At 37.3% G+C, this 72,089-nt stretch overlaps 2 protein-coding genes and 1 long non-coding RNA gene across 3 annotated transcripts; 1 reads left to right on the top strand and 2 right to left on the bottom strand.

Moving 5' to 3' along the window:
• Positions 1 to 24,260: 24,260 nt before the first annotated feature.
• On the bottom strand, positions 24,261 to 25,865 carry LOC139132483 (uncharacterized). Its single transcript, XR_011552321.1, has 3 exons — positions 25,737 to 25,865; positions 25,167 to 25,373; positions 24,261 to 24,464 (listed from the first exon to the last, which is right to left on the bottom strand). It is a non-coding gene; the product is annotated as an uncharacterized lncRNA (long non-coding RNA).
• A 10,129-nt stretch (positions 25,866 to 35,994) lies between these two features.
• LOC139133027 (transmembrane 9 superfamily member 2-like) lies at positions 35,995 to 56,019 on the top strand. The gene is made up of 17 exons (XM_070699414.1): positions 35,995 to 36,388; positions 36,801 to 36,868; positions 38,154 to 38,247; positions 39,326 to 39,441; positions 40,250 to 40,376; positions 40,944 to 41,086; positions 42,276 to 42,402; positions 43,161 to 43,240; positions 45,339 to 45,417; positions 46,435 to 46,567; positions 47,132 to 47,254; positions 47,830 to 48,047; positions 49,459 to 49,616; positions 50,166 to 50,277; positions 51,199 to 51,370; positions 52,011 to 52,142; positions 52,496 to 56,019. The coding sequence occupies exons 1-17, from the start codon at positions 36,224 to 36,226 to the stop codon at positions 52,582 to 52,584; spliced, it is 2,136 nt and encodes a 711-aa protein (XP_070555515.1). The 5' UTR covers positions 35,995 to 36,223; the 3' UTR covers positions 52,585 to 56,019.
• LOC139133028 (ATP synthase subunit C lysine N-methyltransferase-like) lies at positions 55,237 to 64,257 on the bottom strand. The gene is made up of 3 exons (XM_070699415.1): positions 63,874 to 64,257; positions 58,924 to 59,112; positions 55,237 to 58,500 (listed from the first exon to the last, which is right to left on the bottom strand). The coding sequence occupies exons 1-3, from the start codon at positions 64,159 to 64,161 to the stop codon at positions 58,318 to 58,320; spliced, it is 660 nt and encodes a 219-aa protein (XP_070555516.1). The 5' UTR covers positions 64,162 to 64,257; the 3' UTR covers positions 55,237 to 58,317.
• Between the last annotated feature and the right edge of the window lie 7,832 nt (positions 64,258 to 72,089).

Genomic DNA, 72,089 nt, shown 5'->3' with positions numbered 1-72,089 from the left:
TGACGTCACACATACAAATTTTCACGCTCTCTTTTAAAACGTTACAGCTCCTACAAATTTGCACCAAATTCTCCAAAATTTTCGAATGTAACATATGAGATACCATGTTTAGAGCCCCTAGCATGGATTAGGTTATCTGTTTAGGTACAAACGATTTTGAATAGGGGAATGTTTACTGTGTCATTTTGTGAAATTTTGAAGGATTTACGGCGATATCTTTGAATCCTTCGGCATCGCCTTAAATGGACGGAAATGAGCTCAGACGTTCGAAAATATAAAAATCTATGGGCAATAAGATCATATTTGTAGAATTATCAAATTGCTGTTACCTATCCGGAAATTTAAAGATCTTGCTCAAGAATACTCTCTCTCTCTCTCTCTCTCTCTCTCTCTCTCTCTCTCTCTCTCTCTCTCTCTCTCTCTCTCTCTCTCTTCATCAATATTTGACACTTAAGATTTCAAATGGTTTCCACTAGTATTGACAATTAATATTTCAAGAATGGCACGTTGCTGCAAATCGGATTAGTGAAATGAATCGGTAGACGCGTGTTATGTTATTAACATTACCTGTTTTAATATTTCATTCAAGTTTGTCATAATTGATATGTCCGTCCGTTCATTTTCAGCGCTCCCACATTGCTTGAAGGTCACCATTGCCGAAAAAAACACTTAACTTGATCTCACTAGAACCACCAGTGTTGTTGTTAATGAAGCTGAAGTCTATGGTTTGGCTCTTGTTTTCAATCCATGACATGTTAAAGCTGAATGTTGCTGTCTGAAAGACAAGAAAGGGCAATTTGAGAGATGGGACCGTAGACTAGTAAATGTAGAAAGACGGGCGGATGGACCTCACTAAAAGAGAATATTGATTTAAGTATTGTTTTTGTCAAAAACGTTGAGTCATAAGATACTTTTTACCCAAACAGAAAAGAGTTTAACGAGACTTTGGTTTTTAAGGCTCGAATAGGCAGCAAACAATATGGTTGAATGAGTGCATTTTGTGCAAACCCTAATTTTTCTGACTGACGTTAGTTTCGGAATTACATCGATCACGAATAACGCTTTCGTGATCAATGAGTTCATATGGTCAAACTAATTATTGTAGTGATCGCCTTTCTACTGTAGGGTTTCCAAGAAGTTGCACCGTCCACTAGATCATATTTTACAACGATGTCACCCTTCCTTTCGAATATCGAAAACCTTTTAGCGATCGTACACTGTTTGCTCGGTATCCCTGTATTCTGCTGAAGAATTCTCTCTTCTTGTCTGACCAACTGTAAGAGAGTACATTGTGCCAATGTAACGTTGACTCATGAATTGACTGTGGCAAAATTATTATCATACAGTACTGAATGGTATTGGAAAAAGGAATTTTGCACTAAATCAGGTTTTCACACATTTGGCATGATGCTAATATGAACAAAGGAATATGAATAAAGTTGAGGTACTCGGGTTAGGGATTCAATGATTATTGGGAGTTTTCAGTGAGGATGGTAAGTCAGCAAATGTTACCGGGTATTCACTTTTGTTTCATTGTTTGTCTTAGTGTAATGATGTAGGGATATTTCGACTTGGAAAGTGTTACTAGATACATTGCATTTACCCCTGTTTTCAAATATATTGAGCTCGCTTTTCATAGTTTATATGCAATTTAGATACTTTCCCTACAAAGCGCCAAAAACGGCTCTTGCTATATATGTATTGCGAAATTTAAAGACAGAGTAATTGCATCTTTCACAAAAGTTTCATGACTTTAGTTTTACATGTAACAAACATGTCACTGTACTAGCGAGGAGATGAATGTCTGCATGATGAAATTATTTGGAGGACAGATGCATGGCGTAAATTTGAATGCAGAAATAATATGTCAACTTGTCCACCGAATATGACTGCCATTCTAAAGCTTCATAAAAACTTTTGACATTCATAACAAGCGAGAATAGGAAGATCAGTTGTAAAACTTCCTTATTTGCGGTGATGAGACGCTATTCAAATGTAGTGTGAATTCAAATTTGCACAGGATGTTAATATCGGTATACTTTTACGTTGCGGCTATATCATATTGTAATAGCTTTAGTGCTAACAGGTGTAATTTAAAGGCAATGGGGAGAAACGTTAATAATATAATTTCAAAACGAAAGTATATCAAAAAGTGTGCAACCTTGAGCTGTAAATTACCTCTTCGGAATTATTTGTATCGCTGATCAAATGCACGCGTAGAGTAAGAAATGTCTGGCCAGCGTAGGACATATATACGATGACTCTCATGGTCTTGATGGAAGTGACGTCCGATTTCTTCCCTTGCCTACTTCAGCGATAACTGTGTATATCCCTGGAACGGCTGTTGTAATAATTGCTTCTCTGTTCCCGGTTACAACGACACTGGCCTCTGAGGAAGTTGGCCTCAAAGCAGAGCTTGTTTCCCCTTTAACAATTCTATGAACTCTCGGAACAATTTGTGAACTGTTTGCTGAAATTGCCAGTGGTACTGTAATAGTCATTGGATCAGTGATGCTTGATGGCTCGAAATCTGTTCTGATTAAATTGGACGCCCTCACCTGACCGTCTGAAGTTATCGGGTTAGCGTATGATCGTCTACTACCGAGATTTAAACAACAGCTTCTCCGGTCTCTGCGCTGACAGATTCCGGTGCAATGTGTACCGAAATACCACTTTCTTTATTTCTGGCCTGCCTCCCTTAGGTCGAAAATTTCCGTGAATCAGTAGAACTTCGTCATCCCTTTCTTCCCTAGCTGTAAAAAAATCAGAACATTTTTAAACCTGATAAATGTGCTGTTACATTTATATTGCTGATGAATGACACCCACACGTTCATGGAACCGAATTTATATACCTCCCCTATAAATTTTCAACACACAGACAGAAAGACAGACACACAGACACAGACACAGCACACACACACACATACATACATACACACACACACACACACACACACACACACACACACACACATATATATATATATATATATATATATATATATATATATGTATGTATCAAAAGATTACTTCAAGTACAAAGTAATAATATGTGTTACTTAATTTTCATGCATCTTGTAATCTTCAGACAAAAGTGAAAGGATCCTTAACTCTACACTCTAATTTGTGTGTTTGGGACGTATCATTGTAATTATGGGTGGTGTTAATATTTGTTAAATGATATTTGTTACGGTCGCAACATTTTGAAATATTTTGAAATGTCGCCACCATAACAAATATAATTTATCGAATTCTAACACCACCTACAAATAGAATGGTACGTACCAAACTTATAAAAGCGTGTGTGTGTGTATAAATATATATATATATATATATATATATATATATATATATATATATAAACACCGAATACATTGCGTTGCTCTACCAACTAAGCTCTAATGGATCAGTCGGCTCAATGTTGGCGGTCCTGTCTCTTATATGTGGCAATTCATTCTATTGTGCTTGGATTGGAGTAAGGCGGCTAAACTCATCATCTAACCTTTTATCCTAGGGTCCTTGAACAGGATTCAACGGGGTCTCGCGCACAAGTCACCAACTTGGGAATCTTTTTGGTAATGAGGATCAAACATATAAATGACGCAAAGCTCAAGAAGTGTAAGTTTGAATTGACTCACTGAATATATATATATATATATAAATATATATATATATATATATATATTATATATATATATATATATATATATATATATATATATATATATATATATATATATATATATATATATATATATATTACCTAGTGTTTTAGTTTTGAGGGGCTGACTTGTATGGACGGCCGACTTCATCTGTCGGTGTACAATAATCTCGTATTCAGTATCAGGTTGAAGTCCATCTAGACAGTATCTATCCACACAATCCTCCAACATTATTTTGTCTCTTTTCTTCGTACTTCCCGTTTCATGGTATTCTACGTAGTAGTGGCACTCTCCAGGTTCGCACTCTTCTGTCCATTTAAAGGTCACTGAGAAAGCTGTGACTTCATCGACCATGATTTGGACTGGTTCTAACGCTGACGGAAAGCGAGAAGAAAAATGCAAGTTTATTGATGGTTAGCTCTATTAGACCTCAAGCATACATCAATATGCACTATCACTCATAAACATGGGGTTAACAGTAGATATGCCTAATTGTAACGTCTATTTCACCGGGCAAAAACTAATGGATCTTACGATGTCAACAGTCTACAGCGTCTGTTGATTCATTTGAATGTCGAAGAAGAGTTTAAATTTCGTTATCGTAAACTGCGTAAGTAAATGAGCTTACCGTTAAGTTTCCGAAAATAAATCATTAACACAATAATAAAGTTATTACACTGTCAGACAATGCGTGCCATTGTAATATTTAGATATCTTTAGATTTGAAATAGTTTGCTTCTTCAGGTCAAATATTTGCAAGGTTTATTCTTTATAAGGAAATAATGATTTAGTTTTCCTATTGCAAAGCATTATTACAAAATGTAAGCTCGGGCCAGTGTAGTTCCGGTGACGTGTCCCCGACAATTAGGGTAAGTAGTTCAGAGGATTGTTTCATTTTTATTTCTGTTGGTTGAGACTCATAAAATACTGCAAAAATAAGGAAATTTTATACTCAAAATTAGTTGAACAAGTGCAAAAGATGTTGTGGGGTCGGTGGGTTTTTCTAGGGTCATCCGGGTTACCAGAAGCACACATAGTCACATCGGGCAAGCAGATATAAACTGAAAATGCTCACGTGTTTCAGTAAATATTGTAGTTTTCTGCAAATTTAAATTTTTGCAACATATTTGCAACTTCACTGAAAGTGTTATGATAAACACTATGAACAATATTCACCACAGATTAATTACAAGGTCTTTAAGTATATAAACATGTAATTAACTGAAATAAAAATACTGACTTTATTTGATTTCTGTGATTGTATTACCATTTTATGTGGCAAGTGTAATTGGCTATGGGCAAGTCATGTAATCTATATAGATATACAAGTTACAGATTAGCTGACATGAAAATGCAAAAATATCTTTCACTTATACGATATTATTGTCTCATCAATATACATGGCAAGTCTCGTTAACTTTTTAAGGCCCTTCCAGTCTTACATCCCTATCGGGAAAGTTAGTTAATATGTAAATTGCAAGTTTTGTCAACTTTGGTCATGTCAATCAAGATATATACTCCTAATAAGGAAAGTTCGTTAAATTTGCAAATTAGTAATAAGTTTAAACTGATACCGTTTCTGAATTTAGACAAAAAGGGGGTTAAATTTGTAACAGGACACCTCCCAGCTTTCTATAAGGAGGTCTTTCTTTCATGGTATGAAGTCAAGGGTTATGAAGTACGACAAGTTGTTACAGCGAATGACGTTGCAGAACAAATAATTTGGGGCAACCAATTAATCCAATGTAAAAACAAGCCTCTATTTTTCAAAGAATGGATCGACAGTGGTATAGTTTATCTTACTGATGTATTTTTTAATGGTCAATATCTATCTTCAATACTTTTGAAAGATATCCTTAAAACCAGAAGGAATTGGATTGTGCAATTGTTAATACTTAAAAAGGCAATTCCTAGAGAATGGATGACACTCATGAAAGATGTTCATGGAAGAATAATTGTCCAGAGAAAAAGAAAAATTTTCAGATACGGTTATGACGGTAAAACAAAAGATATATCTTTATTTTCATGTAAGGATTTCTATTGGGCCATTGTAAGCAGAAAAACCGACATATCATATGCACCTTTAATTTGGAGGGATTTAAATATAAACCATACAAGCTGGAGCAAGACCTGGGCTTTTAGAGTAAAATATCTTTATATCAAGAAGGTGGCACAGTTTAATTATCTCCTCTTACATAACAAAATACCTCATAATTACAACCTTTGTAAATGGAGAATAATAGATACTGCTAATTGTAATTTTTGCGGTCAAGTAGACTCCTGCGAGCATTTTATATTCACATGCAATTCTGTAAGACATTTCTGGGAATTTATAAATAATTCCATAAACAGAAGTATGAAAACTAATATTCAGCTACATTGGAAACATATCATACACGGATACTGTATTTATTATCACAAGTTTGATGGTGTAAACTTGCTACTTTCTATTGCTGCTTTTACAATTTATAAAACAAAAATAATTGGTGTAAATCATATGTACCGGCTTCTTAAAGAGGAGCTAATAATTTCTCAGATGAAGAAAAAATATTCAGTTGTAGGGGATTTAATTACATCTTTGTGATTTTTCTTTTCCAAGCATAGAATATGAGATGTGTCTTGAATTTATCAGTATTGTTAAACTTATTTGTTATCATAGTTCTAATAAAGAGACACATTTTGAAAAAAAAAAATCTTGGTAAAAAAAAAAAAAGTTTAAAACTGTTAAAAAAGCTTCATGATTGATGTACCAGTGAAGCTCAAAAATATATATATAGCACGTTTCGTCAACTTTGATCATGCCAAACCAGATATATATATATCCCCACTTTGGAAACTTCGTTCAAACATGCAAATAATAAGCTGAGGTGAAAACCTCATTGACTTTGAATATTGTTTTAACAAAGTGTCATCAATGTACATAGCATGTTTCGTCAACTTTGATCAAGTTAATCCGGGTGTGTATATCCCTAATTAGGAAAGTTCATAAAATATGAGAATCTATACTGTAAAAATAGCGGACGCTAGACGCGTCTTTACGCGTTCAAAATGTACGTGTCGGTGTTCAAATTTGAACGGCTAGTGTTCATATTGTTAACACTAGTGTTCATTTTATTAAAAATGATGTTCTAAACCTGAACGCGTAGTGTTAACAACCATCTCCTTCAAGTGTTCAAAAACTCAGCATCAAAGAAATTTACTATACTGAGAAACAATTAACAATCTCTTGTTTATTTTACTTTACAATGGCTATATTAAATTTACTACTGCCTCGCTGTCCGGCAAACGTACACGGACTTTGGTTTAACGAATTTCCACTAAGTGAAAAATATTTCGGTCTACAATTGCTGGAAGCATGTTTTTTCTAAAAAGAAAGTATACAAAATAATTTTACACGTTTATTACGGGTTGAAATTTTGAAAATTTGAAAAGAAAATCAGAAAACCACCATGAACGTTTTAATTTTAACATGGCATGCAAGAGGCGTTCTATTTCTAAACACTTGGTGTTCAAGTTTGGTTTTTTTTCCTATCCCATGATGCATCAAAACGGAAGTGGCGACATTTCTCTTCTAAGCGCACCCATGAAGTCGTGATCGTGCGGAAGCATGACCAGAAAGGGTAAGTTTTCTCTCCAAAATAGTAAAAAGTATTAGATTTTGAAGCATCTGTATTAATATCCTTCGAAATTAATCGTATTGTACTTTGAAATAGCTTAACTACGTGAAGAAACTTTTTTTTTTCAGTGGCTAGTATACCAACAACAAACTGTGAATACGCGGTGATACTTTTGGCCATGGCATATCGATCGATCTCACTCGGGTCAAGGGTCATTAACTGTATCGATAATCCTTGACCTGAGCGCGATCGATACGCTTTGCATAGTACTGCCGCGCAATCACAGCTGACACATGTCTTTTAGTAGAGACAATCGCATGTAAAAAATCAATTGAACATTGTAGAGTATACAATGTATTGTTTCAGCATATGAGAGTTTGGCTTTATATTGTAATCAGTTGATGACAAGAAGAAGCTAATATTAATTGAAAAGAGGCACTGTATATATGAAAGTTTCCCCTTTTTCTTAACCTAATCAGCCACTTGTCTTTCATTAAAGTCTCATCTCGCCTTATTACCTATTGTTGCATTATTTTCAGGATGTAAAAAGTTGGATTTAACTGAAAAATCGAAGAGTTGTTACAGAAGCTGGTGGTACAGATAATGAAGAAGATGAGTGTACAGGTAGCTGTCTTGAAACAAGCTTGATAACCTCAGATCATCTCTAATGTAGATTTAAACTTCCAAGGGTCAGTAACTGGATTTTCATAAGTTTCTGTATTGTTTTTCTGAATTAATATAGGCTTTGGTAGCATGCTATGATCAACTAAATTTTGCCGGAGAATAAGCTTTCACAGACGTGTAGTCTCCCTTATCAGATGCAAGGGTGGAATGAAAAATTAAAGCTGAAAGCGACGGAAAATTCAGAGTAAAAATGTCCACTCTGAATTACTGAATTTTCTGAAATTTTCACTCTGAACTTTCTGTTACTTTCTGCTTCAATTTTTCATTTCCCCTTGCATCTTCACGTCTTTAGAAGCTTATGCCTTATAAAATTTAGTTGATCATAGCATGCTACCAAACCTTAGAGAATTTTGTATTGTACAACACGTCTCTTGTTCTTAGCAACTGGTTTTTAGCTTTGCTGTCAGCTAAATAGGTGGATGTGTAGCATTGTCCTCAAATTTGTACATCACAAGGTTATTGTTTCTTCAAAACAGCCTGTACGAATCCTTTGATATTTGGATTACAGGTCCCCAGGGATTACCCTAATCACATATGTTCAAATTATGATGAAATATGCAAATTTATATTTTTGAGGCTAGTTTTGCTATTTTTGGCAAAAATCTTCTTCTCTTTTACTGACGTCTTCAATATTTGGTAAACATGTCCCTAAGAATGACCCTGGTCAAATTTGTGCTAGTTGTGATGAAATATTCAAATTTTTATATTTCATGGCAATTGTCGTCATTTTGGTCAAAAAATCTTTAAAAATCTTCTTCAAAACTGCTTATTGAACAGCTTTGATATTTAGGACATAGATCTTACTGATAGCCTTTTTCAGATTGTTCAAATTATGCAGAAATTTGGAACTTTGTATTTTTAAGACATTAAAGACACTTCAGACATTTTTAAGATATGAGGGATTAGCAGAATGTGATATATTCACTTTATGATGAATTCTACATTTTTTATTAAAAATATTACAAACAAACAAAGCTTTTTGTTCATGAAGGACTTTGTTGGACAATAAAATAGGTTTTATCCTGCCAGGGACCAACTTTCCCCACTTTCTGCATGTTGTGCTTTACTGTGACACTTTGACAACTTGACATGTTGTGTTTACTTTAATGTGGACAACTATATACCATGTGCACTTGAGAAGCCTTGACTAACTTTTTTTCTTTAAAATTTAAAATTGTCTATACAAGAGAAAAAATGTCTTTAAGAAACCATCTTACAACAATGAAGTATGCATTCCATACATATACGTGTTTCAACACAATAAGTAAGCCAAATTTTGAGCTTTTTCAGATGATTTTGTACATTTTAAACAAGTATGAACCTTAAAACGTAATCCACAATATTTAAGTAAAACCTGTTTTGTCATTACTTTGTTCATATTTTTATGTTTTTGATAGAAGGGTGTTAACACCGTTGGTATTTTCCTCTGACAAACTTTACAGACAAAGTGACAATGTTTATTTGCCCATTTTTACAGTAAATTATTGTATTTTACTCTAGAAACGTTTTGTGTATTTTTAGAATAAAATCATTTTAATGACATATCAGTGGTCTGTAATGTTATTTCAAGGCTTGAACAGCCCCTGAACGCCCAAAATTAAAGGTGTTCAACAAGTGCGCATCATGTGTTCTAGCCTTTAACACACTTATCGTTGAACGGCGTCCATGCGTTCAAAAAGTGTTACAGCCCTTTGAACGCGTAAATGCGTTCAATTTTTGAACACATTTCATGTGCAACGTGTGTTCAGATATGGAACACCATGGTGTTCAATATAATGTCTGATGAACACGTAGCGTTCAAAATCTGCACACGTGTGTTCAAAACTTGAACGTTGGTTGAACACGCAGTGTTAAATTCTGAACGTCTAGACGCGTTCAAAAAGTATTGAAAAAAGGCGTTTAATTGATGTTCTATCCTTGAACACTTAACTTTACAGTGTAGAACTGACTTTAGTAAAAATGCTTAATGACTTTCACTCATGTTGTATCGTAGTATCTTCTATGTACATAGCAATTTTCGTCATCTTTGGTATGTCAATCAAGACATATGACCCTAATAAGGAAAGTTCAATAAATATGCAAAATAGGATTGTTAAAGTAAAAATGCTCAATGACTTTAAATGCTGTATCATAGCATCTTCGATTTACATAGCAATATTCACTAAATGAAGATAAACAACCCTAATTAGAAAATTCATTAAATTCACAAATTAGGAATTAGCTGAAGTAAAAATAAAATGCTTAAGCTTAATGACCTCAAAACGGGATCCGAACTAATTTCAGAAAATCCGATCAAATTTCGGAATTTTCTTTAATTTCAAATTGTCATGATAAATATTCATGTTACTATACTTCTGAATTATACCTGTACCATAACTTTCAAAGTAAGATATTTCACATTTAAAAAATGCCGTTTTAAAATTCATATTCACTAAAAATTTTAGCTGCATTTTTGGATGAACACTTTAATCATTTAAAAAAATTATCTGCTTTTTTGAATGAACACCTTTTTCAGTAAATACTTCAGCTACATTTTCAGACGGACACATTGTTCAGTAAAAAATATCAGCTATTTTTTTTTAATCGGCTGAAGTTTTCTGCTGAATGGAATTTTCTAACAATTTTTAAAAATTCAGCTAAATTTTTATCTAAAATCAAGATATGCAGCTGACTTTTCAGATAATATCTATGAATCCAGCCGATTATTCTGTCAACAAAGAAATATTCAACAGAATTTTTCGGCCATTGAAAATCACCTAAAAAATCAGATGAATTTTTGACAGATTAATGTACTCCCCAGGAAATTCAGCTGAAGTTTTCGCTGATCACATACGTTTGAAACGGTGTAGCACATGATCTAGGGTTACAAATTTAAATCAAGGGTCATATTTGTAAACCTCCTACCAACATACACTCAAGATATAATATGGATTCAAGTAGAAGTGGTATTATTTTTCGGAGTTCGGATTCTGTTTCCAGTAAATCATAGTTTCTTTAACATATACACAAATCTTCGTCAATTTAGATGGACTCAATAATTATAAAGTTTAAAAGTCATGGAATGAGGCAGAATACCGTATTCTCTCTCTCTCGCTCTCTCTGTCTCTGTCTCTGTCTCTGTCTCTCTCTCTCTCTCTCCCTCTCTCTCTCTCATATATATATATATATATATATATATATATATATATATATATATATTATATATATATATATATATATATATATATATATATATATATTTGTGTGTGTGTGTGTGTGTGTGTTACCCTCTTGTGCTTACCTGTTACTGGAGCTGTAGTAACGAAAAATGCTTTGCTTTCTGTCGTTCTTAGCTGAGTATGTGATATCACTTGTACCTCATATGTCTTATCTGCATAAAGGCCGTGCAAAGTAAATTCTGCGAGTCTGGTTTTGTCGGACAACATGATTTGGGTGTCTTTGGCCTTGCGATTGTGTAGGCGGTACTTAAGTTGGAAAACTTGGTCTTGGTCATCAGCGTGCCCTGGCTTCCATGCCAGTGATACTGAACTGTGTGTTTTACTTCGTCTCCGTAATTCTATTTAGAGGTAAATAAAAAATAATAAATAAATAAATATATATATATATATATTATATATATATATATATATATATATAATATATATATATATATATATATATATATATATATATATATATATATATATAGTCCCACGGTATTTTAGCTCACGTGGGCTAATGTCATAGCGATGTCTGTCTGTCTGTCCGTGTGTGTGTGTGTGTGTGTGTGTGTGTGTGTGTGTGTGTGTGTGTGTGTGTGTGTGTGTGTGTCTGTCTGTCTGTCTGTCTGTCTGTCTGTTTACATGATAACTCAAAAACGCCTGAACGGATTCAAGTCAGATTTGGTACACAGGTACCATATGCTACTTGCAAGAACTGATTAGATTTTGGTTAGTGTGGCTTGCATATTAATGAAGTTATGCAATATCTTTTTTTCCGTACAATGGTTTCCCTATGGAGACGGTAATGACAGTGTTGACATATATCAAGAAATACTGCACAAAATTTCATGAAACTTTTCACATATGACAATCTAAGAACATTATGATGATTCTGTGAGTGTCATGTCAATTATCTTCTCATTTGCATATTTAATGAACTTTTGTTATTAGTGAGATAACTCTGAAATTCCTGCACCAAACTTGATGATTCTTGCAACAAATATTGATCTGATATATATCTAATTATACTTAGAAGCATTAGGCAGTGTCAAGTTAATAAATAGCTCATTTGCATATTTTATGAAGGTTGTAATTAGTCATATAACTCCGATATAACTTCACCAAATTTGAAGAAATCTGCTGCAGATACTGATCCGACTGATATCTAACTGTAGTGTAAAGCATTTAGTAGTGTGAAATGAATTAAGGGTTAATTTGCATATTTAATGAACTTGGTAATTAGGTATATAACTCTGAAATTACGGCATCCAAGTCAGTGAAATTGGGTACAGCTATTGTTTGATAAATATCTAATTGTACTGAGAAGCATTTGGCAGTGTCAAGTTAACAAATAGTCATTTGCATATTTTATGAAGTTTAGTAATTAGTGATATAACTCCAAAATAACTGCACCAAATGTGATGAAATCTGCTGCAGATACTGATCTGACAGATATCTAATTGTGGTGTAGAGCATTTAGTTGTGTAAAGTTAATTAGGGGTTCATTTGCATATTTAATTAAATTTGTAATTAGTGATATTACTCCAAAATTAAAGCATTAAATTTGATGAAACTTGCTACAGATGTTGATCTGATAAATATCCAATTGTACTGAGAAGCATTGAGCAGTGTCAAGTTAATAATTAGCTCATTTGCATATTCCATGAAGTCTTATAATTAGTCATATAACTCCGAAATAACTGCATCAAATGTGATGAACACTGCTGCACATACTGATACGACAGATATCTAACTGTGTTGTAAAGCATTAAGTAGTATAAAGTTAATTAAGGGTTCATTTGCATATTTAATAAACTTTGTAATTAGGTATATAACTCTGAAATTTCGGCACTAAAATTTGGTGAAACTTGCTACAGATATTGATTTGATAAATATTTAATTGTGCTATGAATCATTGAGCAGTGTCAAGTTAATTGACAGCTCATTTGCATATTAAATAAAGTTTTGTAATTAGTGATTAAACTCTGAGAGTACTGTGCGAAGTTTAAAAAAACCTGCTACATATAGTGATAACATATATCTCATTGTTCTGTGAGGCGTACTGCTCTTAATGAACTAGTTGTAAAACAGTGAGCATATTCAGTTCATATCTGGTTTTCTTTTGACGTAGATGGATCAAAATTATCGAAACAAATTGCATGAATTTCGTCGAGATTTGTGATTTACTTATGCGGATTACTTTCATTTAAAGAGCAAAGCGGTCCGTCACCAAGAAGATACTTTCATTCATAAATCCCATCAAGCTGAAATTTGATACATCGAATGGTATCTCCACCAACCAGAGGCGTACGGATTCGGTCACGTGAACGTGTCAATCATTGTCTCGCGATGTACCGATGCCAAGGCAAGTCGGCGTCGGCGGACAGAGCTTTTACCGTGCCAGCGACGGATAGCCATAGTATTCAGATTTATTTAGAATATTTACAAATAGATTATGAAGTAAATGCAACGACATGATCGAAACAGTAATTCTCATTCTCAGAGATGCCGTGGCGAGCGTGACCTTGATTTTGGCGAGCGCGAAAGATTCCGTTCGATGACACACAGGGTGTGTACCTCAATGCATGTTTGTGCCCACACAACGCTGCCGTCATCTGTCTGTGCCACTGTCAACTCGTCAATCAAGATCTTGGTCGTCAATGTTTTCGTCTTACGGACTCTAATGTTTGCTGTGACATATATCTCACCCGTGGATACATCATAATTTGTTACTGACCGAAACTCTTTTTTGAATGCTGTCTGAGTCAACTTTCGAAGTACATCGGCTTCCACAGCGCTGCACACAACTCGACAGCTTATATTTCGCTACAGCCTTACGCCGCGCTGCAAGTTTGATCCGAGCGAGAATTTGAGGAATTTTTGTGCGATGAAGGAAATTTATCGTTGTTAGTCGAATGACAAATTTATGTCGCTTTCCCGAAGATTTTACTGCACTCAATTTCATTTATTCTGTCGAACTTACATTAAAGTGTAGGTTTCGGTTCTATCGCCAACCGGGGTCGCCAGGTACGACGTCCAAGACTCGTGAACCATTACAATAAAACGATCGAAGGTATCTCCATTCAATTCTCGGGAAAAGCTATAGCTTTAGCTACTCGAAATTTCGTTGAACAAATATGCCTTCTATGTTTCAATGTCTGAATTTATCGGGTCACCTTTTGGTAAAAATTGTCGTGACAGCTAGCACGGCATCGATCACAAATCTGTCTGTGTCGCGACGCCTTCATGTGTGAACGGTACCATGCACGAAAGAAGGTCCGGTTGATGACGTACAACAGGGGTAATTCGGATTTCTTATCCGTCCTGTTCAACGTCACACAGATGGCGATTCGGGTCAGTTCATGTGATATATATATATATATATATATATATATATATATATATATATATATATATATATATATATATATATATATATATATCAGAGTTCGCGTTTACTCAATTTACGCATTGAAATTGACTCTCTACGCATTTTTTTCATTGTTATGCGTTTTCTATATGCAAAGGATAACACCCGAAAGCACGCCCCACGACTGATTTTAGACTACAACCAGATGAAATTTGTTGCAGCACATTTCTGTCAATCACTCATTTTGTGTGGAAAGTTTCGGATTCTCTGGGCGTTGTCCCCGGGCGTTGTCTGAAAAATCGGCATCGTAGTTCACACGTTATCACGTTAGGCACGTTATCATGTCAGCTGTGCCTATGAATTACGTTGCTAATTTTCAGGCGAGCGATAGTTTCTGAAACTTATGACACAAAGTGAGTGATTGACAGAAATGTTGCGACAAATTATATAAATGCACGATCATCGCGTCTCGCTGTTCCCAAATTAAATTTGATCAAGCACACATGCAGCATGGCGTCGAAAGCAGACAAATCTGTTTTCTTTCAACTTTGCTCTACGAGTCCGTGAAAAAAAATGATTCATCGGTAGAGCTCGTCGGAATCCCGATAAATTTTGAACACTGCAGAAGTGTCTGGATAAGCTGCCATCACTCTAACTTTGGGTTGCCCGATGTGTTTTGACGGTCGCATACCCTTCGCTGTTACGTTTCAACATTGTTCAAGTTGTTCGTTAAACTGTACATGTTTTCATTAAATAATGTTACATCGTACAATCCGAATATGTAGTGTAGGTTTACTCAACGGCACATTGTATTTTGCAGTCAGTTTTTTTCATCAATCGAGTGCGGAAGTGAAATTACGCACTCAAATCCAGCCATTACGCAATTTTAGCAGACTAATGCGTATGCCGTACGCGAGGAGAAAAAGTCACCGCGAACACTGTATATATATAATTATAATAAGATTAGTGAAATAAATATACAAAGTTATTTCAATAAAAAATCATAGAAAACATTTTCAATCGCAGATTATCCCATATCGAGCAAAAATATTGAAAAGGTAATTGAACTTGACTCTTTACAATTAGAGAAACTTACGTGTTGGAACCGCGTCTTGTTTCTTGTATTGAAAAAGAATTCCAAGTCGTTGTACGAGCGATTTTCTGACATTGTCAACCGGTGCATGTAGCTTCCACCTTGGTCCCAAGTCGGCCAATAGATGGCACAATGTCATTTTGCATACATGCAACAACTTCAGAAAAATACATGCAACAGGTTGCTCGCCACATCTCTCCAAAAGCGTTTCGAAGTTTCCGTTAACGCCTTACAGACTGTAACATTCTCTCAGTATCATCACCGGGAAAGACTCCCTTTTGTACGTCCCCACGTTCGTAGCAATCAAGAATGTCGTCAACTCTCGCGACATACTTGCTTAACTGCCTGCCATAGGCGACTCTAATCGGGGAGTTTATTTGCGAGTAAGCAAATGCCCTGTTTCTTTGTATTTCCTCTTCTGTGTATTTGAGAACGTCGCACACCACTTGTAATTGTAGCTTATATTTAAGTCTATCACATTTCTGCAGTCTGTCCCTGAAGTGAATAAGAATAAACGGAGCATCTGGAAGTTTTTCGATGAAATCACTCAATTGTTCGTGATTGACTAGAGTTCGGTCGGAACGCTTCAGTTCAAGGTTCAGCAGGTGAAGGTATTGTTCAGGATCGCTGAGGTTGCCAAGCAACGTCTGCCAAATTTTTCTTGACCCTTTATACAATGTTTAATTCTTTTAAACAATGCTGGAAGATTTTGCATCCAAGTCTTGTCCTTCATGGCTGTGTCAGAACCATTGATATTCAAAGTTCACACTGGTCATAATATCCCATTCAAATCTCTTAAACGCTGAAAATAACATGTATAATAATATCAGTAGTAGTTACTGTACCAATAATAATTATCATCACTTATGGCCAGGAGCCTATATCATAAGACGGTAAGAATACGTTATTTATGGCTGATTTCAGTCCGATTCCTAATTTTATCTAACATTTGAAAACATTGTGAATCCTATTCATATCCTTTGAATCCAAAGGCGGCCCCCAGCAGCTCACCAATACGCATAAGTTACTGCAATACGAGTATGCATGCGACCTGCAGTTCATTTCCCAAACCCCATTCACTGGTGTACGGTCAGAGTTAGCATGTGTACTGGTTAAATCACGTGTGGGCAAGTCCAACGGCAAGCTTAATTGGAATTTTGAGCTTAGGTCAAAATTGAGTTTCCAGTGGTGATCTGCGAAATTCGAGGTGTACTGATTTACTTAAGTGGCGCTCATAAATCACTTAAACCATTGGACGTGCTGATGTGATTTTTGAATAATTTAAAGCACATGCTACTCTTCAAATACACCTTGAACTCTAGAATTACAAAGAAATCAAAACGCATGAATATCTTTTCTTTTGATTAAACATATAGCAATGGTCAGACTTTTGTCAAGAGTCACCAGCCTAGCGCAATGTACGGGCAGCCAGGCTCAGAAAGCTGCCGTGCTAGCACGGCCAGTAGCCTAGAGCACGCGTACATTCGTTCCCTGCCCAACGCATTCAATGGTACGCTTTGCTTCGTCATAATGCTGTACAAACTGTACGTGTTCCTAGCTAGCTCTAATAGGAGGGAGGCAGAGATTTGCCTTTCAAATTTGGGGAGTTTTCACCTTCATTCTGCTGCACGTGAAGGTTTTCGTAAAGGACGGGACATTTGCTTTGTTATTGACCCATGCATGCTTGTGATTTTTTTCGTGAAAAAGTGACCCATTCGGACGGCAATTACCCGTGCACCTTTCTACGGGAGTACATCTGGGGCCCTACTGTAATAATAACATATCATATCATATCATATCACATCACATCACATCACATCACATCAAATCACATCACATCACATCACATCACATCACATCACATCACATCACATCACATCACATCACATCATATCATATTCATCGTCTTTGCCTGTATCAAGCACGCACGCTAAAGGAGATTGAATTAACCCTGACTGCCACAATCCCAAGAAAATTGACTGTAGATGAACGAACTTTGCTGACAGACTGACGATGGAAGTTGGACCATGGTCTGACACTCAAGGCGGTCTCCCTGTCAAATTCATAACATAGTATATTATTTTTCCTTATCATACAATCATTGAGTGACTTCCGAGAGAATTTATTGGCGTCATTTAGTACTAAAAAGGCCTGCTTGATGTGGTAAATTTGCATGGTGTCAGGTAACATTTGCCTCACATGGAAAGACAACATATATAAGCCTTCACAGAATCCTGAATGTAGATAGATATATTTACTTAGAAGTTGATAATATCAAAATGGCGCAACTCCTGTCTCCATTAACACTTGAACACTATCTCATTCTCGACCTGTTTCAGTTGTGTCACTGTGTTGCTATGCAATTCCAACAAATACTAAGTCCTGTCCTGCAGTAAATCCATAAATTAGATATTGTGCTCACAGAGTTAAAGGTGATTTAGATTTGCCACGATAAAATCCACTCCATTTTCGCAAAGCCAACCTGTCGTGGGTCAGTACGTAAGGCCTAAAAAAATTGTGTGTTTCCGGTAACCCGACCTACCCTAGTTCAAACCCCCCGACCCTAAACTTTTTTTTGGACCTTGAAAACAAATCCCGCGAGATTGGCTGGGAAAAGTTTTAAATCACGCGTGATTTCATGACGTCATTAAACAACAATAGCGACTGCTTGTGCAAGCGTGTTTCCGTAACATGTGAGAAATGCGATCACGTTCAAGAAAAAATGTAAAAAGTGTGAGAGGCTCCCCACCTAACTATCCAAAATGTTTTTGTGTCGAGTTTGTGTTTGATTCGTTTCAAAAATGTGTTCCTACATTCTTATCCAATTGTTTGTGTTAATGAAAATGTTTGTTTCGCCTCGGATATTTGTAGGGAAGTTTGGATTAGTGTGTACGGTAATGTTTTGTTTGTGTGGGTAAAGCTTATGGCGAGACGCAGCCGGACCTATGGTGTTACAAAGTTGATGAGTGGCCCTTTGACGCTTGCGTTTCGAAACCCGAGTGTGGTTTCTCATCAGTCGCAATGTAGATTCTTTCGTTAGTTTGTGTTTGTGAAAATTTATTTTAATGTATTTAGTGGTCTTGCTCTTCGAATAGCGAGGCAATTATGTTTGGGTCTCGTTGTGAGTCCGTTTGGTGGTCTGGTTTGTTTGTTTTTTGTTTCTTTACTTCTGTAAATTTTGTTTTGACTAGTGTGTCTTTTAGGTTTTTGTTTCTCTTTTAAGCAATGATTGGTGATTCTGGGAATAAATTCCTTAGTGTTGAGTCCTTCTCCAGTTCAGCCAAATGTTTCAAAAGCCTTCCCTTAAGATCTTTGTTTTTATGTAAGGGCTGTATGTTGTACTGAAGATGAGTTTGTTTGTTGCTTCTTTACGTGTACTTGTACAATTTGTTAGTGTATTACGAATACTGTGGTTTATTTTTTCTGTTATATTCGTGATTTCATTGTTTTTGTATTCTCTCTCGAGTAGTTTGTTTCTAAAGAAAGCGACTTTTTAGTAAAGTCGTCATTGTTGTTTCAAGTGCGAGCGTATCTAAGAATTTCACCTTTGATAAAGCCATTAAATGTTGCTGTCGGGTGACACGATTCTCTATGTAGAAATTGGATGTGTCTCTTGGTTTAGTATGTGTTATGATGTCGAGGATATTTTCTTTGTGGTATCTTGCACCTTTGAAAACTACTACATCTAGGAATGTAATTTCTTGTGTTGAGTTTTCTATGAAAACTTAAACGTTGGGTGCATGGTGTGGATTTTTTGAATGAAGTTAGTGAGTTCGGTTTGTGTTCCCAGAAAGATTGCAAAGACATCATCTCTGAATCTTTTCCAGAAGTGAATGTTGTTGTGGTTGTTTACGATTATTTTCTTTTAAAGTTCATGAAAAGCATGTCTGCTCTGGCGAGGCATTCGATCCCATGCTGCAGCCGCGGGTTTGGCGGAAATATTACTTGTTAAATTCAAAACTGTTGTGTTTTAGAATTAGTGAAAGCATTTCTATTAAGTCTTCCGTGGTTGGTTTTTGATGCCGTAATTTGTTTGAAGCGAGGTTTGTGAGTTTAATGTTTCACTGACTAGCCGAATCGCTTCGTCGTGAATTGTGTTTGTGTCCATCAACACCACGTCGAGTGTTACAAGAATGTTGGGGGAAAGTTGTTTTTTCTATTTCTGTATAAAGTTTGTTGTGTCTTTTATATTTGACGGTTGTTGCTGGACCAGTGGTTTTATGAAGTAATCCAGGAATTCTGAAATTCTGTTAGTGGGACTGGAGCAGCCACTAAATATTGGTCTCCCTGCAAACGTTGAGTTTTCAGGCGGCGGTTTGTGAATTTTAGGCAATAAGTACCAATGCGGGGTACGGATTTTTATGTTTTTTTGGATCGAGATACTTATAAGTATCATGATCGATGTGTTTGTTCTCGTACATTTTGTTTAATAGTTCGTGTACTTTGTTTACTGTTTGTTCTGTGTCGTCACTGTCTAGTTTAGTCTGGTTCCCTGACCCATTTCCCCGGTAGAGGGCGTGGGGAAATATAGGGTCAGGTACCGGGTAGCCATCTTGAACAGAATTTTGTTCAAGATGGCGGAGGTTAGTCACCTGACAGAACAATGAACATGCTACAACAAATATGGCTGCTACCATGAAAACGCCGGTCAAAATTTGACTGGATCAGAATTATGTTCGAACACTGGTATCCGAACCAAAAACATTGGCTCACGAGACGGGAAACATAAACTGAAAGGATTAATCCAGAAGTACGGGGAAATAGAGGTGATTGAAGGCTGGCTGTGATATCGCAGCAGTACTTGTGGCGTGTATCGAACGCGCTAGGGTCATTGAGGTCATCGCCGACTGTGGCGTGACCCCAATGACCAGAGCACGTGCGATACACGCCACAAGTACTGCTGCGATATCACAGCTAATTGAAAGCAAACTTTGTTGGAACTGTGAACGACGATTGATTTCGATGGATAGAATGGTGTCCGAATTTCGTGAAAAATGCCAGGCATCATGTCGACCTTCTAAAAGTATTAAGAGGTGTGCTAAATCACAGTGGCTAAATCATGGAGGTAAAAAGTCTTTCTTTCTACCTCCACGGCTTTGTGGTTCAAACAAGAAGTTGGTGTCAAGTGAGCCTGAAAGTGCGAAACCCAAGAAACATGAGAAAAAGTTACAAGCGTTACTTTCATCCAATCACAGCTTGTTTTATTTTAACCCAATAGCGTCCATGTTTACATAGCCGGTACCTGACCCTATATTTCCCCACGCCCTCACCGGGGAAATGGGTCAGGGAACCAGACTACGGTATGTCTAGTTGTGTATAATACTGAGTGTTGCGTAATTGTCTTTTGCATTCGTGTATGTAATCTTTTGTGTTGACAATGACGATGCCTTGACCCTTGTCGAAGGGTATTAAAATTTTCACACTTTCTTTTTTGCAGAGAAAAAAAAATTACCAAAAAAAATTTTTTCCTACCTACCTACCCTATTTCTGAAGAGCATGTTACAGGAAACACACAATTTTTTTTTGGCCTAAATCTCGTCTCACACAGTTTAGTGTTACGAGCTAAAGAATCTCCTCTTCGTCGTTTTCTCGGCTTTCAAAAAGATGTTTTGAATAAAGACTTTTTTTACCTGAAAAGCTTCCACTCTCCACTATAGCTTCCACCATCATGTCAATAATTATTCAAATTTCCACCGGGTATCATGAATGAAAAGCCTTCCCATGGAATTTACAAAATGGTTTAAAAACTCGACCCTTACACGCACAGTTTTGTTGGACTCTTTTCAGTAATTAAGTCAGTATAAATTAAGGGAAACGCTTTCAAAAGTATGATGATAGCCTAAAGTATTCACAAAACTGTGCTCCACCCAATGGCTGCAGTACAATTATTAGTTCTGCAAGGCTAATGCTTCCTACATGTAACAATGGTATTTCTCTATTAGCAGGTGCGACCAGCATATGAGATATATTAGGTTTTAAATTTTAAGCTGAAATTAATGTCATTTTCTTAAATAAAGAAGCGCCTTGAATACATAGAGTCTCTGTCTAGCAGCTAATGTTGTAAGAGTAAGTATATATCTAACTTTCAGTCGTCGGCACAGAATGTACAAGAACATGAATCATGGCCGTCAAAAGGTGACATGTGCCCTTGTGATTTATAGAAAGGTGGAAAGGAGATTATTAGACAGGTTCACATTCGATTACACGTTTTACGTGCAACTCGGAGTGGACGTTCACGTCGCGAACTTTTGTGGCGACGTCATTAATTTGTGTGTCCATTTAATACACGGAGAGAGCGTTTTGGATTATACAATTTTAACTAGTCAACATATGAATTCATCACAGTTTCAAGTGACATTTCCAATCGCAGTCTGGCTGTGCAATGCTTTCTAGAAGGAGGTAAACATTGCTGTGAACTTTTGATTGATGTTACCGTACCTAATTAATCAGAGACTAGTGCAAGATAATGGCACAAAGTATCAAAATATGGGAGTGACTATACCTTTGTTATGAGACAGCTTACACACTATCCAAATTCCTCTGCCAAGTCGAGAATGCCTGCTGCCTACTGATCAATAGATCGTGGCAAAAGATTAAAAAGGAACCGCTTGAGAACTTTTAACCCTTTAGAAACACATGCACACAATCACAAAGAAAGTTTACATTGGTGCAAATCTACTTTTTGGAGGGTGTCCTAATAAAAGCCATGAGATTTTACAAATTAAGTTACATTGACTCTTCACGATTTGACATGTCGCAAACCTTAAACAAACACCGATATGCACCAAGTTATACGATCGATACAATTGACTGTTATGACTTCACCTGCGTTGACCTTTTTATAAACAACGATTTATCGTTTAGAGTAATCATGGAGGTACCTCCATGGAGTAATAATCATTCTTTTCATGCTGAACTCAAGTGCGATAGTCACGACTTGACCTCGTTTGCTATTGATGGCTCCTTTTGCCCAACCAGGGCAGATTCGACATTGACAAAATATTTGGAGTTGCGCCCTACTAAAGAATAAACGATGCTGGTATTCATGTTTACTCGCAGTAACGATCCAGTGGGGAATATTAGTTTGGCTTACTTTTGGTAGCTCCGGCTCGCATTATAAAAAGTCGTATAAATACTGTTCACAGTTGGAATAAAATACATTTAAACCGTAAACATGTAACTACATCTGCTTGTCTCTACGCTGCAAATTTTTTTGGGCTTTGGAAAAAATGACTCATGTAGGATTCGAACCCACATCGCTTGAATTCAGTCTGGATACTCTACCAAATGAGCTAACGGATCAGTTCAATTTCGTTTTTGGCGTTAGGTATCCTTGTTGGCCTTTTTCCTTCCCCGAAAGAGACCTCAGATTCATTAATTAATTTATTTTCTCGAAGGAACTGTTTTAAGAAACCGTAAATTTGTAACTATAAACGTTTTAAATGTAACAGGTCCTAAATTTCTAATTAATTTATCTCCATGCTGCACAACATCGGGGAACATATATATATATATATATATCGAAGTATGCAGATGTTCTCGTGAGACATTACAATGCTCGATGCTAAAGCAGAGCGTTATAAATAATAACACAAAATTACTTCAAGTACAAATTAATTATATCTGTTACTTTAGTTTCATTCATCCTGCAAGACAGAAGAAGTGTATATATATGTGTGTGTATGTATATTGCTTTTTTAACTAAAATGGACAGTAAAGATCAAACATCTAGCGAGACATGCCTTTTCTCATTTTGCTCATTTCTCTCCAGCGAGACTTCCAGAATGATGGTTGTAATTTTTTTTTTTCTTGAAAACAAGTACAGTTTTTCACATTTTTTCCTCTCCGTTTATTGAATTGCTATATTTTATGGTTATCATATTTGTCAAACCAATTCTGGTCAGGAAGAAAAGTTCCATCGTTAACAATATCATCAAACATTACACAAATACAGTGTGTGATATTGGACACTGGGTATTTTGATAAGATTCGATGAGTAAAACAAAATAAATCATTTTACAAGCAGAGCAAAAATTTTGGAAAATACATCAAAGATAAAGCTAAGGAAAACATAATTATTCATTTTCTACATTTGTTTACCCTGTATGCGATTGAATCTTAGAAAACAATAAATAGAATAATTACTGTCCATCGAGGTGACAAAGTTTTCTTATCATCAAGACATTTACCAGATGGTGTGACAATGTAAACGACGATGGCGGCGGCGGCGGCGATGATGATGATGATGATGATGATGATGATGATGATGATAAAAACGATGATGATTTATAGAATCATACTCAGACAGACAAATAAACGCCGTGACGATAGTTCCTTGAGTGTGTATCATTATTTGCACTGCAATTACGCTCCAACACAATGATACTGATTCTATGGGCAATGTTCTATGTTAAGTCAAATTTTATTTATACATTACTTTCCCGATTATCATCTTGTGAAACTCCTCTCCTCTCAACGATATCTTATCAAATCTTCTCTTCGCTGCCTTAGCAACTATTCTTGCAGCGTCATCCCGTTTTTCGGTTCTAAAGACTTGGTACAATTCTTTGTATTTGTCTAAGGTAATATCACCAAGCATCGCAGCCCACTTTTTCACTAACTCTCTCACAGGATTAAATTCAGGATTGTCTCTCTGTTTTTGTACCATATTATCGATATCTTTCGGGCGCAACTTGATGTAACGAGCAAACAGTCGCCAGTCGTCTTGGTCGATACTATGGCGTTCATACAATACCCTCGACAGTTCTTTTGATTCGCTGAACGAAAATGGAGGGTCCATGACTTCAGTTGCAATGGTTGGTGGTCTGGCATTGGACTAGAATGCCAGACAACATGTAAATATGTTGAAGACACAGAAAAGAACGTTTAGACTGAAAATGTGAAAGCATATCTTAATCAGAATGCAGAATGGGTCATAAGACCAGATGTGAAGAATTATCAAATGCTATCACTAAACCGTAGAACTTGCTCAAAGCGAACTCACTCACTCACTCACTGTCTGTCTGTCTCTCTCTCTCTCTCTCTCTCTCTCTCTCTCTCTCTCTCTCTCTCTCTCTCCACACTATTCAACACTTTAGGTGCCACATGGTTTCCACATTGTATTAGCAATTAATGTTGAAATAATGGCACATTACTGCAAAATTAGACAAGTGAAATGGATAGCTAGCCGCGTATAATATAACGCTTCCAGGCAAGCCTTGCCACTTCGATGCCTGGTATGCATGTTTTTTTCACACACTAAACGTTTTCATATCATTAACAGGAAGAAACCTAATGACTGGATTTTTTGTAGAGGATAAACAATAGAAAACCGACACCGGAAATATATCCGACATGTAAGCCTTGAGACAGATTACTATCACCAGTCTGGGGTGCAAAGTAATGTCTTTACGACCAGACCAGTCATTAGGTTCCTTCCTGTTCATGATATGAAAACGTTTAGTGTGTGTAAAAAATCATGCATGCCAGGCATCGAAGTGGCAAGGCTTGCCTGTAAGCGTTGTATTGTTAACGTTACCTGATTCAATATTTCATTCAAATTTGTCATAATTGATATCTCCATTCCTTCACTTTCAGCGCTGCCAGATTGTTTGAAGATCACGACTGCCGAAAAAACACTTGACCTGATCTCACTAGAACCACAGGTGTTGTTGTTAATAAAGATGAAGTCTCTGGTTTGGTTCTTGTTTTCAATCCATGACATGTGATAGCTGAACGTTGCTGTCTGAAAAGACAAGAAAGGGCAATTTGAAAGATGAGGTCGTAGATCGGTGATTACAGAGCAGCGGGCGGGCGGCTCCTACAAAAGGAGAATGTTGATTTATGAAGTGTTTTGTCAAGAACGCTGAGTTATAAGATCATTTCCTTGCCAAACAGAAAGGGGTTTCGCATGACTTTGGTTTTTAAGGCTCAATAGGCTGCTAATAGTATGAATAGTATGGTTAAATAAGTGCATTTTGTACAAACCTTAACTTCGTCAAAATGTGTTTACTTATACAGTTTGCAGATTTTTGGAATTACATCGATCACAAATTACGCTTCCGTGATCAATAAGTTATTACTTCAAACTAATCATTAAAGTGATCACCTTTCTATTGGCGGATGTCCAAGATGTTGTATCATCCACGAGACAATTTTTCACCATGATGTTACCTTTGCTTTGGAATATCGAAAACCTTTTAGCGATCGTACACTCTTTGCTCGTTATGCCCGTATTCTGCTGAAGAAGTGTGTGTGTGTGTGGTGTGTGTGTGTGTCTGTGTGTGTGTGTGTGTATGTGTGTCTTTGAGTAATGATGTAGAGATTGCATTAGAGATTGCATGAGAACGTAGTGTATATATAAATATATGTCTGTGTGTGGTGACGATATCATCTTGAAACACCTTTAAGTTCACAAAATGTAGGCAACGGGAGGCAAAGTGAATGAAATCGTTTCAAAAGAAAAAGTTGATCTAAAGGAGTACAACCTTTGGCTTTAAATTACCTCTTCGGAATCATTTGTATCGCTGATGAAATGCACGCGTAAAGTGGCTAATTTCTGGCCATCATAGGACATGTAGATGACGACTCTCATGGTCTTTGGTGGAAGTTGCGTCCGATTTCTTCCATTGCCTACGTCAGCGATAACTGTGTATGTCCCTGGAACAGGTGTCGTAATAATCGCCTCTCTCTTTGGGTTACGACGACACTGGCCTCTGAGGACGTTGGCCTAGAATCAGAACTTGCTTCGCCTTCGACAATTCTTAGAACTCTCGGAACCATTTGTTCACTGTCGGTTACAATCGCCAGTGGTACTGTAATAGTCACTGGATCAGTGATGTTTGATGGATCGAATTCTGTTCTGATTGAATTAGACGCTTTCATCTGACTGTCTGAAGTTATCGGGTTATCGTCTACTACTGAAATCTCAACAACAGCTTCACCGGTTTCTGCCCTGACAGATTCCGGTGGAACGTGTACCGCAATACCGCACCGTTCACTTCTGACCTGGCCTCCATCAGCTCCAAAGTTTCCGTGAATCAGTAGCACTTCGTCATCCCTTTCTTCCCTAGCTGTAAAAAATCAGTACATTTTAAACCTTATAAATGTTTGTTACTTTTACACTGTCTGTGACCTCAAAAGCCTGCTCTCTTCTCTCTCTCTCTCTCTCTCTCTCTCTCTCTCTCTCTCTCTCTCTCTCTCTCTCTCTCTCTCTCTCTCTCTCTTCTCTCTCTCTCTCTTATATTAATCGTGGGCTGGAGGGGCCCACCGTGCACCCCCCCATAAACCTACTACATGGGTATTTTTTTGTTCTTTGGGATCTGCTGAACTAGAAAAAAGATGTTAACATTGGATATTTTGGGATGCACTACCTGTCTGCACTGGTTTTTGATTTGTATGTACCGCAAAAAATGGCGAAAAATGGGTAGGGGTAGGGGGTACTATATCCTCCCCTAAATTGAGTAAACTAGCATGAAATAGCACAAACCTTACATTTTTGAAAAGCTCAGATACTGCTCTTTCTGAGGAATACCAACTTTAGCAAAATTGATTTGTGTACATAGAATAGGACGACTTTAAAATGAATTTTTTTGACAATTTTGAAATTTTTTACCCAAAATACCATGTAACAATTGTGATTTACTTTTATTAAGCAAAATTTTCACAACTGTTTGTATTTAAATTATTTATTTCAACATATTAAACAAGAAAAAACAAGAAAAAAAGTGTTAACATCAGATATTTAACTCTACACTACTTCTCTGGAGTCAATTTTGAATTGCGTGTATCTGTATGGGTGTGCAAAAGCTAGGGGTAGGGTACAACATTCTTTCCTTGATGAAGTAAACTGGCTTGAAATGCCATATACCTTATAGTTTTAGAAAGCTGAGATACTGGTCTTTCAAAAAATGCATAAGGTTTTAGTAAAAAAATATGACGTCATAGAATTCAATAACTTTAAATCGATTTTTTCTGGTAGTTCAGTATTTTTAACCGGAAGAAAATACGATAGCTATTATTTCCTCCCAATGAAGCAAATCAAACAGATTTGTGGATGTTATTTACTAATTGCAATGTGCTGAAGAAGAAAATAAATGTCAAAATTGGGTATTTACAATGCATTATTGTCTCTACTCACTAAAATTGCAAGTTTTGCTACATTGGTATATCGCGAATGGGCATTTTATTGTTATGCAATCAACTAATGCACAGCCTAAGAAGACTTTAAAACAAGCACACATAGTCATATTGCCATTTTCTCCTTAAAGTAAATAGATTGTTGATGACTGTCTATTTTTATAATTTACTTTTTAAATATTTTTTTATAAAATAATTTTGATAAGACGTATTTGGAAAATTGTCTATGCCTCCTTGTCTTACTTATACAGCAAGCATTACTAACAATCTATTAGGCCGTGGGCTAGAGGGGGCGTCTACGTGCACCTCCCCCCCCCCACCCCACAGGATAACAAACCTTTATTTTTCAGAAGCCTTGGGATCCCTAGAATAAGAAATAGGATTTGAACAGACAACATATAGGGACTGAATAGCTGTCACGGTCATTTTTGAAGGGTACCGCAAAATCACTACTTTTGTGACCCACATGGATTTTTGTCGAGCTTGTCTTCATGTACGTCATCTGTTTAGAGATAAACACGACCTACCCTAGGGACCTGTATACCAAATAACAAAGCTGTTTGACCAGCAGTTATGAAGAAGAAGATTTTTTACCAACAACACCTTTTTTGGCATTAATTTGCCTATTTTCAACAATATCAAAAATTAAAAAAAAATAGTTTCTCAAAATCACATTTTTCATCTACACAACAAATATCAAATCAGTAAGTACTGCGGTTCTCAAGATATTTGAGTGGACGGACGCCTCACAAACGGACATACATACATACATACATACATACATACATACATACATACAGACTGACGACGGACGCCGGACGGATACCCATCCCAATAGCTTCTATAGACTATAGTCTATAGTAGCTAAAAATGACTAACGCCACTTCTATACCGCATGACCTACACCTGTTCATATCACTCCCATATACGAGGTTTATCAAAGATTTTTTAAAGGATAATATTCTTTTTTAAAACCTTATGCGCTTAAAATAGTGAACTATTTACTAAAAACGTTTACTCCAACTCTCCCAAAAGAACTACGTCAAAACAAAAACTTTTTTTTAATCGATAATGAAAACTGGGAGTCATTGTATAAAATTCAAGGTATATTAAGAGAAATAAGCACCTCTTATTTTACTGGTATTTGAAATTCAAATTGGTTTAGGTCCTATAATGAACTCTGTCGAAAAAAATTAACTTTTCGAGTTTCACACAAACGAGACGTAGACTTACATGAAGTACCAACTTTGTTTGCATCGTGGGCTTCACAAGATTGAAAGGTAAGCTTACGTCGCTCGAGGACGCTCCCTTCGCTCCCCAAAGGGGGAGGGTAGAGAGCGCCCTCGAGCGACGCATCTTCCCAGTCGAGGGCTTCACAGGCTTTGAATGAGTCCCTTAAAAAACATGAGTAAACAGGGTCAGAAAGAAGTGTCAAAAAAACAATAGAGTTCTGAAAACTGTCCATGAGGCGCACATCTAAAACCTCAGTCTGAAACTCTTCAAATTTCGTGTTCGTTTCCTTGTTCGGGCTGGTCCTCGCTCGAGCTCCGCCGCCGACTCGCTCGCAAGCTCACTTCAGTAACAGAAGCCTACCCCTCCCCGCCCTCTTTTAACCTGGCAAAAATTTGTGGGAAGGGTGAAGGGAAATGAGGGGAAGCGAAAACAAAAATTGTTTGCGATTTAAAAAGTGTTCAAAGGTGGTTTCCGCGTGAGGACTGACTTTTTTGTACTGAGTAGTGTCAGCGGGAGGGAAAACCATTTTCCCTTTTCAGTTTAATAAAGAAATAACTTTGAAAATCAGTCCCAGAGCCCCAGTATGAGGTCGCGCATAAAGTTGCCTCTGTCGAAAATCGAAAGTTCGATTTGTCTCGTGAATCTTATGCATCATAATTACAATGCAGTGCACTGGCTTTCGGCGACTAAACTGCCATTTCCAGAATGCGAGTAAACCTGTTTGTCCCTTGTACGCCTACACTGCAGGTGCAGCCAACGGAGCTATTCATCGAAAAAGCTATTCCGGCAGCAATTTTTGAGGGCAGGGGAAATTTTAATTTTGCAGGGCAGGGGACATATTTTCAGGTGACAGGGGAGCAAATTTTAGTTTTTGTCGAGCAGGGCAGATATCGGTTGATTGTCCTGGGGACAGGGCGAGGAGAGGGGAAGCTACTACTTTTAAAAGGGGGACAGGGGAAGTTGAGCCATGGTGTTTCCAGGGATGGGGGATACAGGGCAAGTACTTATACTTTTTAAAGGTTACCCAGACTACTTAGCCTATCGTGATTGACCCCACATCAATTTTCAGGGGAATTTTTTTCACACAGCAGGGGGAAAATCGACATGGTTTTTCATCACAGGGTAGGGTAGCTTCGTGTATGAAATGGAATGACAAAATTTTGAGGGGAATTTTTTCCAGCGCAGGGGAAATGGCAAGTTTTTTCGCCACAGGGCAGGGGAGCTTCAAAATTCTCAGTGGGAGGGGAAACAGCCAAAATAAGTGGGTAAAAATGAAGTATGAGTGCGGGAGGGTAAGTCGAAAATTTTTCTGTGGGAGGACAAATAATGAACAGCTTATTAATTGACCTCTTGACATAAAATTAGTCAGTTGACATTACTTGTCATGCACAACATATCTTATCATAGTAAGGACCCATTTTAAAAGTGCATTGTTCGTTGGCTGCACCTGACTTTCTAAAATTTTTGATTGCGAGGTGTACAGGTCACCGCCTCCCTCGGACATCAACTGATCTGATCAAATATGAAACCTGTATTTTCGAGCGCTCAACAAACTTGCATGGGGTCGTTGCCCGGTGTCCCATTGAAGAACAAAATGGTGAAAATGCGCAGCCCAGTACTGGTAAGCTTTACGAACACAATGAAAATTTGCTGAATGGTGTTAGTATCTTCCACCTGGTTTGCATCTTAATAGTTTTATTATGCAAATTCTATGCAGTACATCATTAGACCGGGTGCCGTCTCGGCTTTGCCGGCGAAAGGGTAATCCGGTCCGCTGAGCCGATTTGGAGTGCCGTACCTGCCAGCACACCGTTGCAAAAATTTCGCCCTCTGTCGAGACAATATATATGTAGGAGACAGTTGTGCCAGCTGGACTTTAGGTAGCTCTGCATGGCAGGGCGGTGTGTGTTACCGGCGTTTGACCGTGTGACGCCGGTAACACACAACCCTGCCACGCAGAGCTAGACCGTACGGAGACTGCTGGAGGCTAGGCGGTAGAGGCGTTTAGGGCCCTAGCCGGGAACGTTGGCTCCACTAGGCCTAACAGGGAACGCGAGCTGTGTTTAGACCGTCGTGAGACAGCTTAGTTTTATCTCGTACTGAGCAGAATTACTGTAGCAACGACGGTCTCATCAGGTAACTTTTTGTTTTTATAACTTTTTATTCAGTTTTTTAGCTTGTTTCGTCCCACTTAAGTTTGACATCGCAAATTAATTTGGGTAAACATAAGATAATGTAAGCATATCACATCTTTGATTGTTGACAACTATTATATTGTTGCACTTTACATTATGAATAATAAACAAGAATTCTATAATTTAGGCAGCTTTCATTGGTAAGTAAAATGGGGAATACTCAGAAAGCATATGACAAAGAAACAGAGATTGTTTGTCATATGCTTGCTAAAGTATATAGTTTAAAGCAACGGACAATGACAAATATTTAATTTGAATTGAGTGAACTTTAATAACTTAAACCTGGATCGCGGGTATAAAAGGAACGCGGCTAACACGCGCATAAACATGATGTTAATTTCATTTGAATACGGTAAACAGCATCATGCAGACAGCTCTGCAAAAAATCCACTCAAGGCACTAATAGAGGAAAATTTTCGACACTTTGTCATGTTTCATGAACGCATGAATATCCATCGAATGCTGCTTTAACAAAACGCTGGACATTTCGGTCGTATTATATAGGCAAAACTGATCGAACCTTGCCCCAACAGAGATAGGCAGACCGGGGGACCCACTTCCGGCCGTGGGATTCAAAATTACGGGTTTACCGACTGAATGAACTTTAATAACTTTACGATTGAACGAAGTTTAATGACTTAAATAACTTTTCAAAGGTAAAACTTCACTATTCACAGTATGTAAATCATTTTATCAGATAATGTCAAAAATACACAATCATAGCTGATGGTAAAGGCTGGCTCTAAATCTCAGTCGTAAAGAGATGTGTCACCACAAGATATCTCCCAATGAAAGCAAACCTATAACGCGTTTGCATGCAGTGATAAGAACTGAACAGTTTTAATATGAGGCGGAAAATATTTTCTGAGAGAGAATTAAATTGTCATCCACTTTCACAATATTTTAGCACTGTATAAAGTCAAGCATTAAGCTTATAGGCGATCAATTTTTCAAATTATTTCACTGCATGGGGTAATGATTATCGACAACAAGGCTCATTTCTATTTAATCTTCAATGTCACTCGCCTTGCTCCAAAAGTCAAACATGAAGAATCTTTACCTACAGGACATGCGCCCTCAACGCTTGTGTTGATTTGATGACCCTATCGAAAGGTAACAGCTATTAAACATTGCAATTGTAACAAACAAAAACGTCGCTGTAGGTAGTCAAATAGAAGATTCACGCATAAAATTAGCCCCACTCATATCTACCCTTTATAGTGCAATGATGGTTGATAGTATTTCCGGTAAACATGGCAACTTGAACCGTGATCCCTTTCAATTAGATAATTTGTCTGTTAGTTCGTAAACAATATCACACTCTTTTTCTTCTTTACTGGTCGATTAACAATAGGTATCGTCGCTGTCTATTAAGCCTCACAGTTTGTATACGCTTGACCAGTTTTGTTGAACGGTCGGGATATTTGGGGGGTTCTGTGTCATGACTAAAGCACCCTTCTTACTAGTAACACCGTCCTTTAAAAACTCTGAAAGCAAACCCAGTGATATCTGACCCCTCTACCTATGAACGATGTCAACGCCTCTTGACGAACTGGTGAAATTCGAAAACTCGGAGTCTGCTGCTTTCGATAGTGTCAAGAGTCCAAATTAAGGTATGGGGCTACCCATTGTGGTACATTGTTAGCAAATTCCATGGCTTTGCACGTTGAAATACAGTGTATGTCAGTGTATTAAATGTTGTGTTTTTTTCATACTTTTTCCAAAGACTTGGTACAAGACACTATTTGGAAAAAAAGAATATTTAATTTGTGTAATAAAATAACAAGATTACCGGTAGTTCTTTCTTTACGATTTTTTTAAAGAAACTGAAACAAAATGCTGACTCAACAGTTTTTATTTGTGGTTTGAATAAATATCTTTGTACAACGTCATTGCTGGGTCAGTTTTCTCCATACATCTGAAAGATATTTGTCAAGATATTTGTCAAGAATTATCGGATTACAGGGAAACGCAGCACATTAACATTATCGATATTTTCCTTCCGAAAGTATGCCATTCTCTATATTAATTTCAACCAACCCGTTAACACTAATATTCCTGTAAATAGGTCCACAATCACCATTGATAACGATGGCTTAGGACAAACCAATGTGGTGCAGGGGGTAGGCGAACAGATTTTCTGTTTACAAACCGACACGGTGGAAACAATGTTAAACATAGGGCCAAAGTCCCTGAAGCTACTATAGACATGGATACAAAATTAAGTATTTCCTGACTGTATGAAATTATCTCACTAAGGTCATCCTAGGGACTTGTAAACCAAATATTAAAGCTGTCTGACCAGCGGTTTTGAAAAAACAAGCGACTCAACAGTTGACAGAGCTCTGCTGTGTTATGTAGAGAATAACCTTTTGTGACACATGTATTGATGAAGAAGGTGGATATCTTTAATAGCTCATTTCAGGATGGCCTGACCAAAAATGGAAAAAAATTCCGTAAAAATACAGATTTGCATATTTCATCACAATTTTAACAAATCTAAGTTGGGTTATCCCTAGGGACCTGTATACCAAATAACAAAGCTGTCTGACCAGTGGTTATGAAGAAGAAGATTTTAACCAAAAATGCCTTTTTTGTGCTAATTTGCATATTTTCAACAATATCAAAAAATTAATAAAAATAGTTTCTCAAAATCATATTTTATCCACACAACAAATATCAAATCAGTAAGTACTGCAGTTCTCAAGATATTTGAGTGGACGGACGCCTCACAAACGGACATACATACACATGATACATACATACATACAGACTGACGGTGGACGCCGGACGGATACCCATCCCCATAGCTTCTATAGACGTCTATAGTAGCTAATAAACGAGAGTTAATTACATTCTAATTAAAGTAAACAAGACTTGCTTAAATCAAGATTTACGTCATAAAAAAAGAGCATATCTGTCAGGTTATAAAGAATCTTGAGCTGTTTATCTTTTAATATCAGTATTTTCATCCTATTAACCAAGCACATTTAAACTTTCAAATTAACATTGTAATTAAGTTCTGTTGAATAAGTTGAGACTGTACGTACTCAGAGAAAGCACACTGAAGAGACAAATGTTTGAAACTTAAGAAGTTCAAGGTCATCAAAAGCATTATAAGGAATCATGTAACACTTTCATTGCACTGTTTACACAGATTGCATAATTACTATAAATAGCACATGAGGAATCTTACAGCCCAGCTTTACCATAAAAACCCTATCACTTTGACTACTCTTTTAATTGACCACTCTATTTTTTTCCTCAAAAAGTAATTTTATTTTATCCTTACCAAGTCAACCATAAATGGAAATTAGAACTTTCTCTATCTCTATTTATTTGACCACCCTATCATGACAAACTATTATGAGCAATTTCTTTTAGATAACATACAGAGCACAATAAATGACGGTTCAGAATATGTCAAAGTTGGGATTCAGGAAAGTTGCCTTTACATGTTTTAATTCTCCAAGATGGTAAGCATTTCACTATGAACTGTCAAAAAAAGTTGAACTTTCTGATAATTATAATTATTTTGGCTTTGATGATTTCCTAATTAATTCAATTATTTAAAATCATATTAATCATTTTTTTCTGGGTGAATTGATAGGGTTTATACAGTACAAGAATTACATACAATGTAAGTCAAATTTGACCAAAAATGACAAAAAAATTCCGTAAAAATACACATTTGCATATTTCATCACAACTTGAACAAATCTAAGTTGGGTTATCCCTAGGGACCTGTATACCAAATAACAAAGCTGTCTGACCAGCAGTTATGAAGAAGAAGATTTTTTTACCAACAACACCTTTTTTGGCATTAATTTGCCTATTTTCAACAATATCAAAAATTAAAAAAAAATAGTATCTCAAAATCACATTTTTCATCTACACAACAAATATCAAATCAGTAAGTACTGCGGTTCTCAAGATATTTGAGTGGACGGACGCCTCACAAACGGACATACATACATACATACATACAGACTGACGACGGACGCCGGACGGATACCCATCCCAATAGCTTCTATAGACTATAGTCTATAATAGCTAAAAATGACTAACGCCACTTCTATACCGTATGACCTACACCTGTTCATATCACTCCCATATACGAGGTTTATCAAAGATTTTTTAAAGGATAATATTCTTTTTTAAAACCTTATGCGCTTAAAATAGTGAACTATTTACTAAAAACGTTTACTCCAACTCTCCCAAAAGAACTACGTCAAAACAAAAACTTTTTTTTAATCGATAATGAAAACTGGGAGTCATTGTATAAATTCGAGGTAAGAGAAATAAGCACCTCTTATTTTACTGGTATTTGAAATTCAAATTGGTTTAGGTCCTATAATGAACTCTGTCGAAAAAAATTAACTTTTCGAGTTTCACACAAACGAGACGTAGACTTACATGAAGTACAAACTTTGTTTGCATCGTGGGCTTCACAAGACTGAAAGGTAAGCTTACGTCGCTCGAGGACGCTCCCTTCGCTCCCCAGAGGGGGAGCGTAGAGAGCGCCCTCGAGCGACGGATCTTCCCAGTCGAGGGCTTCACAGGCTTTGAATGAGTCCCTTATAAAACATGTGTAAACAGGGTCAGAAAGAAGTGTCAAAAAACAATAGAGTTCTGAAAACTGTCTACGAGGCGCACATCTAAAACCCCAGTCTGAAACTCTTCAAATTTCGTGTTCGTTTCCTTGTTCGGGCTGGTCCTCGCTCGCGCTCCGCCGCCGACTCGCTAGCAAGCTCACTCCAGCCTCGCTTTAACTTTCGCTAACCCGGAAGTTGTCTGCCGTTTGTCTCGCGTGGCGACCTGAATACAAAAACATGACCCGATGATCTGGACGTGGACAACCTAGTCGATCTCGCGGGGAATAAGCGGAGTTGCCATTACCGAAGCAGGACGCGTGTCTCCCAGCTTTCTTCAATTTGCCATGCGTTAAATTCCCGAGTACACATCTGCCATTTTGTGTACTTCAAGCCCAGGCGGTGCAGTCGAAAAGTTGCGAACGCTTGTACACAAGATGGCGTCACTGTTTGTGCAAGTTACGTGTGTTTTGTTATCGATTGTCATTTTGACCGAAAACGTCGTATCGACTGTCGCTTGGTACGTGCCGGGAAGCCCAGTGTCAGAGTATTGCAGCCCGCCTACGACAAAGGCACTTCATGAGAAAGATAATGATTGCAAGGTAAATCGTAAATTATTAAAAATTATTACAATAACAATCAACATAAACTTTGACTGGGGTGTTTCTCAGGAGTGGCTAGCTAGGGAGGGGTTTGGCTTTTCCAGTGTGTATTTACAACTCCTTTGTGTCTACGGCAAGATTACAACTTTAAAATGACCATACGACAAATATTAAAGGAGTACAAATCTGCGCTTCTGCTTCTTGAACAGGAACAACGTTACCAGTGTTTCACTCAATGTAAGCGCAAATTTTATACTGTAAGTGCAGGGTCTAGTTATTCAAAGGCAAATAAACACCTCTTTTCCTAGCTGTTTAATTGTTGAATTCATGCTAATGTTGCAGAAATAAATTATCATTGCCCGAAAATTTTGGTTGTGTTTAATTTTGTTATTGTCTTTTTATCGTTTTTCAGTCAAAAATACCAGTTTCAGTAAATAGGTTGGATTCCTCCAGGAAGTATGTTCCGTATGATTACACAAGGTAAAAGTGTGGTATTTTCAACACTTATTTTGTGTTATAATTTAAATTTTCATTTTCTGTGAGGTTGCCTTTCATGTTGTGTCCCTTTTCTCTGCCATTGGTTTAATACTTTCTATTATAGACCCTATGGTTTCTCTGGGCCCTCATATCCATAGAACCTGTTTGATTTATACCCTAAGGGTATAAATGGTTCTATGAGTACGAGGGCAGGTCACTGCAGGAAACAACTATGAAAATCATGAATTACTATGTGATCTATTTTTTGTGTCTCAATTGTGATCTATTTTTTGTGTCTCAATTGTGACTATAGCTTTCCTTTAAGGTAGAGTAAGGTAGTGAAAGTGAAAGACTTAAACATTTACTGATATGTGTACTTGAAATTCGAAAGGACAGCTGTCCCTGTGTTAATTAATGGGGAAAAAGACTGGAATTTTTCATACTCAAAGAGCTTTAAAATGAGCTCCCATACATGTGTATGGTAATGGTCAGAGGGACCATGGTATGGTAAATAAGAAAAGAGTTATACAAATTTGAGTCTGAATCTCTGTCCCCAAGTATACAGTCTACCATAAGTCTCTCACATATTGCAAATGTGGTGAAGTCGATGAAAGCAATTTTTGAACACAAAATAAAGTTTATGGCAATGTTTCACATTAGATGCAGATTCTTCATAGCTGTACACATTTATCAAAATTTTTTTACAAATATATCAAACATGAATTTTCATGGGCAAATATACTTTTCTGTCTCAGCCAAACATTGTTTTTGTAATCTTCTGCAAATTTGGCTGAGTGAAAACCATGTTTCTGGTAATCAGTGTACCCTATTTAATACATACCCTGACCTTTTCATCTTTGAGTTTGGCTGCCTTTCATAAAATTCTTTGTTTGCCATCACCAGAAAAGTAGATTTTCATGAAAAGTGATAAAAAACAAACACAGTGTTTATTTAAGGTTGATGCAAATCAAAAATAGCGATTTTCTTCACCTGCTCAAAACAAGAAGTACATTGGAAAATCAGTTTGTGCATTAACATTAGGTTTTACTTGTGTTTGGGTTTTTTTTACCTTGCAGGAAGTTAGGTTCTGTAGGAAACTTTGGGGACAGCAAACGAAGAATTTTATGGCATCTTTTATTTAAATCACAGCAAGCGATAAACCAAATAAAATAACAAGAAATTCATCAGTAACCTACATAGCTTGTCTGTCAAAACCATGTCTGAGAAAACAGACATATTTTTATTTTGAATCTATTAAACATTATCATATTTTTTTCTCTATCTTCAGGTTTGATTTCTGTGATCTGCCAGCTGATTCCTACGTCAAGGAAAATCTTGGCCAAGTCTTAGAAGGAGACAGACTTTATAAATCACCATACGATGTAAGTTTGTGGTATGTTTTCATCTGGGACATCTAGCCTTCTTTGTGGCAATTTTTAATCCCTGTCACCTCCCATCATTGTGTTGACAGGTCCTCACACACAATTTATAACAATAGGAGTGGACCAAACCATAGTGTGAAAGGGTATGTTTCATGAATGTCTCTCAGAGGCAAGAAAGCTCTTGTAGAGTTCTGTGGAAGTAAAATTTTGCAATGAAGTAGTAAACATTAAAGCCTAATTAGCTGTATCTTTTTGCACTTTTCCCCCATAGGATGGTTTAAAATCAACAGCAACGTACATAAAAATGCTAATATTGAAGTGTGACCCCCTAAATTTTTTCAAACGCTACGAATGTACGACTTAGATTTTAACAACAAAATGATTTTTGGCTTGCAAGTCAAATTCGGCCTCCATGAGCAAGTACACAAAAACTGCACACAATCAACCAAATCCATCGCCAAGGATTGAAAAAATGACATTTTTGTCGACAATGTTGTGTATAACAGTAGTCAAAAAATATATCAGAAAATTAGTAGTATTTATTTGGTAAATGAAATGCAGAACGAGACAGCTAATGGAGCTTTAACTTTAGAGTGTGTGTATATATATATAGAGAGAGAGAGAGAGAGAGCTTGAACTTTAGAGTGTATATATAGAGAGAGAGAGAGAGAGAGAGACAGACAGACAGACAGACAGACTAATAGAAAGATTAGATAGGTATAGATAGACATAGATAGTTAGATAGATAGATACATAGATACATAGATATCTGTCACTCATTCAACAGTCTTAATGTAGATGGAACTACTATTTTTTGTAAATTGTTTTGAGTTAAAAATCGTAATATTTTCCGAGATGTTAAGGACATAGAATAAATGTTAAACAAAATTCAACAGATTTGACTTCTGATCTGATGTTTAATTTGTGAGTTATTCAAACCATCAATTTAATAGCCAGTTCAAACCAGTTTGCATCATGCCAGGTATAAGCTTCACTGTTGTATCTGCAGTATATACAGTGTCCAAAAGTTGAGACCAGTCTGAGCTGGTTAACATATGTACTTCTTTCGTGCCATCAGATAACATTCATGAAGAGTGAGAACTGTTCTACGGTGTGTCACAAAACAATCAAAAGTGGCAGCCTCCAATGGAATTACCTGAAAGAAGCCATCGACTTCAACTATCAACATCACTGGTGCGTTCAAAATTGAGAAGCCAATACCTGCTGAGGACGTTGTTTTCAGTAATGCATTACTGTGTAGCAACACCATGACTCACAGCACTGCCACTGACTGCCATGCTCAGTTACCATACATACCCAGACATATTTAAAGTTCAAATATAACCAGTTATACTGTTACAGGAGTGTTAAATTCTCAAAGACATTGATTTAGGTGGTTCATGGTGAAAGATTGGCTACCTCTAAATGATCAATTATCTTAATAGTTATATTGTCTTGTTTCTGAAGCCTTCTATCCTTTATAACAAAATTTTTGAATGATAACTTTCATAACAGTGGTTACTTTAACACCATCTGCTATCACAAAGGAAATTATGCAGATTAAGTGTAGAATGGGAAGAGATTGCTACCAACATAGACATGGCCTCTCTTCCTGAGCTGTGATATTGTATTTGCTTTCTAGATTTCATGACTATTAAGGAATTCTGAAACCATCAACGCAACAATGCAGAAATGATTAACCAAAGCTGCCCAAACCAATCTATTCAATTCAATTCAGTGATTATTATCTCAGTACCTATTATAACCGTCCACGCTGAAATATTAGCAGCTGGGAGAACAATAATAAGACAGTCACTCCACACAAGTATAGAAATTAAACCGTGTAGTATATGTATCGCTTTGGTTATTCCCTTGTGGTGATGGTTGTGATGCCGCCAGGTCAACTGAGGTCACAGCCTCTTGATTGACCTGTAACACCTATGAGACACTCATGTATGTACTAGGAATTTTTAACTCACCAACATTGTTTCTCTGACATCAGGTATGTAGATGATTTACCAGTGCTGTGGTGTTATGATGCCAATGTCCTGTCATACTGCCTGTCAATATTTCCAGTTGGATGCCATGTCACCGCAGCAGGCAATAGAATGGATGCATGCGTAATTCTTGTAAGTCACAAGTGTAGATTTCAATATCCATGTGTGATGTAAGAATTACAGTATACGACTGTCACTTTATAGGCGCATCTAGTTGGGATTTTTTCAACATTGTGAAAAATAACTGCAACATCTGACCACTCTATCTAAAATTAGAAACAGGCAAGGCTATATCAACTCATGGAGTTATACAGGCAACAGTTTGTTACAATTCAATCTGACATAAAATATTACATATAACAACCTACGAGACAGTTCATAAAGTATCCTTTCCCTGTTTAGGCATGAAAATATCATGCAATAATTGAATATCATCACTTGACCTTGAGAGTGCTGTTTCCGTACAGCTGTAGCGGTTTACCTTGGGTGACCAGCGTGTATGATGTTGTAGACACAGCCATCACTGTTTCACCTGCCCATCCCCAGTGCCCTGAAAAATGGAACCACGCTCAATGTTGATAACGATGAGTTTGGGCCAAACCACAATGGTAAATTAGGGTTGAGCCATTCCTACAGATGTATTAAAGAATACTAAAATCAGTAGTCTCTAATATTGCTGTGCTTTATTTCTCATTTCAGCCGGCATTCAAGGAACCGGACACATACTATCTTTTCAATCACTTGGACTTTGTGATTTGGTTCAATCCTGTGAAGCAGTCAGACAGCAAAGACAGTCATCAATTGCATGGAAACATCGTTAAAGTCAGCGTCTCACCCCAAAGGTAATTATTGTAATAAAAGCTTCAGTGTGTCCTTCAACATGAATTAATTATAGATTAGTGAAATTTGTCCATATTGTATAAAATTGATAATTTTACATTGATAGATGTGGGTGATACAAGATTGAAATATTATGCAAATTGACAGATATCACTGTCATTGTCTGGTAACTAAGCCTTTCTAACCAATTTACACTGTACGCATTGTATCTGTTTTGCAAATATAATCTCAAAAAATATGAGAAATTCAATTCAAAAAAAGCTTCCTATCATAGGGGTAATTTTGATATTCAAAAATTTAAACTTTCATATTCAGACTGTTTATGGATATGGAGCAGACGACGGATAAAATCAACTGGAACTTATGATAGTTGTTGTGTAAGATCATGGCCAGGGAGAGCAGTTGTAATTTTTTGTATTTTTCTTAGATATATCCATGAAGTTAGTGATCCTATCCCTGTCCATAGAATATATTGAAACACAGAGGTTAAGACTTGCTAATGCATGTCATTGTGTAGAATAGGCAATGTATAGCCCCACAATGTACAGTGTGCAGTGTAGGCATGAATTTCAACTTCATTGTGAGAGTAGATAAAGATTCTGTATGGTGTTTTACACAAAGAATGATGGAAAATACACCATATGTTACAGGCTAAAGGAACCTTAGTGAAACCTTTGAGCATACTTCCAGATAAATTAAGTCTGGATTGTGCACTGTATAAACACCCTAGAGAAAATATATCATTCAGAATAAGGCATAATAGGTGTTTGAACTTCCATCTCATTAAAGTTTATAATGGATTCAAATTTCTTTCAAAATGTAATTCTTCTACTGTACACATAAAAACCAACAGTTGTACGTACATGTAGCGTACAGATAAAAAATCACAGACTCGCTAGAATGAAAGCTTGAAAGTTATAATGATGGAGATTGGGCTTTCTCATGATTTATGGTAACCAAAAACTCATAACCTACAGTAAGGACATGTGTGCTTCTAGCAGATCATCTGCACAGATAGTTCAAAGTGTACTAACTGTATATCAAAGTGGTTGTAAGCAGAAATATTTACATTCATAATGCATTTGTTTTGTAGTATCATTTTCGCATTGTTTACTGATATTGTTTTGAGAGATGCACTGTGATCTACAGCAAGTAGAATATTAACTGACAGTAAAGAATTGTGTCTTCCAGCATTGATTATTCCAGGACAGGCAAAGTGGATTGCAAGTCACCGGAAAACCAACCAGCGCCTCTTGCCATATCAGCCAATTTCACTGAAGACATCAATGTGACATACACATATTCTATCAGATTTCAGGTATGGGATAATTGAGCTTTTATGAAAATACCACAAGTTTTTCATGAGAACATTAGCAGAGTGTATCAACTGATGTGCAGTGAAGGATGATGCATTCATGAGCACTTGGGCATCAAATAGGCTGTGTTGATGCTATTGTTATACAAGGTCACTGTAATTTATCTTTCAATTTCAAATGTGTGTATGGAGACTGATCAAAGACTAATATTGTATGGCCTGTGAAAAGCATACAGACTTTGGAGTTAAATTTTGGCAGTATCCCAAATCTATCCTTATAATATAATTGATTATGTTTAGACACGCCAAAAAAGGCACTGTGTTATAAAGCACCTTTCAAATGATTAAAATTACAGAATGGTTGTTCTGTCTGCCATTTTTTTAGCAGAAACAAATTCTGTTGATCTCTGTGATGGGTGTATGTCATACATAGAAATAAGCCTCTTTCTCCGTGAATGTCATTTGTTTCTCATACCTCTTGAGTAATGTTATCTGGAAATACTCTGTGAGCAGCCTTTAAGAACACAATATGTCTACAATGAAAGATACATAATCCGTGAATATTCATTATTTATAATGATTCATTACCTGTTTATTTGCAAACTTGAACATGCAATTGCACATGAAAGAATAATGTTAAGCTTCAAGCATGAAACAGAAATATTGAAGTATGTATCTTACTCTCTGATTGGTTCATTCCTGAAACAGAAATATTATAGTATGTATCTCACTCTCTGATTGGTTGGTTCATTCCCACGCAGGTTGAGGAAGACATGTCTGCACTGAACAGATGGAATATCATTATTAACTCTCAACCTATCAGTCAAATTAGTGAACTCAGGTAAGTGCAATAGCTAGGCCATATTTCTTCAAAATGTGGAAAACATACTCGAGTCTTTTACAGTGGAGTTTGATTGAGTGTCCGGATTGCCTTGCAGAGCTCGACAAGTCTGCATGTTGCTTATCATTAGAAAAGTAAACATTTGAAACAAATTGAGTCTTTGGTGTTAGATTACAGCGCGCTGCGAACGTTTCCCATACACTGTCTTGTCTACAATCATGACAGTCGTTCAGCATACATTGCACTACATACACATCACCAAAGTTTCTTTTAGGTGTTTATGAAGAAACAAGTAAATTCTTTTCAAAATAAAATTTTCTTCTCCTCTCGATGTCAACAATTACGACAACAGTCCATTCAGCATACAGTCTGCAGGTAGCATGTCCAGTGCAGTCTACTCTATCAACAAGTTTGGCACTGTGCAATACAACGATGAATATTATCAACTAGAAAATTCTTAACACTCCTACATGAAACTTTTTTCCTGCTTTCTCTTTTGTCTTAGTTAAACGAAACTCTCTCCATTGACACTTCACTCAAATACATGACACAGCTACAAAATAGACTAGAAGAAAAGTGTTGATTTTACACATGTAAGTGCAATTCTCAGTCAATACAATACATTTTATGCCATTAAATAACACACCCAGTGTTTCTGAAATAATTCACTGTATTTTGGCAAGTAATTTGCCGGACGGCTTCATACACGACAACGGCATGGAGGAGACGGCGATATGTCTCTTTCTGCAAAATGTTCTTCATCTTGCTGAAGTTCAAGCAATATTCTACTGAACGCCCAGGGTCAGTCTGGTTGATGTTGATGACTTTCTCCGGTATATAGATCCGACACTCGAAAGATATGCCAGTGAGTTTCGTCGGAGTTGTACGGTATTTCCCAAAATAAAATACCTGAAAGAAAACTGATGATGTGTAGTGCAGTGTCAAACTTGTTGTGAGTGGCATTCTGAAACCACTGTTGTAGTAGACTAGACAGTGTGTGGGAAACGTTCGCCGCGCACTGTAATCTAACACCAAAGACTAAATTTGTTGCAAATGTTTACTTTTCTAATGATAAGCCACAAGTAGACTTGTCGAGCTCTGCAAAGAAATCTTGACACTCAATCAAATTCCACTGTACTTGAGAAGCTAGTGACAAGAACTTGAGAAGCTAGTGACAAGAACTTGAGAAGCTAGTGACAAGAACACTGCAATTTTGCAAAGTTAGATATACGAACAAAGAAAATCTTCTTTTGCTGATGATGTATCTAATACATAAATCTACATATCTCTGTGTTTCCATGGGTGTACATGAAAGGTCATGGTCATGGTCTTTCAATCTAACAAACAGCAGTCTATGAAAAAGTGAAGCTCAACGTATTGAACTGTGACTCATGTACATGAAATTTAATTGCAATTGAGAATCCTCAAGAATATTGTATTTCACTGAAAGTTATTGAAATCAAATGAAGCCCTGCTTGAGTTTGTAGCAATTATTTTTCCGCAATGCAATGATTGACCCCTGACCTTTCTGAAACTGTCGATTCATGTTTAATTTTCTGCTTTCAACCATTGATTAAATTTTTTTTGATTAAAGGGCTTAGGTCATCAGTTGTGTATGTCCCTGTTTTTTCTGGGTTTTTTTTCCACGGCACAATGACAGGTTTCCTTCTCATGTAGACCATGCTCATTGAGTCAGTATGACAAGTATTGACTTCAATGAAATACTAGTAGACTGTGTAACCCTGCTAAAGCTTACTTTGTTATCTACGAGGGAGTTTGTGTCTGAAAACAGAGACAAGATGGTATACAGTTCTCTCACTCAGACTCAAGTTAGTTCCAGGCGATGTGTAACAGCAGTTGGCCCTATCAAACGGTGAAGTTGCTCATTTGCGCAAATGGAATATACATGAAAATGCCTTTTGACACATTTTACCAAATATCAGCTGTTGTATAGAGTAAAACATCACTGTTTTATCAATGTTGCAGTTGACAAATGGTTCCATGGGACTCTCATGATGCAAGTAACTACTTCCTTTAAAAATGGCATTCTCTTTACAACTAACCCTGACAGAAGTGTTGTATTATTTCTTCCTTTCAGTATTATGAACTCAGGTCTGGTCATAACATTTCTCACCGGTGGACTGGCCATACTCTCCTACAGAATAAAGGCATCCAGGGTAAGAGTTATTCCATGCCAGTCAAGTATGTAAACACTATCTCTTCACCTCTTTCAATTCCTGTGATTCTCAGTCATGTACATGTAACTTCTATCAGTATTCCATTGATGTATTCAGGGCAATCAATGAAAACCCCCCCAAAAAAATTCCATCTTTGAAGACATTTGTTTCCAGTCGAAGTCTTTGAAAAGAAAAGATAAAGGTTTTTGCCCTGAGGCTTTGGTGTTACCTGATTGTTTTTCAAGAGGGTGTGCAGACCTGAAATTGAGCTAGGTTATCTGCAACCAGGTAAAAGTTTTGGATGTTTTTTCCTAAATCAAGATGTCAACGACGGTGGTTCTTGAAAACGTATACCCATCCATGTATTAATAATGGGATTAATCCATACTGAAATAACAGGAAGTAATTTCTCAAGTTAACACAAGTTTATTTACCAGTTTTGTCTGGTCACATTCTGTTTGATCTGCTAGAAACTTCAATCAGCTCTTGATATTGTATTTGAGTGAAAAAGGTTTGCTGAAAACTTGCAGGCTTTGCAAGGCAGTTTGCTCTTGTTTCACAATCAATATCAAGCCATCATCTGTCAGTATTATATTGTAAGTCAGGGTAGACTTCTCTCCCAATAGAGATGCTCAAGATCAGCAGTTTGGGTAATCCAGGGATGTGTTGTAGCGCCCTCTATTGGTCATCATGCTCACAGTACCTCATGTATGCCAAGGAAGTATTGTATCACAAAATGAGGATACCAACTTCCAAGCAATTCTGCCACCATCTGATGTGTCTCAAAACAGTGTTCAAAAGTTTTCAGAACAAGTAGCAAATTTTGATTTATAGGAGACCAGGGGAAGGGAGGAATTCTCAGAGGATGTATTTCCCCATTCATGGATGAGAAATTTTTCTGTGATAGAAGTGAGCCAAATTTAGTAAATAGCCAGTCTACTTGGCCTAAGTCAGGCTAAAAATGACCACACTGGTAATACCACATCCTCAACAATTGTTTTCATGTTTTGTTTTCAGAACAAGAAAGATGACAGCATGGGTTGGCAAATGGTCAGAGAGGAAGTATTCCGTGCGCCATTAGGATTTCTGCCCCTTACGGTCCTGGTTGGCTCTGGTATCCAGGTAACCGTTACCATGGTAGTGGTCTTAAGTAAGTAAAAGCTAATCATAGATTAATTTATTTGTAATTCATCTTTCCAATGTACCGTTCACGTGTTTGTGTAGGCTGTCGTAACAATGGCATGAAGTCTATTCTAGTAGCAGTATATCCTGTCAGCTTTCATAGACTCACAATGAGATTATAGTCGTCTCACTTTCATGCACTGCCTCATGGGATGGCAAAGTGAACTTTAGCAATCTTTATAATTCGCAATGCTTTATAATGTGGCATTGCAGACTACATTTACATCTATTTACTTTACAAAGCAAACCATGTACATGTACTGAGTAAAAGCAGTACAAGTGACCTTGACTTTAATGTTGGTCAATAAGTCTTCACCAATGTTACCGTCCAGCAGGGACAATGTGACTGATTTCCTCTGTGTGGAGAAGGACTTCTGCTAAACTTGGGTAAAGCGAATGCTGTGTATTTGTTCACCAGCTTGCCATGGGAACACAGGCTGTGTACACGTATTCTTCTCAGTCATTGTGAAGCAAATGTCAGACTCACCGTGACATTTCAATCAGTTTTGGTATTTTTTGTTTGGTTTTACAGGCTTGGCATCTCTAGGCACAGTCTCAGCAGCCAACCCAGGCAGTATTGTGACAACTTCACTTATAAGTTATGTTGTACTTGGTAGTTTTCCAGCTGGCTACATCACCATTCTACTCTATAAAAGTATGATACTTGTATTTACTCTAAACTTTATCACTTATGATATTCCCACCATCCAAACAACACAGATCAACAAATCAAAAACAATTTCGTTTTGTAAAATGACCTGTCATGACAAAGACTCTCTACCAGATTCCATTCTAAAAACTTGACAATGACTTCCCATCAATGTTGCACTGCTCAAAAGTTTACAGGCCCTGAAATGTGTTTACAATATTATACTCAACAGCAAGATATCTGCCCATTGTGTTGCATTACGCAGCTGGCCCCTAAATATGTATTACAATAGCAATATACCTGTAATCTGTTTATTTTGAATATCTTCCACCATGTGATAAACAATAAATGTGAGATGCAGGAAAGATCTGAACAAAGCCAACGCGACTGAATTCTTGGTTGTCATCTCAATAATATCCATGAAGGAATATAAATTAGAGGACAACACGCCAATCCTTTATGCCATCAGGAAATTTTGCAGCACAAGAAACTTAATAGCAAACGAAATGTATTTTTGCAATACGTTTTCTGTTTAATTTTCATGAAACTTAACTATTTTTTTTCATTCGTGAATTATCCAGTGTGGGGCGGGGCCTACTGGAAAGTGACAGCTGCCATCACAGCTATCTCCTTGCCAGCACTGATGCTGTTCCAGTTGTTTATGGCTAATATGATCCTTCTAAGCCAGCAGAGTGCAGCAGTTCTACCAGTGACTACATGGCTGGCACTCCTAGCAATCTGGCTTCTAGTCAACATGCCGTTGGTCTTCTTAGGTGGTTATGCAGCAAACAAACAGAAGGTACAGTGCCATCTTTCCATCATCTACTCTTGCCAAACCAGTTTGTAACCTTTTTGCCTCCATATCACTCTGACCTTCAATTTCTCACCTTCATATTATTATTTAATTTTGGATTTTCGAAAATTAAGACCTTGAAAGTTTTTCTTTCTCCAAGAGCTTTAAAATGGCACTCCCACTTGGTAACATTTTTGAAACACATTTTTTTATGGCAACGGTCGATATTTGATGTGGCGACTGCGCGCGGATCACGAGATATCGATAAAAACATGTCTTCAAAAAAGTAAAAGTTTGAATTCCGTGGCCCACCTAAATTCAGCTTCCGAACAGCGAATGTTCGGCACTGGGGCCATCGTCAACTAAGCTATGGAGTACGAGTCTACGCTTACGCTGCTGTACGCCACAGTACCACTTGCGTCAGTGATCGGTCATGGCCCCTGGGAGAAAGCTGAGTCTTACTGACTTGGTGAAAAACGAAAAACAATTTTGCTGATTCCACCAGAATTCGCATAGGTGACTAGCACAGTTACGTGCGGTTGATACATAGCGGCCGGCGCGTGGTATGCGTCAAAATGTTACCAAGTGGGAGTGCCTCTTTAAAATGAGCCTCCACAAAAGGGAGATCAGAAAAGAATTGAAGAAATTTGAGAGTCCACACACATGTATCCGTCTCCAAGGCATGTCTACCTTACATACACAAAGATGCATCAGTGGAAAAGTCAGCTCCAGCAGTTGACTTCAAACTGATTCAGTGTCATCATGGAGGAAAAAACATTGTTGTATTTCTGATGATGAACTGTTTTCCTTAAAGGCTTTGATTGATGTTTTATTATTCTTGTTGAAATATCTAATTGACGTTAATAAAACTCCATTCAGAACAGTACAATGCACTGATGTTGTGTTTATAAGTAATGGATGTATCCATGACGAATGTGCAGGCTACATTTCAAAACCAGGCCTCACAAAGATCCATTGTAATGGTTTACAATATAATGTGAAGTGTTATATCAGTTCAATTACGTTTGTGTGCTGGTGTTTTAATCCTCTGCTGGTAAAACTGAATCTTCCAGAATACGTATTTTCTGATAATGGCACTTCAACAAATGTTTCAAGGTCAAGTTCAAAACCATGACCAATACAGATATATGATTGATATATCAAAATTTATCTTCCATCATTCAAACTGTAGGGAGACACTGAACAGATGACATATCAAAAATGGAATTTGTTGAAGATAGTTCATTGAGTATGGACCCACTTTCAGCTGAAGTCAGCTTTGATTCTGAATGGAACCCAAAGAGGAAATTAAAGTTTTGAAATGTAGAGAAAAAGTTATGTGAGTGAGACACCTTTGAACAAAGAATTTCTTTAAACTGGTATTTATCCCAAAGTTTTGGTCTTTTTATTTTTACAGAGGACACTTCATCCAGTGCCACCCAGTGAAATCTGCATGATTGTGCCGAAAAAGACATGCGGACAAAAACTTGGAAATGCAGCGATGAAAGTCTTGTGTGTAATTCTTCCATTTGGCTGCATCTACATGCAACTTCTGTTTGTCTTAAGAAGTCTTTGGTAGGTACTGTAGATGTGCTATCTTTGAAGAAAAGCCACCTTTACTATACACACAAAGTCAATAAAAGAGTAGAAAGTCCAGTTATTAATTGTATGTCATTCACATTTGCATAAATTTGCCAGGAAATTTGAAAGCTAACAAGTATCTTTAACCCAGGTCAAGTTTTTCATGAAATATTGTTAGTTAAAGGTTACCAGGGATTGTTTTTAATCGTTATTGCCCATCCTGAACTTTCAACAACTTTATTTGAACCCTTTCATTGTACGGTAAATTCAATCATACATAAGGACCTGTGAGTCTGCCGGGATGTGCATGCTACATGGCATATTGTAGGAATCATTATTTTTATAGGGATTTTAAGCCCTTTCAAACACTTTGAGTTGTTCAGTGTGAACTTTTTGTTCCTTTGAAACATACATGTAGAGAGTCTATCAAAATCATGATGTGTTTTTTCCACCCTTTTCCTGTTTTTGCAATGAATATTATCAGTTATACCTTTTCTAGTCATAAAATTCTCTCACTGTTTTCTGGTGATTTTATCTCCTCAGGAGTGATGGTGTTTATTACAGTCAAGGTTTACTAGCACTCTCTGTGGTCTTTCTGATGGTTACCTGTGTGGAACTGGCCATATTGACTTGTTATCTGGAACTCAACAGTCAGGTACTGGTGAAATTTGCCACGTTTAAGTTCTTTATGTTTGTCTATCAATGTCAGTGTGAAATTTATGTGATAGCAATGCCAATATTGATGTAGGATCAGGCTGCATATCACTCTTGCCAAATTCATTTTAAAATTATCATGCTATATACTATTAAAGGTATACTGTCACCTGTTCCAATTTTACCACAGTTTACCATGAAAAGAGAAAATCTAACCAATCACAGATTTTAAGCGGGTGGCCGCTTTTTAAAACGACGCCCTCACATGGGTATTTTGAATACCAAGGAACGCCCCCTTGACCATATATGGGGATATTTCGGCTGACTCGCAGCGTGTTTGCAAGGTTATATCTGATTGGTTGATTGTCACTATTCACAGCAACTTAGGGAGTTTATTTGTATTGTTTTAATTATATTGGTAAGATTCAGCCAACCAATAGCATAACAGCTTCGAAATCGCTGCAAGTCGCCCGGATATTTTAGATTACAGGTGACTGTATACCTTTAAGGTGGAATATGGGCCTCAACAACAGATATTCAGACTCCAACTTTTACAGTTCTTTTCTGATCTACTGCTTGCAGGGCTCATGAAGTATTGACACTCTTGCAGTATCAAAGAAAACTTCACTGTCTTAGTTTTTTGCAAAAATCAGAAATTTTATTTTTCCAATAGATTTAAGACAGGGTTGGCAGCCATTCTAAATTTCAGATATCAGTAAATATAAGGTAATTTGATTCTCAAGAATCAAAATTTGCACAGTGACCCCAATTTTTTATTCTTGCATTGTAAGAGAACAATTGAAAGTTTCATTGAAGAAAGTCTGAACAAAAGTCTTTCACTTTCGAGGCACATATTACTTTATTAAGTTTAGGCATATAAAATGACAATCAAAGACCTACTATGTACTCTTTCTCCCTGCAGGACTACAGATGGGCTTGGAGATCATTCATTTACAATGGTTCAGGAGCTATCTTGCTATTTCTCTACAGTATTTACTATTACGTGACTAGATTACAAGCCCATGATGCGGTCAGTGGGGCTCTCTACTATGGAGTAACCACTGTCATGGTGGTCAGTTTCTTTGCCTTCACAGGTGAGATGGACTTTTATTTATTTGCCGTTCATTCCTCATTCCGTAGCTGTGAACTCATTCCGTGTTTTTGCACTGCACAGAGAAAGCTAGCACTACAGGCAGAAGTAACACAGCTCAACAAAGGCTCTTAAATTTTCCTTTTGATATCAACTTTAGATGTTTCATGTTCTTGTTCTACTCCCCAAAGCATGTTAAGATACACCATTATAAGCTTGTCAACTTAGCCTGTATATGTGTTAACCGGGTTATTTCTGCATACAAGTTTATGCTTGTCTAGGCCAGTATTCAAATGTAAACAATATAACAGTGTATTTCGCACATATAGATGTTGTGTTGCTAAGCAAAACAGTGTTTAACATCCTTTGGGGAGTACAACATGAACTTGTAATAGACATACAGAACAAAAATAGTTCAAAAATCATCAAAATTTACAGCTATTAGCCCTTTGAAAATCAAAATGATGCGCATCAGAAAAAATGAATTCCTATTTTTTCTTAGTCACAGATTTACAACCATGTGCTCACAACTTTAGAAAGTTGTGATGTTCCATGCTTTCAGCCAAGAAAATATCTGTTTTTGCATACATGTACACACATGTGCACTCTACATTAATATGTAATGACATACACATATTCTGTAGGTTCTCTTGGATTTCTGGCCTCTCTGTACTTTGTAAGGAAACTGTACATGCCATATGCCAAGGATTACTATCAGAAACCAATGAATGTACTGGTAGAAAGGGAGCTGAGGAATGTCAGTGCTACTGAAGAAAGTAAGTCCTGTGTTCAGGTAGAATGTGCCTCAGGGACAGATATTCAGAAAATTTTTTACAATACTTTCCTGGTCTACCACTTGTAGGGGCTCATTTTGAAGCTCTTTGAATAAGTAAAGATTTCACAGTCTTAGATTTTTGATGTTGAAAATTTTATTCTTCTCCATAGAATTAACACAGTGATGGCGGCCATTTTGAATTTCAAATATTGGGTAAAATGTGAGGGTAATTTGTTTCTCAAGTACAAAAGTTTGAAGTCTTTGCAATCGTTTCTTTATGGATCCATTTGTTCATTCATTCATTCATTCTTTCTTTCCAGAATCCTAACACCCAAATATTTGTTTCCATTGCAGTTCTTGAATCCATAGACCAGGATGAGGATGAAGTCAACACTGAATCCCAACCTCTCCTCACAGACAATGACAAAGAAGACACACAGTGAGCAGTACCACCTCAACACACCAGACTGAATTTTGCCAGGCATTCCAAAGCAGGGAAAGAATAATTGTGGTATAACTTCAACAATTGAGGCAAAACTTACAGATAGACTGAAAGATCTGTCACTTGGGGGCGCTCTCTACACTCCCTCCTACAGAGAGCGCCCTCGAGTGACAGATCTTTCAATCTAAACTTACAGAGTACATTCACTTAAATCTTCAACAGTATTGTTTATTGCAGTGATGGCTTTGTCACGACAAGAGTTTCATTTCAAAGGCTCAGCTTGTAGATCAATCTGTATGTAAAAATGTTTTTGTGATTATTTGTACAACATGACATCTTGTCACCCCATTTCCCATATTTGTATTCTACAAGCGTGTTCTAGAACACTATAGTTAAGCTTACATTTATTCTAGAAAAGCTCGTTCACTCTAAAACCTAAACACCAAAAGCTGTAGCCCTTCATATCCACTGGTATGACAAATGAATGAGCCATCTCTGTGGAAACAACTGGCTTCTTCCAAAGTCGGGTGATGAAAACTAAATGACTGTGATATTCAATACAAATTCCTGCTTTATCAAGTAGCTACATGCATTACAATTGTCCTTTCTCTCGCTTGGCCTAGATGACGCTGATGTAAGCCAGAATGCTCGCACATTTAATGTGCAGGCAGCTTCTGCCGCTAATGTGCAATTACTCTGATCTGTAGCAATGAAAGTAAAGTCACTTTTGAACTGTCAGTCTCCTATGAACAGGTTTCAACACTATTTAAAATCCATTTTTGCATTTTGTAACACAGTAAGTTGAAAGAGTTGTACTGTATTATACATACACAGAGGAGATTGCTAAAGAAAGTGTAAGGAGATGAAATGCTCTGAATTTAGCACATCTCTATTATACATAATATATTTTAAGCAGTGGGTTTATGATATTTGACCAAAAGAAAAATTTCTCATGATTATAAAATTTCATTTGCTGTCAACATACGATTATACATGTATCTCTGTTTAACATCACTGTACCTCATAAATGACAATTGTATTATACCTCTGTCAATACCAGTGAATTTTGTGACGTCATGGCCCCAAATTATTACTGATAATGTATCTGATTATCCAACATTGTGGCCTGAAATGTTTTCTACATCTACAAATTCACTGGTATTGCCAAAACTATAAAATACGGTAATAGCAATAATGTATCTCTTTCGGTCCACACAAACAAACTTTGCACTCCCTAATGTACTCAGCTTCACCTCTTACATTTTGTTGTAGAAAGTTTGTTTTCATCCATTCTTGGCTGTGAGGGGGTACATTATTGCCTAAGTGTGGAAAATTTGACTGATAAGAGCACCTGTTTTCTCAAATCAAAGATTGCCTGAAGCAAGGTCCAATGGCACAGATAAACAAACGGGGTAGATGGGTTGATAATGGTACACCATGCAAGGATCATTGTATCACACATATCTTTAATACATCAGTATGGATATATACATGTATCCCTAAACCAAACACCAATCTATAATGGACGAATTTTCCAAGCTGAAAATTTGTGTGTTAATTTTTACCATTGTGTTGTGAACATCTCAATATTGAGTAGTTTTTGCCATTCCCATGGTTGTCCTGGATAGATAGTTTCACTGATCAAAATTGGGTCGGGAAATAGTACTGTTCAACTTTGACCCAAAAATGAAAGATTTTTCAGTACCTTTATATTAACCAAGAGTCAGTACAACAGCTAAATGCTGCTCTTCATATTTTTTTAGCCTTATAAATTTTAAGAGTGCACATTGTACATAGTTATGCGAATGTGTTGCATATTCATATTCAAGTTGAATAAATTATGATAATTTATGTCAGAGTTGTTGCAGAAATTGGGATAATTTGCTTTGGAGATTGGCAGCCAAAAGTTTGGGAACTGAGTGCTGGGATGACATCATGACAATTCTCACAGTCCATGATAATATATTTTGACCTCCCTTCATTTGATTTTATTACCATTTTCTAGCTTTGTCAAGTACTTACAAACTATCCCACATTTTGATCAATGATGAATGTAGAACTTGGATTAAATTTTGTACTGGTTTTAGAACTTCAAAGTGATCACGCATCCCCACCAGTACACTTCATCTTGCTTTATACCTTTTAGTATTAAGGTATACAAGCAATTAACATTGCTGCTCAGTTTTTTTGACAAAGTTTGGAAATTTTTACACAATGTCTCCTCATACCCTTCAGACAAATGGCTGAAAAGTTTGTGGTAAATAATTTGCATTCAAGAAGAAGAAACATACATTCCCAAGCTTCCCATTTTTCTGTTTGTAGAACAAAGCTTGTACCAATATTCTCATTTGCAGAAACACTGCTATCCTCAAGATTTCCCTAGGGGGAGGCAAGACAGTATATGTAAAATCTTGGTATATTCGTCATACCGGTATATTTACATGACAATGGAAGATTCTGGTAGTCAGAGTCATCTTTGCATCTTTATGGTATAAGTCCTCATATTTCTACTCCAAGACTTGATGTATTATAGCAATAACTCTGTGCTGTCTTTAGGCTTGTAAGATGTAAATACTTCCAATATCATATTTAAACTGCTTCTCTGCATCAGAACTTTTAAAGTTACAAAATAAAACATACATGTATGCTAGGGTTAAACAAAACTTCAGAAGTTTTATTATCATGCAGGTTTGTAGTGATGGTCGGGGATGTTTTCAGAACTTTTATCGTTTCAAAAGTGTTCTATATTTTTGTCTTTTCAAGAAAGTCATACAAGAGTATGGTTATTGTATTGACAGGGTTGTATCTTGTACCAAGCGGTGTGTAGTTATACGGTCAAAAATGTGGTTTTCCTTATGATATTTTGCATGTCCACATCATGCACTGAGATTAAGATAACGTTGATATTTTGTGTGTGTGTGTGTGCACGTTATTTATTTAGTGATATTTATCATATTTTGCATGTCATCAGCCCAGTCTTGTCATTTCTGTTTAAATTCTCTGTAAGACCATTCAAGACTTAGTACTACGGCCAGTGATCTGTATTCATTATGAATCATTCTCTGATGTGTAAAATTTCTATCATTTTCCAAATATGGAGTTATGTTGTCACATCCATATATGGAAATCCACATTGCTTTACCAAATATGGAAGTTATTTACTGTACCAGCTGACAGTTTATCAAGAATGAGAAACAATTTGCCCGCTCAAAAAAATAACAAAACTTACAGTAACTCTATCAGTCAGTACTGTCGTCTGCGAAATAAGTTGCGTGGTAATCTGTCTCTTTGATACAGTGTAAATCCTGTGTGGGCCTGTTTCACCAACATGTCATGACCAAATTGGCTATTTGAGAAAAATATCAACATCATCATTATTTGATTTTTCTTTACAGAAATACAAGATATTACAATAAATAGATTACTTTATAGAAAACATTTGTCTATTTGTTTTATTTCTGCATGTGACGTCATGTAAGTTTCACATCTATAGAACCAACCAGTGACATATACTATGGCTGTGATGTTCTCTGTATTTATACTTATAGGTTTGGTCATGTCCGTGCGTGCATCCGTCCGCCGTCCGTTCACGCAGATATCTCAGAGATGCCTGGAGCGATTTCATTCAAACTTGGTACAAGGATTACTTCATATGTCATACAGATGCACGTCAATTTGTTTTGTGATACGATCCAATATGGCCGCCAGGCGGCCATTTTATTACGATTTTTCCATGTACAGAGCCATAACTCAGGCATGTTCCAACCGATTTTATTCAAAGTTGGTACAAGGACATTGACCAATGTCATAGATATGCACGTCAATTTGTTTTGTGATACGATCCAATATGGCCGCCAGGCGGCCATTTTATTACGATTTTTTCATGTACAGAGCCATTACTCAGGCATGTTCCAACCGATTTTATTCAAAGTTGGTACAAGGACATTGACCAATGTCATAGATATGCACGACAATTTGTTTTGTGATACGATCCAATATGGCCGCCAGGCGGCCATTTTATTACGATTTTTTCATGTACAGAGCCATTACTCAGGCATGTTTCAACCGATTTTATTCAAAGTTGGTACAAGGTTATTGACAAATGTCATAGCTGTGCACGTCAATTTGTTTTGTGATACGATCCAATATGGCCGCTGTGCGGCCATTTTATTACGATTTTTTCATGTACAGAGCCATAACTCAGGCATATCTCAACCGATTTTATTCAAAGTTGGTACAAGGACATTGACCTATGTCATACATATGCATGTCAATCGGTTTTGTGATATGATCCAAAATGGCCGCCAGGCGGCCATTTTATTACAATTTTTTCATGTACAGAGCCATTTCTCAGGCATATCCGCATGTTTCAACCGATTTTATTCAAAGTTGGTACAAGGACATCGACCAATGTCATAGCTATGCACATCAATTTGTTTTGTGATGCAATCCAATATGGCCACTGTGCGACCATTTTGTTACGATTTTTTCATGTCCTGAACCATAACTCAGACATGTATCAAGCGAATTCATTCAAAAGTATTTTTATCACAGACCTAATGAAGAGGACTCTATCCTCTCTGAGGACCTGTCATCAAAATACCCATTAACAAGTGGGGACTGTGTCATCAACGATGACTTGTTTCTTTTACATTCTTCACAGATATCAGTCGCCAATGACAATAAAAACTTGGGGCCAAGAAAAACACATTATTTGTGTCTGGTCCTTGACGTAAAGCAAAAGTGATGCAGTTGTCTTTCTTTGCCTTTTTTTTCCCCGACTGCTTTGGTATGACATTTTCTTTTCCTTCTATAGCACTTTTTAGGTATAAATCATTTAGTTTGTGCTTTTTATTTGGTACAAGTAGGTTTTTTGAAACATTAAAACAAACAAAAACATGATGTGCAGGTTTTGAAATGATGTACCCAATGATCAGAAACAAATCTTAGTATTTTGATCTACATGTGAAATTCAATTAATCATTTACCAGTAAGGTGGAGTGGTTCAGACATTGACTCAATTCTCTACGCATCAATTCCACAAGATGAATAGTGCAATGTTTGATTGAAACAAAGTTTTGTGGATGATAGAGTATCACGGGACAGGTTCAGTTCCAGAACAATGATTACCATTGTATTGTGTTTTGATTGATGGCCCATCTTGAGTCCCTCAATATCAAATGAGTTATTATTATATCAGAGAAATAAAATTGAATTCTTACAACTAGCAATGAGCTTGTGAATGTCACAAGACCTCTTCAACCTAAAACAATCAGTGTGACAACTGTCTATTCTTGGAAAAGTTATGCTTGGAATTTCTTAAAACATCATCACTTCATATAATTACTCTGAATAAGAAACATGTTACAAAGATTCTTTGTTAAATTTGTTGGAATTCAGTTGACCAGATTGTTGAAGTATGCGTTGCTGCAAGTTCACCTGGCAGAGGTTTGGTTCATCGTCACGCCTCTTGTCAATTTATATTGTCTCACTCGATTGCTGGTTCGGTAAGCCTTGCTGTATCTAGTAGTGACAGCATATCTCCCCAGTCACAGCCACAGATCAAAAACTCTTGTGTGTCCGTCGCATCTATGTGAATTCACCCAATCAGCAGCTTGGTTACATCAACATGGTCATTTCATCACACCATCTGCAGTTTAAACACACTGTAAAACACATTTCATCAATACATCCTTCGCTACCTGTCATTTGTTTCTACACTTCCATCATGATTCTAACCATCCAATCCATCTAACCCATTGATGGTGACAAGTGTATCCATGTTGTACACCCATACCATATCAACTCCTTCCCCAATGGTTTGATGTGGCACCCAGTGTGGGAATGGGAACCTGCAGGCAACCACTCTGCTGTCAGAGTTCAACTCTGTCAACAATTTGTCTGCAAGAGGGGACATCTGAAAGAAAAAACCAGTATGATTTATCAATTTAATAGTACTGTATTAAAACAAGCCTACAAATTATCAATGTTATATTTTAAATATTACAGGAATACAAACAGTGAACTGACCATACACCAGTAAGCCCCCTCCCCCCCAAGTCAATTTGATTCACAATAAACTAAAGAGTATTCTCTTAGACCCAAGACGTATTTCACATTTTTAAAATTTTACATATATATAATTTTTATGAAAGGCTGACCCAAGAAAATTCCCAAAAATTGCTTGACTCAGATAGACTACAAATTTAAACAATCACAGTGCACACTGTTTTAAAATAATATAATATTGTAAGAATGCAATAATAAGTAAACTATCAGCAAAGTTATGCAACATCTGCCCTATAAAATAGAGAGTGAAGACTAGTAAGAAAAGAATTACCATTTGTGGAACTCCAAAAATGACGACATTTTGGAAAGGGTGTGTCCTCATCTTCCACAGGTCTTGTCTGTAGAATGAGGCATGGTTGCCAAGGCCACGCAGTCTAGCTGTTAGCTTGGAGTACCAGACCAGCCATGGATTCAACTCCACACCGACACTCTGAAAACCATTCTTGGCAGCTTCCAGAACCTGGAAAATAATAAACAAAAATATAATATTACAGACAGTTCAATCCTTTCAATGACTAACACACAAAATCCAATGTTCTTGAGTTCTACATCTTTGGTATCCATGCGTATTCATGTCAATGACATTGAAGTTCACCAAAAATGTAAATTTCACAACAGTCATAGAAATTCTGGCATTCTGTCTGTGTGTATGTGTTAAATTTTCAAGAATACTGAACTCAAAATAGTGCCAAAGAGCCTGGAGATAAGATATCTTATCTCTCAAACTTGGACTGACTTATTCCAAACCTTTAACATATCACTATTCATGATCATTCATTGTGTGTTTCTTGGCAATACCTGAATTAACTTCCATAACATAATTATACATTTTCAGATGAAAACCATTTGATCAAAATATTCCCTTCATCAGGATATTTTCTTTGAAAATTTATTCCAATACTTCTCATTCTTCACAGACAGATATCAATCTATCATGATATGAGAACAGTTTTTCTCCAGGTTTCTCTCATAAGAGAAGAATGTCCCCCTCTGCTTGAAAATTTTGAGGGGATTTGGTTCTGGCTGAGGGGGACCATATCGCACACTCTGTAGAAAACACTGTGAGATACTCATGAAATATTTACAATTATTAACAGTTGGGAATTTTACTTATTAAAATATTTACTGTTGTGTGAAACTTCATTAGCCCTAAAAGTCAGGCAATTTTCCTTGCACTGTTGGTACAACAATTCAAATATTTACCCAGCATGCAAACTTGCAAGATTAACATTTCCACACCTGAGCCTGTCCAAAATGTTTCAACAATACTACAACATACCAATCAACAAAATAACACCAAGTGTTTACAATCCATTAAACGGTCCGCGACAGAAAACAGAACATTTTCCCCAGGGAAATTATTGAAAAAGTATCCCGAAAAGGATCATTTCTCTATCGTTCACTTTCATTTTCAGTGCAAAGAACATGATAAAATATTTCATTTCACTGATATCAAAACAGAGGACAAAGCATCCTCAGAGAACTTAACCTGTTCACCCCCAATTCCCTGTAAACAGTCCCATGGTCACCATTGATAACAATTGGTTTGGCACAAACCATGATGGTGAAAGGGTTAAATTGACATTCTTGATAATCTTGAAAGAATACTTCCTCACTAGGCAGCTATTCAATTTTGGTGTTGCTTTTTTTCTTATTAAGGTAGTTTGTGCCTCAACATGGCATAGACTTAAACTTTTGCCCAAATCTTTGTCAAGGAGCTAGTAAACCAATGCCTTTCAAAATCAAGGAGGAAAGTCAGGGGTCGCTATGCAAAATTTGGTACATAGAGAAACAAATTACCCATGTTACACTTGAAATTCAAAATTGCTGCCATCCCCGTGTAAACTCTATGGGAAAAACAAAATTTTTGATTTTTGAAAAACTATTTTATTAAAACATATTAATCTTTACAGCCCTGATACAGCTTTTGCGGCCCGAGGTTGTACAGCGGAAGGGCCCGAGCGTGGGAGGGCCTGTACGTCGTACGACCAAGGGCCGTAAAAAGCCATATCAGGGCCGTAAAGGTTTTATCATATACCTTATAGAATGATAAATATGTAGTTAACATAATATTCAACATTGTTTAGGAGATAAAAATGCGTGCGATATCAAATATTTATCGCCATTTGTGTCAGTTTTTCATAAATACAATGGGCGCTTCCCGTCGCGGATTGATGTACATAATGACATCATTTGTTTACCGGCAGAATTCTAGAACGCGCAAAGCAACATCCGTACTATTACGTGACCAACAGAGATCCAGGCTGAAATTGAGGTGTAAGAAGGACAAAAGCGTGATGTCAGTTTCTTGTAATTTATACTGAACAGGCACGCACTTAGTATACACAGGATTTCACTAGAATTTAGAAATAAAAGCTGATGTCACCTGCGCGGCTCCACTGTCGCCACGCGCAACTACGATCTGAGCGAGCAGACATTTTCCTAATCTCGCGCTGGCTTTGTGTACGAATGGAACATTTGCGGATAGCAACGCGCGTAGTAACAAGAATCAAGATAGTTCAGAAATGCACGCGATTGTCCATATCCGGGCACCAGGCCGGGGCGTGATACGTAAAAAATGCACAGATCTGAGGGCGCTTTCTTTCATAGCTTTACACAGGCACATGAATGTAGGTATAAACAAGCCCCCCCCCCCCCCCCAACAAGTAGTAGAACAAAGATGTTTTGTAAAAGTTTGAGAATCCAAACATTTGTCCTGAAGCTACCTTTATTTTCTAAATATCGCTGCAGAGAAGACTGATAGAATTTAACTTCAAAGTAAATTTAACTTCAATGCATTCCTATGTACACCGGGCACCAGGCTGGGGCGTGATACAGCATTATGCCATTACCTCAAGTAAGTTTTGTAAAACTTCTCCTTAGTTTTTGTCGTTTTCATTGTTCTAAATCAGTTGTACTATATTTTTAACCAATACCACATAAACATCAGTTTTTACGTGTCAAATATTAGCCGCCTCTGATGACTACATTTTGTCGTCTGCCGCACAGTACGCCGCGCGCGTGGTATGCGTCTATGCATACCACTCAGCTATGTATCAACCCCACGTAACTGTGCTAGTCACCTATGCGAATTCTGGTGGAATCAAACTTTGTTTTCCGTTTTTTCTCAGAGTCAGTAAGACTCGGCTTTCCCCGGGGAGCATGACCGATCACCGACGCGAGTGGTACTGTGGTGTACAGCAGCGCTAGCGTAGACTCGTACACCATAGCTTAGTTGACAATGGCCCCCAGTGCCGAATGTTCGATGTTCAGAAGCTGAATTCAGGTGGGGCCGGCCACCAGAATTCAAACTTTTACTTTTTTGAGGACATGTTTTTATCGATATCTCGTGATCAGCACGCAGTCGCCACGTCAAATATCGACCGTTGGCATTAAAAAAATGTGCTTTAGAAATGTTGCCCAGTGGGAGTGCCACTTTAAAGTAGAAGCAGCAATTCATTTCAAAGGAACACTTTAATTATTCTTCCTGGACTAAGAAAGATTTTTAAGAGTCAGCATATTTACTATATTATTGTATAACACCGTTCATTTTAACCTATCTCTGACAGACAAAACAATTAGGTTTAATTATGTGCAGCTATCACTGGCATTAAAAGTTAATCACAAAAACACAAAAGCTTTTAGCATGCAATTTGTGCACACTTTCATTGAAACCAATTTCCAATTATGCTGTAGGTGACCTTCATTAAAATAATTAGACAAGGAGCAATGGGAGTTGTCATCATTGCTAATTACCTGGCCATGCTAGTTTCTTTGACGTACGTGAAAGGCTATTTTTGGACTTATTGTGCTTAATGTAAGATATCATCAATATTTTAATTTATGTCGAAGATCTATTCTCAGTGGAATTTATGTAAACAGATCCAATCAATTGTATGATATTCCCTCACGTCATCATTTCAGCTGGGTGGTTTTGTCAGCACTGAAAGAAAGGCTTGAATGTGAGTTTCTTGAGCAAGAAATTTCAATTGGATCCTGGGACTGTCATTGGGAAAAACAGTAAGTGTTTCTGTAACTAACTATACTGTACTTCATCATATTTGAAAGATCTACAGAGGTGACAAAGCTATATCCATAAATGATACTCTATTCATACTTGAACAGTGTGACAATCTTCTCAGTTAACTCTACCTTGCATGTGGATGAGTTGTCACATACGTCAGTTTTCTCATGTGAAGTATACAAAGCAGTATGTAGTCTTCCAATATTTTACTCAGTTCTGATCTACCAAAAGACTAGTGTAGAACAGACAATTACTGCATCAATTGATCATAAGTTGCCATGGAAACGAACAAAGCCATAAGCTCCTCTTCATTTCAACACCAAAAATGCCTTGTTTGTGTTCAGATTGCTCAAAGGACAGCACGGATATGTTGTAGGTTTTCTCAAAATTAATATTTTTCTGGGACTAAAATTTTCTTTCTGTTCACTAGGCCCAATAAAAAAATACCAGTAAGAGTGTTTCCGGTAACCCAACCTATCCCCTCTGACCCTAGACTGTTTTTCTCATTTTCAAAAATCGCGTATGATTTTGCCAAATTTCGCTGTTTTTTTATGGGTCACATTGAAAACAGATTCCCCATCCACGTACCCTATTTGAGTATTTCCTAAGAGCTTGTTGAATGAAACACATGATTTTTTTTTTCTTACGCAGTATTACGTATAAAACATGTTATACTATAGGCTTGTCAATCTTATATTCAAACAGACAGTGGTATTACTTTCGTCTGTAGTCTGTAGAGTACGTGGTATTTGTGTGATGTGCAATTTGAACTTGTAACCAAAATCAACAACATCAATACCATTATATATGCAGTCTGTCAAGAACATAATTCGCATTTTATGCTACAAATTGTTACAGCTAAAAATATATGTGGTTGAAAACAAGTGTGTTAGAATCATCAATACCGGTATATCCCCACAACATGTGAAGCATTCAGATGGCATTGCACATAATGGACATTGGTGGATATATAATTGGCTGTCATCAAAAATCAATCACCATATAATAATATATTGCCTTGTATACAAGCTGCCTGCTTTCTTATGTGTAATGCCATGAGTTCCGACACTGAGCATGCCATGAAAATGTATGTTGACATTTTGTTCATAAACCGGATGTATGTACAAAAATTGTACACGTGCCATAACGTTCCAGTACATGCCTTGCCAGAGAAAAACGGGGGGAAAATTTACTTACTATTCTACCGTCACCACTTCCAATATCAATCAGGGTTCCGGAACGTCCTTTAAGGGCTTTCAAGACGTTCTCGATTTGCACGGTAGTTGCAGGGACAAACGGCAAACATACTTTGCGGAGGGCTGGCAAGATGAACGGAGTCGCAACCGCATACAGACCAGCTAATAATGCCCCCGAAACTCCTACCAAAATAAGTCCGGCTTTCCCTCGCTTTTTAGTACGACTTGCTTCGTCGATCCCTAGCGATTTTTCTAATATCATGTCTTGTATCATGTCTTGCGACGCCATTGTCAGTTAATCGTCTGATGCAAGGCCGTGTCAAGTCCATGCGTTAGGACTCGTCCACTGATTGTAGGCAGCCATTTTGCAGAGCAGACGTAAGCTCTGCACATAAGGAACATTCTGATTGGTTTATTGAAGTCTTGTCAAAACGAGCTCCCTGATTGGTCTATTGTCTGCTTCCACTTTGTATTTTCTTTGAAAGTTTTTTATGCACGTACAGGGGTCGCGTGACTGCCACAATTGATATATTCAAATGGCACGAGGATAAATCATATAAATGTTTTGCAAATCTAAGTTCAAAAACTCAAATTATCTTGGATCAGAAATGAAGACGTAGATAGTTAGTGTGATTTTGAACTGCAAAGTAAAAACAACAGCTTCAAAGTCCAAAAGGCCATGTCATTTCCCCTAGCAACGTAGCCCGGAGCTTTCAAACGTTGAAACATGCTGTTCCCGGTCAAAGTACCATAACGCGTTGTTCGCTCAGATAAACTGCATTCTACAACGGTCGTTACTACAATCTCTATCCAAACAAGCGTGGAAGTTGAACCTAATCTGATCAACCACGGTCGGATTTTCCGCTGAATTGGTAAGTTCAAAGTTTGTTGGAAAATTGCCGGGGAAATACTACTGTATGCAGTCTTTGTTGTGAACGGCTCACTTCTCCTCTGTAACAATTTTTTTCACTCGACCTGTTAAACGCGTACCACTGCGATTCTGTGCCATCTGCTGTAGCATCCGAGTATATAAAATCAAATGTACTCTTCACCAAGTACCATATTTTTTTACGAACAAATGTCTACACAAATACCAAAAGGGGGATTTGTGGGGGAGTGAAGCCATACAAATGACTGCGCAGTTGTAATTACTGCCGCAGGGTCAAATTACCCATGCCACTCAACGCTGCTTTCTATCGATCCGCCACCAGTGGCACCTGTTACGCCGACGAGCTGTAAGGAACAATACTCTGTGTGTTGAAGTTTGAACCACACAAAGACGCAATTACAATTAGCTAAACCAAAGCAAAAGACACTACGTCAGCGATTACCTGCCAGCGGAAATGGAATGCAATAGAACAAGAAATCCACACAGAACATTTTTGAGTCTAGGTTGTTTGTTTTTAAGAGCATAACATACAGTCAATCGCTGCCAAACTGTTTGCTATTTGTCCAGCATATCTGGATGACCCGGTGCCGAGGTCGTGGCCTTACATGATCCGAGAAGTTGATGGTGCTTTCATCACGAAAAAGGGGTGTACTATGGGGAAAAGACCGCGACTGATATGCTAATGTAGAGTTTAAAATATGTTCAGGCATGGAGCTCGCTTTCTAGCTCCATGGTTCAGGCATGGACATTTTGTACGTCCATGGTTCAAGTGAACCGAAAAACTGCTTTTGACAATGTTCCGTCACATTCATACTATCGTCGCATACGGTTTTGCCGTCAAAACATCAAAAGCTGTATCGAGTGCTGAAAATTCAACCTCTGATCCGATTAGACGAGAAATAAAATACCCCTTGTAAAAATATAGCTTGTGGACGGGCTGTGGCCAAACTTAATTAAATTAGCAGATATTCATGAAGTCGGGTGGGAATGCAAACAGAAACTTGGGGCTTGTAAACAGCGCCCTCTCTTGCCGTCAGTGATACCGCGTACACCGCTTACATCGGGTGAAAAAAAATAAGTTTTCCTACATATTTGGAAAGTTTTAGAAGTTTGAAGGTGAAAGTCGATGGTCCACGATGAAGCAATCATGATGTAAGAAATGTCTAAGTGATTTGGCGCAAATGTCTTCCTGCGAGGAGGAGGCGATACAAGCAAACAAACGAGAATCTCTGAAATTCTAGAGTTCATAAAAGGCAAAATTATAAGCGGAAATTTAAACCACCGACAGTGATTTGAATATGCCCACCTAGACTGTCAAAATGACCGGTACTGGTTCAGGAGAAAATGTCGTTAAGGAAGCACTGAGCTTGAAATCAAAACTGGTATCCCCTCTATACCCCGTCTAATTTGTCACTTAATTTTTTACTTTCTGAAGAACCTTTCTAAAATTTCGCTAATCACCTTGTCAAACCTCAGACACTCGTTCATGCAGACCACTGACAATCGGTAAATGTAAAGGGTCGAGTTTCAAGTGATGACGTCATTTGACCGACCCAAGCCACGGTGTTTGCAAATTACAAATGGGGCGGGTTAGCAAGTCCGTCTATATCAAGCATATCTGTTTGCTAAGCAGAAATATTCTTTCAGAACTTCTTTCAACTTTACAGTTGGTTGAATGGTATTTTGTTTACTCGTTTCCAATGAGGTTTTTATATATGTTGAATCCAAAATGTTCTTTCTTTTCAGTTATATTTTGAAACAGGGGAATTGCAGTCTAGGGTACGATATGTATATAGTGTAAATGATAGCGCTTTTAGTTTCCATAGTCAACCATGCGTCTCCTCGGGGACAGATATTCGGACTCTCAAACTTTACAACACATCCTTTTACTTATATATCTAGCACATTTAAGGGCTCAATTTGAAGCTCATTAAGTAAACAAAGTTTTCGCCGGCTTGATTTTGTGAAACTGAAAATTTTATTTTCCCAAATAGAGTTCACAGAGATGTGGTGGCCGTTCTTAGTTTCAGCTGGCAGTAAGTATATATAAGGTAATGTGTTTATCTGGTATCAATTTTTGCACTGTGACCCATTCTTTTTATTCTTGATTTCAAAAATGGAATATATTAAAGTTTCCTTACGGACAGTTTGGGCAAAAGTTCCAGGCTTTCAATTTCGAGGAGCATACTATCTTAAAAGTGCAATGCACGTTGCGCTGACATAATAAGGGCAATTGTCTACATTAAAAAACTGAATTCCAAAAGTGGCCGTCTCATGATCTTTAAATGCTGAAATGATATTTTATAGTCAATAGAGACATTCAATATCATATAGCGTGGCAATAATGTCATACCAAGAATCGTCCGAAAAATCGGTCATCGTGGCGAAGAACGGTATTTTCTTACAAAGAAAATGTGATATAGTCAGCATTGTTCCCACCAGTAGCTTTGCCCATCGAATCGCTCAGCGGGTTTCAAGTTGAAATGCATAAACCTTTCAAAGATGAGACAACATGACAATATGAAATATTATATCAAAACACCGAATATGCTAAACATGACACGTGACCCCCCGCTCTTCAAACTTGATTTTTAATATAAACTAATCTCAGAGTGCCATTCCTCGTGAACCTAGCTACCTGACAGTGTACTTATTGCGAGAAAACCAAGTCAATGTGTCTCTCATCCCGACCCCATTGAAGAGTTCCCTTGAAACCATGATGCTATGCCCGTCGGGTATAATACACGTACTTTATTCCTTGATATGTACAACCGATCGCCTTTCACTCCGTGACAAGCAGCTAATGTCTGTACTTCTGTAATTGACACCACTAACACCGCCAAGGTGTTGTGTACTTCCAATTTAAACCTTAACCATAGATCAAATTTCAGGAAAAATAATCGTGAACAAACAAAATACAAACCAAACAAAGCTCTTTAATCTCCAAATTTGTGGTACATTTTCCGATAGTATATCATTGATATAGAAAATGGGGTTATCGGAGTTAGACCGCGCTAGGCATGGCAAATATTGGAAATTCCTCCTCCGTCATATCACACCTTGGTAACATACTTTGTGTACCATAGCAACGTGGCGATGAAACAATAGGCGGAGTGTACTTTCCAAGTTTTGTAAGTTTGATCGTTGGTTTCTTGATCAATGCATTGGTGGCGTCCGTGTGGATGGGGTCACAGTACTGAGTGATATCGATTGAGGTAACGTTATATTTCTGTGTTCAGCTTGTGTTAATATTCTAATGTCAACCAAAATTGGTTTTGTCGTCATTTCGATGCTGGTAAAGTTAGTTGTCCTTGAAAATTATCGATGGTTGTTTTGCTGAAAATGCTTCATAAAGTTTTGAACTATGTGGAACCTTGTATGTTGTATGTTGCTACATTTACAATTTAACGATGTATTCACTTACTCCCTCTGAAATCTGAAGAGTAGCGCCTCCTTTAAGGCTGCTTGTAGTAATAACCACTTTAATGAAAAACCATAACATTAAAGCTCATCAAATTTTGGTGTTCTCTCTCTCTCTCTCTCTCTCTCTCCTCTCTCTCTCTCTCTCTCTCTCTCTCTCTCTCTCTCTCTCTCTCTCTCACACACACACACACACACACACACACGCATTCAACCTTCAGTTTTTCAAGATAATTATTTTGTCAGACCCTGGAGTTACATTCCATTCATTTCTCAGTTATATACTGGCATCCTGTGCATCCGCAGCAAGTTTACTAAAAAATTTCCCCCTTTGTTTGGAAATTGTTTTTACTAGTAGTAACCTTACAATTTGTAGCCAAGCCACCGGGTTTCTGCCAGTTTAAATCGACTCTATTCGCCTTGGTTCATAATATTTCGACTCTTACTTTCTCATTAAAGTGGTGTCTCAGTCGAGTCACCCTTTCATGTGTGCTTGCCATCTCTCTATGTTGTATTTCTGCAGCTGTGTATACATCATACCGGTTTCTGAATTTCTGTGTAGTCCAGTCTTTAGCCTTCCATCCGTGTGTCTGTCAGTCTGTTACGTTGCCCACTACCATATGCATTAACATCATATTGCGCATGTTCTTCCGGGAAATATCTCAAAATCAGATTAGTCAGTAGTTCCATCGAGCGAAGAAGGAATTCCAATTTCAAGCTACACCATGTATTTCCTCCCCTTTAATTAATTCCACTTCGTCTAAGTCAACTAGCTTATTGGCGCTTGAAAAATTCATGGCAGAGTGTACATAAGCCCGTGAACAAACCGTGTAACTTCACTATGTAACGTTTTTTGTGTCCCTGTCCATAACCGACCTCTTCGATAATTTTTGCAGTCATGTGTGAAACCTGTCGCCAAATACATACATATGTCAAGAAGGTGTTTATAAACTGGGGCATTAGCATTGTTGAAGGGCATCGTTCCTACATTAATAAAGAACAAATGGTTGACCTTTGGCCCAAATTTTCTTCCTCATCTGAGATGTTTTAAACACGAAAAGAAGACCCCTTATAAAGGAATGTTCACATGCCATATGGCTGTCATATTTCAACACAGCTCGATCACTGAAAGCCTCATATGATGGACCACTATCGTGTTTATGTGCATATTTGTCATACCGTATGAAAAATGACAATGCAATGGTATGCTTGCTCCCATGGAATAAGTCCCTTTTTATCAGCGGTAGCCATAGCAACAAGTAGCGCTGGGAAAATATGACGTCAGGAAATTAAATCAAAACACACAAACATACTTCAGAGGGCGCCATATTAACAAAGGATTTTTTGTGATGTACATATATACTGAAGGATATTTCCAATTTATCACGGTTCAATACACATGTTGTATTTTCGGAGACTAAAATTTTAGTATGATACGCGCTGTCCTCTTTCTTTACGAACCCTTTCTTGACTGACACAAAACGCATCATAGAATAGCCAAATGACAAGGATAATATTTTCCGAGAAATACCAACGTAAAATTCTCCAGTGATAAGCTACTCTCTAAGTTGAAATATTTTACATCACAACGTTCCGAAGACCAGAAGAATATTTTTAGAATCATGGGAAATTTTATGCTATTTTAGTCTTTCTATAGAGATATCAATTAGTACGGACATGGCCTCACTCACAACATCCATACAAAAGTACGACATGTAAACAAATGCCAACAGCAAAACATGTTTACATCAGTATTACGATCTATCCGTGTCGGTGTTTGTCGGTATGAGTGATCTTCCCAGATAACGGCACCGCGTTACGAGATAGCAGCTGTGTGATTTACATCAAGTGTAATTGACAATCTTGAACACCATGACAGATACCCTTATCAAAATCGCTGTTTGTTGAGTCGTAGTTTATGTACCTTTCTGTGTATTCTTGCAATTGACGTTGACCATGGTCGAGAGCGTTACTGGGTAACAAGCCGACAGCGTTGTTACCATAGCGACGTGATCATAACTCCGATTGCAAGCAGTTGTTGCGATGAAGCAATCTCTCCCGAAAATACGCAGACGTGGACACGGCTCTTTTTGCCTTTCATCCCGGCACCAGAAAGTTTGTGAGACTTTGGTTATGCTCAGTTTTAATGATTACGTATTATCGTAGCGTCGAACATCGTGATAAATTTAATCGTGGTTGATATGACACACAACGCGTGATCAAATTATCCTAGGATGATGCATCCCAGCAATGTCACGTTTTGATAGCAGTCTCCCCATAATGTTTTTTTTACGAAGTAAAGATAAATAAAAATAAGAGTATACTTATAAATCGTACACTTTTGTGTATTTAGTTAATTTATTCTTTCATTCATTTATTCATTCAATCACCCATTCACTCATTCACTCCATCCACCCACCAATCCATAAATTTATACATGTCAACTGTTACGTTAGAGCTTTAAATCTTTATGTTAAGACCTATTCATGGCGTAAATTTATCTGCAAAGAGCCGTCTAAGTTTGACAAGGTCGGTCACTTCAAGGCAATAAACATCGATTTTTAAAAATCTCTGTCCGAGGTGAGTGAGCATATTATTCAATCAAGTGATCGTTCTCACCGAGGCGCTGTTGACAAGCTTCGCATTTACAAGACTGGGAGGTTGATGGTTTCTAGTTTCAAAATTTGGAGTTAGAAATCTCCCAACGTCTATGTTTTCAGTCACCTGTTTGCCATCGATCAGCTGAGTGTGTTGGAGATGGTTATTTGGCTCGGGCTAAATGTATGGGCGACAGTGGGCCCTGAAACTGGGCGCGAATTCTTTTCATCTGATTGTCTTCATTCAAATTAATGCAAACTATCGGTGGCCGCATTAGCGCGGAAGGATTATGTTAAACAGTTACATGCAAAAAATAAAATCGATCGGCTTCGTAAAGCACTGGAAGAATGGATTTGATGCTGTTGTCTTAAGTACACTAGGATTTACAGATCGCTTTCAAAAGACAGTTCAGTACAGTAACATTGAAATATAGGGACTTTGGAAACGTCTTCGTGTGTTCAAGAATTCCCATGAGAAAAAGTGTGGTTGTGATGTGCAGGCTGGCGAGGTTGAAGAAGGCTCTAGGTAGTTTCTATTCTTCTTCTGCTCAGGATAATTTGCTGAGAGGGGCCTCTGAACCCATTGCTTGTAATACCCAGAAGGCTAGGCATTTGTGAAGCCAACCAAAATTAGTTCAGTAATCAACCATTTCTTAATCGCGAACAATCGATGGTGACGGGTGAACAAATTGCCATCCTAATGGTTTAAACATTTTTGGATGAATGTATCTGGAATGTCCGTTCACGTGGATCTTTTTACTTTTCCTGTTTCAAATTTGTTAAATTCGTGATTTTTGCGAACCACATTTACTAATGAGGTATTACCCATCTCATCATCTTTTTTTTGAATTCGTTGGTTTTTGTGTTGTTATTTCCAATATTCAGTCGTCGTATGAGATTCACTCAAGTAGATTAGTTAACGTAATTAACGCAATTAAGACTCAAAATGATCGCTCTAATTATTGAAACATATAGCCTCGACTATAGCGTTCCAAACGTTGGGGGAAAGTGATGTATTTTGCTAGGAAAGAACTCAAGAGACCGCGTTTTGCACGTCCCTACCCATTATTTATAGACATTTAATTTTCAAAGTCTGCTGCCGTAGGCAAGTGTACAACGCCTGTGGGCAAGAATTTGTCTCAAGTGATCACTGACACTTACACGCCTCTGTAATTCCGCACACAAGATTCATCGACCCCAACTTCAGGTCTGGAGTCTGTTGAGTGCTTCTCCACAAGCGGCATGGCTCAATACATTTTATTATAACCTGCATACAACCACTTTTGTCAGCCTTTTTTGTAGACCTATTCA

The sequence above is a fragment of the Ptychodera flava genome, chromosome 5, assembly GCF_041260155.1.
Source record: "Ptychodera flava strain L36383 chromosome 5, AS_Pfla_20210202, whole genome shotgun sequence".
Lineage (NCBI taxonomy): Eukaryota > Metazoa > Hemichordata > Enteropneusta > Ptychoderidae > Ptychodera > Ptychodera flava.
This window is presented reverse-complemented; position numbering and strand designations above follow the sequence as displayed.

Coding starts and splice junctions, on each gene's coding strand:
- LOC139133027 (XM_070699414.1), top strand. CDS start 36,224: ATGGCGTCACTGTTTGTGCAAGTTACGTGTGTTTTGTTATCGATTGTC. Junction 36,869..38,153: donor GTTCCGTATGATTACACAAG/GTAAAAGTGTGG, acceptor CTCTATCTTCAG/GTTTGATTTCTGTGATCTGC. Junction 48,048..49,458: donor ATGCAGCAAACAAACAGAAG/GTACAGTGCCAT, acceptor TTATTTTTACAG/AGGACACTTCATCCAGTGCC.
- LOC139133028 (XM_070699415.1), bottom strand. CDS start 64,161: ATGGCGTCGCAAGACATGATACAAGACATGATATTAGAAAAATCGCTA. Junction 59,113..63,873: donor GAAGTGGTGACGGTAGAATA/GTAAGTAAATTT, acceptor ATTATTTTCCAG/GTTCTGGAAGCTGCCAAGAA. Junction 58,501..58,923: donor TTTTTGGAGTTCCACAAATG/GTAATTCTTTTC, acceptor TTTTTCTTTCAG/ATGTCCCCTCTTGCAGACAA.